The following is a 70,288-nucleotide window of genomic DNA, read 5'->3' as shown; positions in this document are numbered from 1 at the left end:
CAGATGTTCTAACTCCAGATGCAGCGTCTGCCCAGCTGCAGGCATCCTGGCCTGCCCTGGCCCTCGGTAGAGGGTTAGAGACCCTCATCCTCTACAGGAAGTTGGTGGATTGAAGGAAGGGGAAGGGGGAACACAAACTGTGATTGGGCCACGTCACCTGAGACTCCTGGGGACCGATGCCTGGGCAGTCAGAGCCCACGGGCCCCAGGTCTTCACTCCACCATCTCAGCCTGCAGCCTCCCACCCTCTGTGCTCCCCTTCAGTGTTCCTTCAAGAGACAGTGACTGATGGGATCTCGTCCCTTACCCATTGTGAGTTTCTTGTCACTGATGTAGCAAATGACCAGGAGCTTAGGGCCCCCAAGCCACACAGACTCATCTCTCCCCGTCTGGCAGTCAGAAGTCCTAAGGCCAGGGCATGGGAAGGGCTTGCTGCTCCCGGAGCCTCCCGGGGAGAGCCATTTCCTCGTCCTTTCTGGCTGGGACAGGCAGGCCACGCTCCTTGGCCCCGGTTTCCTTCTTCTGTTTCAGGCAGGCCTCTGGACCTCTGCTGCCTCTGCTGGCCTCCTCAGACTTCCACCTTCTTTTGCAAAGTTCCTGGGTGACTCGCCCAACCCAGATAATCCAAGGGACCCCCACCTCAGGGTCCTTCAGCAAATCACGTCCAAAAGTCCCGGCTACAGGGCAGGGCAGTGTGGCCCACAGGTTCCAGGGATGGGGACGTGGACTTTGCAGGGGACCGATGTTCTACCTTCTTTTTCTATCACCTGCCATCGCTGTTGAGTGGCAGCAGCTTCAGGAGGCAAAGTGCCAGGGAAGGAAGGTGCCCTGGGTGGGGGCAGAAGTAGGACCAGCGTCACCCTTCCACCTGCAGGTGGGGACACAGGCCAGAGAGGGTATGGCTGCACCACAGTGACACTGGCACTCCCAGGTCAGGCTTACAGCCAAGAGCCCCAGGTCCCAGCCTTGTTTTGTCAGGGTGGCACCTGCCCTCATGGGCCACCAGCTTTGTGGGCTGGTGGGGGGGATTCGTGTGCTGGGGGGGCCTGATCCACAGGAGGGGGCTGCCTGGTCAAGCCCGAGCCAAAGCTGGCTCCACAGGGGGAGGGGCCTGAGTGCCTCCTGCACCCAGGAGCAGGGGCTGACCAAGAGCAGCTGTAGGCAGAGCATGGGCTCTAAGCTGAACAGTGAGGCCAGCGCACTGCCCTGCCCAGACACGGCTGGCAGGGACCTGGCTCGGCAGTAGAGCTTGCCTGGGTCTCAAGGCCGGGTTGGGGGACCGCTGGCCCTAACCCGGGGCCATCTCTCTGGTCCTCACTTCCCTTGGGAAGGGTGGTCTCTGTGAAGTCCATGTCTGCCTCGCAGGAGACGGCCTGGGTCCCCTTGGTCCTCGTCTCCTGAGCCTCCTTCTGATGACGGAGTCCTCGGCTGGCAGAGGCAGGAAGTGCAGGGCCAGGACCCCAGGAGGACAGCACATGCTGCGATTCCTGCAGCTCTGACCTGGCCCCACCCTGAGGGCCACCCAGTCAGCCCTGCAGCCCTGCACCCCAGCCCCTCCTCTGCCGCAGAAGCCGCTGCGCCACGGCTTCCTCCCTCGCCCTGGCAGATGAGGCCCAGCATGTGACCCCAAGCCCAGCCTCCGGTAGCCACCCGCCTGAGGCACTAGCTCCAGTCACCCGCTGCCCCCCCCCCCCCAGGGAGCCCGCAGGCATCTCAGACCATGCCACCTGCGCCATCCCTGGGCTGGGCTCCAAGGCCCCTGACCGGGGTGACTGGGGTGGCCACTGGGCTGCTGCGAGGACTGAGACAAAGACGGCTGTGTGTCTCGGGCTTCCTGAGACCTAGTGGGATGATGAATGTGTGGCATCCGTCCCGCCTTCGGCTCCAGTGAGAGAGGAGAGGCTGCGACCAGCCCCCTCGCGGCCCCGGCGAGCTTCACCTGCTCGGATCCCACTGCCGTGTGGCTGCACTCAGCCTGGGCCAGAAGCCCCAGCCCCTAGTTGCCCCAAGGGGGAAACTCAGAAGCCTCACCCCTTCCTCCCTCCCTCCCACCTCCAATGCTGGGTGCACCCCTCCTCAGATTCTGCACCTCCTGTACACCCCTCCCTCTCCTGGGCTCCTGCCTCAGCCAGGCCCACCATCTGGTGACTGTAGGCCACCTCTCTCCAGTTTTGCTGCCCCATGTCCATCTCCACTGTCCACATGAGTTTCCCCAATCTCCCTGCAGCAGAGCAGAAGCCCAGCTGGGAAAGGCCCCTCACTCTGAAATGCTCCAAGGAGGATGCACCCCTCAGCTGTGCAAAGTGATGCTCCAGGAATTGTCAGGGCGGAAGAAGCCAGCACGCCTTGACACCCTCAGGAGGTCAAGACAGGAGCCCTCAGGAGGTCAAGACAGGAGCCCTCAGGAGAATGAAGGCAGGATCCACAGGAAGGATGAAGTTGGAGCCCCAGGATTAACACAGGATCCCTCAGAGTAAATCGTGAGGGGTCAAGAGAGGCCCAGACTGAAATGAGTGGCCCTTCAGGCAAACGAGGCTATGAATGCTCTCTGTTCCTCTGCACTGTGAGGTGCTTCTCCAACTATGCACAGACAGCCACCATGCCCTCGGCCATCCAGGTGGCTCTCAAGCCTGGTGAGGCCGCGACAGCTTGGGCTGTTTTGCTCGGAGAGCGAGCCTGTCGTGATGAGGGACGAGTGGGACAGCAGAGAGGCGCAGGAGCCAGACTGATGGATTTGACAAGTGACAGGGCGGCCAGCCAGAGCACCTGCCCAGCGCGGAGGCCTGGCGTCCACCCTGCAGGGCCAGTCCTCCTGGAGACTCGCCACCCCGAGCTCCCCACCTCCGGCTAGGCCTGGGCCCCTGCTGGCCCCGCTCCACCCCTGCTGAACTCTGCCGTCCAGGGATTCGCCCAGGTGGACGACTGCAGAGTCCAGGGCACCACGGGGTTCACGTCCCAGCTCTGCCACATCTGGAGTAACCCCCATCTGTAAAACGGCGCTGCTCTTGTAAGCAGGCCTAGGCACCGAGCTCAGCGAGAAGCAACGACCCCATGCCGGCGCCCTGCTGGGAGGCGGAGGACGTCTCCCAGGACAGGGCAAGACCAGCCGTACCTTGGACCTGCTGGGCGGGCAGGCCCTGGCTCCAGAGGGCAGAAACTGCAGGGCGTGCCTCTGTGATGCCACCTTCCTGACGGCCCTGCCATCGGCTCACATCCCTAAAATGGGACTTCCTGTGGGCTCTTCTACCACCCAGAGCAACTCGGCAGCCCCATCACATAGTGGAAGGCCTGCCTCTCACCAGCCACCAGGCTGAGTCCTGCAAAGCAGGGGCCCACAGGGAGTGGCCTGGGTGGGACGCTCACTCAGGAGGATCTGCATGACCTGCAGCTAGAGCCAATCCAACCCTGGGAGATCCAGGGTCCTGACCTGGCCCAGCTCTTGGATGGGCCCTGGTCACTGTGGTCTGCCAGAGCCGCCTGGCCCAGCCTGTGGGGGGGTGCGGGGGGCCACTGCGCGTCCCAAGTGGCAGCTGAGAGCAAAAACACACCATCCCCATGTAGCAGTGTCCACCTGCCTTAGAGGACAGACGTGTACTGGCTGAAGGGAAGCAAAACACCAGGAGGCCACACCAGGAGGCCACACCAGGCTCCTCTTGCACAGGGGTCTTAATTCTCTATTTGGTTTGAAGAAAAATCAACACCCTGCCAGCACCCGTGGGACCCACGTGGCTCAGCAGGATGGACAGCCTGCCCACAGGGCCAGGGTGCAGGGGTGGTGCACGTGGCCAGCCAGTCCTCGCAGCTGCACACCTGCCCCAGCCGCCCAGGGCCCCCACCAGAGGCAGCTCCCAGAACACCCTGCTCAGAACAGGCCGTGTGGAGACTCAGCGCCACCCGGTAGGCGGCGGGACCCCATCTGGCCCCCACCCTGCTGTGAAACAGGTGACAGTAGGAGGACCTGCGCACAGTGGCCAGAGGATGACAGTGACCGTGTCTGGCCAGACACCTGTCTCCACCCCAGAGACCAGGCAGGCCTTGGAGCCCCTCAGGCTTCTGCACAGCCCCTTCTCCAACGCCCCGTCCTCGCTGCTGGGAGCTGGGGCTCAATCCCACCCTCGGTCCCTTTCTGGAGCGGCACGGCATTTGAGAGCGATGACATGAGGACGCAGAGAATGAAACATGTCAATGATGAAGAAAAGCCCTCACGCGGAGCACAGGTCCCTGGCGACGCCCACCACGCCCACTGCTGGGCACCCGGGGCCACATGCTCAGCCTCGCAGAGCCAGCGTCCTGGCTGGTCTGTGGGGACAGCCATGTGCCTTCTCTAGGTCGCTGAGGATTGTCCCTCACGCGCAGCAGAGCGCCAGCCTCACCCTCCCCTCCTCCGTCTGCGTATTTGGAGGCCCACAGACGGCCCTGGAGGGGGCTGTCCCTGCACATGAGCACTGGGTCTGCCTCCTGTGGAGTCCGGGACATCACTGGCACCAAAGAGGAGCCAGGCCACCTGCAGGCACATAAGCGTGTTCACATGCAGCTGCTCTCCTTCCTCCAGGGCACACTCATGTGGCACCGGAGCCTTAAGTGCTGTAGCTGTTTGGAATCAGCCTCTGCCCGGCTCTGGAGGGGAGGGCAGCAGAGCCTCTGCCCCCACGGCTTCCCACCCACTGCAGCCTGAGTCTGGGGGACTCCCCAGGACCATTCCTGCCCCAGGCAGTGGAGAGTTGCCCCAGTGTGGGCAGAAATGGTGGCTCTGAAGAGGCTCTGCCCACAGAGTCTCAGAGCCAAACTGTCCCAGGTTTGGCTGGACACTGCAGGGACATGGAGCCCGACCTTCAGCGTACATCTGCCAGCCGGGCAGCAGTCTAGCTGGCACCCACCTCAGACCTGCTGACAGCACCCCCCATCCTCCTGGGGCATGTGCTCTGGGTGGGGCTGGCCAGCTCCCCCGTGTCCAGGCTGTGACCCGAGTCAGGCCTCGAGAGAAGGCCCTAAGAGGCAGCAGTGGAGAGGCCCACATGCCCCTCAGACCATCTGCAGAGCTCGGAGCGGCCGCCTGGCTGGTGTTTGCCCTGGTGCTAGAGGCAGCCCAGGCCGGTTGTCCTTGCTTGGTGCCGCAGGGTCCTCCGTGGGCAGGAGTCCCCCACAGGGCTGCCTGGTTCTCTGCACACCTCCCCCTGGGGGCAACCGCCCATGCACATGTCTCCACACCTTGCCCTCATTCTCCATCTGGCCACTCATCAGGGCAAATGGCCTGTGTCCCTCACAGCCTCTCCATCAGGTGACCTGGTGCCCGTGCCTACTCGGGCGGGGCCTGATCTTCCTCTGTCCTGGGGAATGAGCAGCTGCCCCTGCTGGGTTGCTGGAGGGTCAGAGGTCACAACACAGTCCTGTTTCCCAGTGTTAGCATTAGGACAGGCACGGAAGGCCACAGACCACGGAGCCACGTCCAGCTAACAGTGAGCACCAATCAGGAGAGCCTCAGCCTGTGCCATCGGCCGACACCCTGCTGCGTCACGAGGCAGTCCCTGTGTCCTGAAAACGCCCCTTCATGTGACGGAGCAGGGTATGGTCCTGGATGTCAGAGTGGGCCCTCGGCACAGTCGGAGACGTGCTCTCAGGAGGGGGGGGGGCTGAGGCACCAGGGGGAGGGCCACTTGGGGACGGGGGTAGGGCAGTGGCCAGGAACTCCAGGGTGCCTGCAGGCCCTGTGACCGGGGGAGGAGCCGCCTCACCTGGATCTCGGACTCCTGCCTCCAGAGCCCCCTGTGGACAGCTATCTGCCTTCTAAAGTGCCGTGTGCCACGATTAGTCACTGTAGCAACGGGACACTGTTCCTGTGACTCAGTGAAGGGACAACCTAGCACAGGGTGCGATGTCCCATGGGTGCAGGCTGGGCAGGTGGTGGCCACACCCCCTTCCTCAGGGTCCTGGGTGTGTACACATCCCAACACCCTGCCCAGTGCCCACCCCTCAGGAGGAACCACACAGTGCAGTAATCCGAAGGAGCTAGATGCCCCCCACCTGGCCTGGGTGGCTTGCAGTGTCTCCACACACAGCCCCCCTCCCCTGGGCCCTGTCCCTGCCTGTGAAGGCTCTACTGTGGCTAAAGAGGGGCGTTTCCTGCAGCGGTGCTCCCTCCAGCCCTGCCAGGGCTGCTCAGGGCTCCCTGTGGGCAGAGCCCTCCCACCACCAGGCACCATCTCTGCATCTGGCTGGAAAGGAGGGGCATCCTTCCCAGGGGGAGAAGGAGCCGCACTGGGCCTCCTGAGCACTGCTCTGCCTGCGGGAGGCAGGGGGACAGGGTGAGCGACCTGCGGCCCTGCACCTCTGGTCTCTCCATGCCCTGGGGTCTGGTGCACGCGGGAGCCATGGGAGCCACAGGACTCTTGCTAGGGTGAAGGTTTTATGTGAGGGTCTGGCCAGGGTGACAGTGGGCATTCCAGCACGATTCGAGGTTGCCGGCCTGCAACCAGCTTTGGTGTCCTCACATGGGGACAGCAGCTTTGACAACCCGTGAGCTTATCAGAAATGCAAACTTCAGGCCACCCCAGGCCCAAGTCAAAACCCTGGGGGGGGCGGAGATCCAGCTGGCTGTGGGCCTCCAAGACTCAGTGCCGCAGGTAGAGGCCACGTCTGTGCAGGGACACCACTTCCTCCTCCCCTGCATAGCCTAGGACACCACTGGCCAGCAGCGGCCATCCATTGAGCCAGACAAGGCTGCAAGTCCTTCCCAGCACAGTGACTGGGCATGCAGGGGGACAGCCAGGACGTCCCATGTCTACACAGAGGACGCGAAGCAGACACAGGATGCTCACCTCAAGTGTGATAAGCCCAACGGTGCCGCTGTGCGAGGCTCTGGAGCCTGGGAGGGAGCAACGGGTGGTGTCTGGGGCTGGAAGAAGGTTGGGGTGTCACCGAGGTGAAATGTGAACTGGGCCCTGGGAGGACGGGAGCTGTCCAGGCTCGGGGAAGGTGCTCCAGGCGGGGGTCACGGCGAGGGCGAAGGAGGTGGGAGGCTCGGGTTTGCTTGGAAAGCGTGTGAATCAGCTCAGGCCGAGACCCGAGTTCCAGAGTGGAAACGGGGTCACGGGAGGAGCGCTGGTGAACACAGCGGCCAGCAGCCTGTGAGAGGCAGAGGACACGCAGCCCCTGCAGGCGGCTCTGGGAGGCGGACCAGAAGCCTGCCGCGCCAGCCCTGCCTTCCTCCCCAGGCCCCTTCCCTGAGACCCTGCTGGGGGGAAAGGGGCCACAGGGGAGGAGGAGGAGGAGGACTGAGGGGACGTGACAGGCTCCAAAACAAACACACAAGAAGCTGAAGGAGTCGAGACCTGTCACATTAGCCATGGGAAAGGGACCGGCATCAGCGTTGCGTCTTAGTGAGGCATTCTGTCTGGTTTTGATTTCACAGCGCAGGCCATGTGGAATTAGGCTGGACTGCTCAGACTGTTTCCATAAACCGCATTTTGGATTCTCTCAGCAATTTCTGAGGTTCAATTTACAGAGATTTCTTCAAGTCAAAACAAAAGAAGAAGAAGAGGACGACGAAGAGGAAGAGGAAGAGAGCCCTGGCACCCGGGCTGCTTTGGCCATGGCTGGCCCTGCTGCTGCAGACCCTGCCCCAGCGCCAGCCGACTGCCCTCCGTGGCTGGAGACGCCCCTCTGCTGTCACAGCTGGGGCTCTGTGGTGCTGCAATCAGAGCCCCTTCCCGTGTCCCACAGGGTCTGCATTCTTACCAGCGAGTGTAGCCATGGACAGAGAATGAACCCCAGTGACACACCCGGGCAGGGCACCTGGCACACTCAGGCCACCACGCAGGGCTGCAAGGATCCCAAGGACCCTGAGCTGTGAGGTGGCTCTCGTGGGTCACCACAGGAAAGAGCTGCCTGGGTACCACACCTTAGTCCACCTGCTCAGGTCCAGGTGAGCGGGACCCCAGGGTTCTTAGGGGAACCTCAGCTGGACCCAACCCACAGGCCAGAAGGGCAGCATCCCAGCCCCTCAGGCCAGCCCCCCGCCAGCTCCTCCTCAGGAAGGAAGTTCCTCTCGCACTCCTCCATCCCCAGGACCTTCCACCCGCCCCAGCTGCAGGACACCCTGCAGGAAGCCCCACAGGGAGGACCGAGTCCAGGGTCCCAGTGTGTCCTTGCATCCTAGGAGCAGGTCCTCTGCAGCCCAGCCCCCTGAGAGTCACCAGGCTTCTGGAAGCTTGGCTGACCACACCCCAGCCCAGCCCGAGTGGGGAGCAGGCGCCTGCCCAGGGAAAGCAGCGTCTACCTGCCCAGCACAAAGGAGCTCAAGGACCCTGCGCTACTCCACTGCGCCTCCTCCTGTCGGGGGCACCCAGGCTGGCACTGATTTGTTGACTCTGGCTCCATCCCAGCAGGTCCTCTTTGGGCAAGCAGGTGGCCTGAAGGCTGTGAGCTCTGTGAGGAGGTGGCACGCCAAGATAGCTCTGGGGCCAGCTGGAGTCTGGCGCACCTCCCAGGGGCAGGACCGAGCGGCACCCTGTGCACAGAACTGGCAGATGCGGCCCCACCGGCCCCCTAGCCTTCTGGCCCTCGTCTGGGGGAGAGTGGCCTGTCTCCAGAGGCTACTGGTGAGGCGCCTGGCCTTCTGATTGGCCACCTGAAAGGCAGGACAAGGTGGACACATTAGCAAAGCCCAGTGGGAAGCGATGAGCAGCCAGGACCCCACAGATAAAGGGTTCAGTGGGGAGAGGACACAGAGTCCCCGAGGGAGGGCTGCACCAACCCACTCCAGCCAGTGTCCGGCCCCTGGGCACCTTGGAAGCCGACTGTCAAATTGTGACAATGAGAACCACCACCTGCTGCACAGAGAGGTGACTGACGTGGCTACTCTGTTGTCTCATCCCCAGGAAAGGGTGTGTGTGCGAGCACGTGCGTGTGTGTGCAGGAGTGTGCACAGGTGTGGGTATGTGCACCATGTGAGAGTCTGCATGAGTGTGTCAGGGTTGTGAGTGTGAGGTGTACAATGTGTGCTGGGTGTTTAGTGTGTGAGTATGTGTGTCGGTATGTGGTGTGGGAGTTCACAAGTGTGTCAGTGTGGGACGGTTGTGCAGCATGTGAGAATGTCTGTGTCTGAGTCTGTGTGAGTGTGAGAGTAAGTTTTGTGTGGTAGGAGTGTGTACACACACGTGTGTCTTAGCACAAGCCCAGTCCGTGGCAGGCAGGAACCAGTGGGAGGCGGTGGCCCCCAGTAGAGCCCCCATGGCTCATGCTCCATGTCAGCGGGGCACCCCTGGCTTTTGTCTCCAGGGTCCTGACCCCAGCAGTGTGGCTGTGACACTGGGGGATCTCGCCTTCCCTGGTGGCTTTGCATTGTGTCAGCAGCAGAGGTACCCTCACAGACACGGCTGGGAGCCCGGCCCCAAAGGGGCAAGGACATGGCCGGGGTGGGCCACGCACTCAGGCAGGCTCTTGCCCTGCTGGCCATGAGAGGGGCGAGGCCTCGTGCCAAGAGCAGAGGAAGCCAGGAAGCGGGGCCCAGAGACCAGGCTTCCCCTCCCTAACGGGCGAGGCTGGGGGAGTGGGCGGGGGGCAGCAGCCAAGACTGTTCCTGCCCTTGCAGGGCTTTCCTAGGTGCATGCACTCCAGGCCCGGACCACTCCATCCCTGGGGCCCTGGGAGCCCCTCTCCCAACACAGCCATGCTGGGGCCCGGGCCAGGCAGCAGGTCACTCTAAATGTCTGGGGTATCTGGGACAGGAGTGGTCTTTCTTAAAACTGAGCCACAGCAGGGGTGGTGGGACAGCTCCCAGCCAGTGTGGCTCTCTCTGCCCCGGGGAGCAGAGGTCAGCACCCACACCACGGTCTTCTGCCTGTCTAACCTGGGGTCAACGACCCCAGGGACAGACTGTGCCAACTTGGGCTTTCCATTTCTCCTAAAAGTGGAGCGTCTTTGGAACCCTGGTTCTCCTCACTGTGACCAAGACCCCTGACAAGAACTGAGAGGACGGAAAGTTTACTGGGCTCTGTCCATGAGGGCCCATCCTTTGTTCCGGGCCAGAGGTGAGGAAGGATGCCTTGGTGGAAAGAGGTGGTGGAGGAAAGCGTCAGCTCGTGGCAGCCGGGAAGCAGGGAGGGGAAGGGGCCAGGGACAGACAGAGTCCAGGCCGCGGCCCCAGTGACCTACTTCCTCCGGCCACACGCACCTGTCTGCAGTTAGCACCTGTTGAAGTTTTCACTAGAATCTGAATTACTAGTCCATCAAGTGGATTAATCCACTGACAGGGTGCAGCTCCCACAACCCACTCATGGCCTAATGGGAGCTTTGGGGGGACCCCTCCCAGCTGAGCATAACACCTCGTCTACCCTCCTGGTGGGTCCACGGCACTGTCAGCTCATCACCACACACCACGGCCCTGACCCTGACTGGGCCTCACTGCTACACTTGACACTATCACACACCAGCCACAGTCCCACTTCCGTCACATCCCGGGGCCAAGAGCCAGCTGCAGAGCGTGAGGAGGCAGGTGTCTCTGGGGCTTTCCTTCCTAATGGGTGAGCTGCAGGGGAGGCACCAGACAGAGAGGGCAAACTGGCCCTTCCCAAGTGTGGCCAGACCTCCCCGCCGGACAGGCCTATGTGAAGGCTGGACACCAGTGGACCTCAGACCTCCTCCCTCACCTAGCCTCCCAGGCAGGAGAGAAGGCGGGGCCAGGGCAGGGCAGACAGGGCAGGAAGGAGGAGAGTCCCTGGCAGACAGGGTGCAAGGGAGCCCCTGGTACAGGGCTGCCATCTGTGTCCAGGGACACCAGCGAAGCAGACGCTGAGGACACTTTGGGACAGGCTCACAGCCCAGGGCAGGCCATACGGTCCACACAGGGCCCTTCAGATGCACAGTCCGATGACCCCAGGCGTCCTCACAGGAGGCAGTCCAGCCTGCAGCCAGTCCCTCCCTGCCACCTCCTCCACCTGCCGGGAGCTCTTCTGCCTACTGTTTCCCCCCAGGGTGTCCTGTGAGCGCCCAGGTGCAACCCACCAGCAGTGGAAGCCTCTCAGTGGGCCGGGGAGAGCACCGGGGTCACCCCAGCCTGGCTGGTAAGGAAACATTCCCATGTGGCTTCGGGGACACACAGGCCTTCTCCTGGGCAGGACCCTGGGAGTGGGCCTGCGGGATCCCAGGTGGGACATGCAAGGTGGGGCTCCTCCTCCCCGTGGGGTTCCACGCTGGCAGCGGGCGGCCATGACTGCTCTCCGGTGCTTGCTCTTTTCGCCTCCCTAGGAAGTAAGCGGTGCTCATCAGAAGGCCGAGTTTTACTTCCCCAGCAACTAGGAGAGGTCATGCTTCCAGGTTAGCTCATGGATGACTTCCAGTCTGCCTCCTCTCTTCTGGCCGTTGTCTTCCCAGTAGTGAGCTCACGTCAGCGTTGTGGATGCTGCATCAGGCCGTGAGAGCACTCTCCTAGCTCACAGGTTGGCTCTTCTCTTAAGTGTGTGTTGAAAAAGCAGAAGCTTTCAATTTTGATGATGTTTACTTCCTTCTGTAGTCATTTTGTATTCTAGCTAAGAGTCTTTGCCTAATAAATTATCAAGAATATTTTTGCTGTTTTCTTCTAGATATTTCCTGGTCTCAAATTCTACCTTAGGTCTAGGGCCACTGTGAGTTGGATTTTGTGTGTAGTGCAAGATAGAAGTGAAGGTGAAAGGTCTCTCCTCTCTCCCTCTCTCTATCTATATATACTAATGTTCAGCTAAGCTGTTCCAGTTCCTGTACCGTTTGTTGAGATTATCTTTCTTCCTTTGAGCTATGTGGGCGCTTCTGTTTTTGGATTTTGGTTGGTTTGTTTGTTTTTAAATTTATTGCTGGGTACAGTGGTGCACTCCTTTAAATCCCAGCTACTTGGTAGGCCAAGGCAGGATTACAAATTGTGAGGCCAGTCTCAGCAATTTAATAAGACCCTGATCAAAACAAAATATAAAAGGGCTGGGGATGTAGCTTAGTAGTGAAATACCTCTGGGTTCAGTCTCCAGTAAAAAAAAAAAAAAAAAGTCTGTCAACTGTAGACACTGTTTCTCAACTTTGCTTTGCTTTATCGATCTCTGTCTACATCCTACTATCTTGCAATCATGTAGTATAGATCTTTTAATTGTGTTTTCCTTTCAAAATTGTTTGGGTTATTCAATTTTTTAAATTCCATATACATTTTGGATTTAAACTTCAGTTTTTACAAACGAGCCTGATGGGATTTTGACTGGGATTGCACTGAATGTACAGATCTGCTTGGGAGGAACTGACATCTTAGCAAGACTGTGTCTTCAAATCCATGAACATTGAACATCTCTTATGAATCTAGGTCTTCTTATAATTTTCTCATCAATGTTTTTTTAGTTTTAAGTGATACAAATCTTGTACATGACCTGCAAGATTCATCTCTGTGCAGTTTACATTGTGATGACCTTGTAAATTGTATCACCTTTTAAATGCAATTAAATTGGCGCATACAGACACAAACTGGTTTTTGCACATTGACCTGGGTCCAGCGTCTTGTTGGACTCATCACCCTGTCCTTTCTTTCTTTTCTCTTCTTTCCTTTTTGTGGATGTGGGTGTTCTGCACAGCTTCCCCGTCATGTTGCGTGAACATAAAGGCAACTGTGCTCCTCATTTCCAATCTGCATGCCTTTCTTTTCCTGACCATATTTCACTGTGGGAAACATTGCTGGAAACTGCTGGACAGAAGAGACAAGAGCAGATGTCCTGACCTCGTTTGCAGCTCAGGAAGGAGCTGTCAGCCTTTGCCCATGAAGAATGTCGCAGGCTGAGGTTCTCTTCTGTCGACACCGATGGCCGGTTCTTCCTTTGTGTCACTAGGGGATGCTGGACTGGGCTAAATGTGTTTTCTGTGTACAGTGGCCCCCCTTACCCACATTTTTGCTTTCCATGGTTTCAGTTACTCACAGTCAACCACAGTCTGAAAATATTAAATGGAAAAATTTAGAAGTCAATGATTCACATGTTTTAAACTGTGCCCCATCCTGAGTGGTGTAATGGAATCCTGAGCCACCCTGGTCCGTCCTCCTTGGGTGCGAATCACCCCTTGGTCTAGCACATCGGGCTGCAGACACCAACCACCCCTTCACAGGGCTTGTGTCCCAGTAACCCTTACTGTACCTACAATGGCCCCAAAGCACAGGTCATATGCAATGGAGGCAGCAGGGCCCAGAACGTGAAATGACAGACTAGCCCTGGAGCTGTGCGCAAGGCTGCAGAGCGCGTGGGGACCACGTGGCATGTCAGGCTCGGTGCGTCTGATGGTTCAGGCCCCCACCAGGGGCTGGGGACACACATCCATGGGTAAGGGGGCTGCCGGGGGCCGCCATGCATAGTGATGATCACATGTTCTTTCTCTTTCAGTCTATTTATGTAGTGAGTTAAATTCACTTATTTTCAAAAGTCGAATCAACTCTTGTATTCCTGGTAGAAACAGAACACAGTCGTGACGCAGCGTCCTCTCTGCAAATTGCTGGATTCCACCTGCTGAGATGGTTGGGTCCATCTTCGTGAAGGATGTCGGTCCACAGTCTTTTCTTGAAATACCCTCATATAGCTCTGTGTCGGTAATCCTGGCCTCATAAAAAGAGTTAGGAAATGTCTCCTCATCTTCTTTGCATGGAAGGGCCTTTTTGCCACTGGGGCCGAGTTTTCTTTGTAGGAAGATTTTCGAATACCAACTCGGATTCTATTCTAGACACGGAGCTGTTCCGAATCCAGCTCCTTTCTGGTGAGCGCTGGGAATACGCGTCCTTCCGGAGGTGTGAGCACGGCACCTGCATCACTGAATGTGCTGTCCCCAAGGTCCCTGCTGCCCCACCAGTGTCCGCAGAGTCCGCAGCAGTGAACCTTCCTTGTTCTGGACATGGGTGATTCCCATCTTCTCTCTTTCCTCTTTGAATAACTTGGCTGTAGCTCATCAATTTTTCGTTGCTTTCAGAAAACCAGCTTTCAGTTCCTTGTCTTTTTGTTCTCAGGTTCGTCATTTCTGCCCCGATATTTACCTGTTTTCTCCTTCCCCTCCCTTCAGATGAGTCGCTGCTCCTCCTTTTCTCAGTTATGAAGGATGATCTTGAAAACTCCCCTCTTTTCAGACATGTTCATACTATGAATTTCCCTCTAAGTGCAGCTTTGCCAGCATCTTACAAATTGTCATATGTTGTGTTTTCTTTTTTTGTTCAGTTAATTTTTTTCTTGTTTTTGATTTTTTTAATCTATGAATATGAAAACAAATATTTAATCTATGAATATGAAAACAAATATTTAAAGATAATATATTATTGATTTCTGGCTGAGTTCTTCTGTAGCTAGATAACTATTTCACATAATTGTACTTTTTCAAAGTTTACTGAGGTTTGCTTTGTGGCCTGAAATATGGTTAGAAAAAGAACTGTATTCAGCAACATTGTTGCCATTTTTGCTTTAGATAGTAATGAGCTTTTTGTAGGTTTTTGAGAACGTTCCTCAGTTTCACACATGTAAAGTGTGAATTCTATAGAACAGAGGTTCTCAAACTCTCAGAATCACACGAGGACTTCCTGAAGGGTGGACTAGTGGCCCACCCCAGGGTCTGCAGGAGGCCGGGTGGGGCCTGAGGTTCTCGTCTAACAAGGCTGCCCCTGATCCATGGCTGCGCCAGGAATAACTGCTGTGAGCAAAATGACGAACGGACGACTGCCCGGACCCAGAGCATCACGTGTCCACGTGAGAAGGGGGGCACGCAAGGGTGGGATTAAGGTCTAGATGAGAGGTGTCCCCCAAACCTCATCTGGAGACAAGGCAGAAAGGTGTGGAGGAGAAATGACGGGGCTATGAGTCTTGACCCAGGATGGATTACCAGTGTTGTCTGAAGGTAGGTGGGGACAGCTGGAGAAGGTGGGCCCCTGGGGCGGCCTTGGGGGCAGATATGTTGTATCAGGTGAGTGAGTCTCTCCGCTTCCTCATCAGCTGTGAGCGGCTCCCTCTGCCACACTCCGCTGCCTTGATGCTGTGCCTCACCTCGAGCCCTGAGGGACGGAGACCTCAGAAACCGGGAGCTCCTAAATAGACTGTTTCTCCCCTGAAATCCGTCTGGTCAGTCTTTTGGTCACAGCTGTGAAAACCTGACTAAACAGATGGGCAGGTGGGCTGGGGTCTGGAGCAAAAGTCCTAGTGGCCTGATCCAAAGGGAGCTCGAGGGACCTGCTTCTGTAAGGGAAGGGGCCTTCCGCGGCTGAGGGGACCAGCCCCCCTTCATCTGGCCAGGCAAGCCGCAGCTCTGATCAACGATTATTCCTGAAGGACCGAGGGAGTGAACGACCTTTCATTCTCCTCATTCTCTGGCCTGCTGTGTCTCCTCCTTCAGACAGTCCAACACGCGGGAAGAACAGTCCACACAAAACACAAGTGTCCACAGGGGACAAGAAATGTAAGACAACGCCCCCTCACACACCAGTGCCCTTGGACCACCGGCCACTGCAGCCGCAGAGCCCACTCCTCCTGGCCCCCTGGCCCCAGCCCCCAGCACTGCGGCTCCCTCCCCTCCCTCTCTCCCGACTCCAGAGGTCTGGAGGGGTCCTCTGGCCCCGCCTGCCAGCCAGGTTCCCCTCTGGGCTTCGATTCTGCATTGCAGGCAAGAGGAGGGTGGCCAGGAGAGTCCCTGTGTCTGGTCAAAGGAGTGAGGAGGGAAAAGCCACACATCTCCTGGAGAGTGGAGAAAACTCCCACCACCTCTCTCCGAGACACAGACGGCGTGCCCACGGGCCATGCCAGATCTGGGTGCCGGAGTCTGGTGAGCTGTCTGGCGAATCTCGGCTGGGCCTGACCTGGGCGGGAGCAGCCCAATGGCACTCCCCTGGGCTGCGTCTGGGATGGGAAGCGCCATTTTGCAGAATCCATACCTCCCCTGGCAGAGTGACTTTAGGACACGGTGCTCAGATACACCGGCATTATGGTTCGGTGGCCTCCAGGGAGTAGACGCAGGATCTCTCACCAGTGGGGAGCAGGTGGGGGGAACAGTGGCCCAGGCTCAGGAAACAGTATGCACCGTGCTGTGACTAATTCAAAGTTTCACTCCAGCTAGAAAACTCGGCACGGGGCTGGGCTGGGGCTCAGTGATGAGCGCTTCCTAGCACGGGTGAGGCACTGGGTTCCATCCTCCGCACCATATAAGAACAAAATAAAGACATTGTGTCCACCTAGGACTAAAACATAAATAAGAAAAGAAAGGACACTCGGCACAGGACTCACCCACCGTCTTCTGTTTGCTCATTCTCTCTCCCACTCTTCCCCTTTTTCATCCAGATGAGCAAAGGAGGAAATCAATCAGGAAATGAAAGGGAACATCATCGCCTGTCGATCCCCGAGACGCCCTGGACACTCCCTGCGCTCCCCTGACCTCGGGAAAGCGCCAGGCTCTGGGTCGAGGGCTTCTCACCACGTACCCCATGTCCACCAGCCCCAGTGTCTTGCCAAGGCCTCCAGCCGTCCCAGGGAGGCTGTCCCCACGTCATCCACAGCCACGTGGCTCCACGGACAGCTGTTTGGATCCAGCTGCCTTTCCTCAGAGCCTCCTTCTTTCTATCCAGCATCACCTCAAGGGCAGATGAGCATGCGGGAGCAAGGGCTGGCCCTGGAGACCTGACAGGTGCTCAGCTGCAGGCGACTGACCGTCAGGGACGCCACCACAGGCACTGCAGGCAGCCCAGCAGCCCAGCCAGGGACGAATGAGGAGTGATACCCCTCCCCTCCTTTCTGTCTCCTCAGCTACTGCCTTCAGTGCCCCACCAAGACCGCGGAGAGCAGGGCCCAGTGCATGGGAGGGAGGGTGAGTGTGTGCAGAGGCTTCTGTTGTGCAGCCTCTGCGTGTCTGCAGGAGTGTGAACACACCTCCTCCGGGTCACTCTGAAGCCGTGGTGGGCAGCAAAGCTCCCCTGGGGCTGGGTCCCAGGCAGGGCGTCCAAGGAGGGATTCAGCATGTCAGTTCTCACAAGTGCCTCCCAGGCCAGCCTCCCAGGTGGAGTACCTGAGGCCGGACGCTGTGCAGACACAGGCTGATTCCTAAGCACTTGTGCGGCTGGTACAACTGATGCAGAGTCACTGGTGACTCAGAGCGTTCCCCAAGGACCAGCTGGTGCAATGAGCTGAACACCCTGCCTCAGCTGCCAGCAGGGTGGCTGGAAGTGGAGGGACTTTGATCAGAAGAAAGGCTCATGTTCAAACCCCAGCTCTGGCTCCCCAGCCACCTGGCTTGGGAATGACCCAGACCTCTTGAGGACTTTCCTCACCTGTGATGCAGGAAGGACAGGTCCCCTCGTCCAGTGCTGCAGAGAGGACAGCTGCATCCCCACACTCTGGAAGAGGAAGAACCACAGTTTTCCTGTTTTGCTGGTTTCTCCTGCTTGCATCCTCCTTCTTCTTATCAAATTAAATTTGCTCTTCTATCTCTGGTTTCTTCAGGTAACGACCTATTCAGGACTGTTCTTTTCTAATGTTAGCACTTAATACTATGAATTTGCCTCTGAAGTACGACTTTAACTGCATCGTACACATTTTGATGTGTGTTTCCTTGTTCACGTACTTCTGAGTCTTTCCTTTCTCTCTTTCCCTCCCTTCTTACCTTCCGCCCATTTTCATCCTTCCTTTCTTTCTTAATATTGGAGATCCAGTACAAAATTCAGGGACTCACACTTGCTTGGTAAATGCCCTACAATCAAGCTACACCCCAACATTTTTAACATTTTTTTTTGAGACAGGATTTTACCAAGTCGCCCAATCTGGTCTCAAACACGTGATCATCCTGCCTCACCCTCCTCGGGGCTCTCATTATAGACATGTACCATCATGCCTGGCCAGGTCCAAATGTTTTCTAATTTTCCTATTTTTTTGACATATGGGTTAATGTGTCATTTAATTTCAAATATTTGGAGAGTTTTTAAAGTTAAATTAATATCTTTGTGGTCAGAAAGCATACTTTGTGTTTAATTTTCTTAAATTTATTAGAATTCATTTCATGATCCAGATGGAGTCCATCTGGATGCATGTTCCGTGGCATTTGGTGGTTAGGTGGAATACTCTGTAAACATCAATTAGGCAAAGTGGACCGGTGGCTTTTTCTGGTCTTCAGTATCATTTCTGACTCTCTGGCTACTTGGCTTATCATTTGTGGAGAGAGGGTTGTGATGGCTTTCTGATGTGTCTGTGTGGTGAGGCTAGCACCCCACTTGCCTGGTCAGCCATCAGTCTAAGTCTACTGGGAAAGGATTTTGAAGATGTAATTACAGTCTCTGATCAGTGGATTTTAAAGAAAGATTATCCTGGCAGAGCCTGACTTAGTAGGAAGACTTGAAAAGCAAGCCAAGGCCTTCGCAAGAGAGAGAAAGAATTCTTCATATAAACCCCAGGGTTGGCCTGTCTGGCCATGTCAGCTTTCTTCAGGCTTAAATTAACCAGAACCCCCACTGCATAAGCCCATTTCACATGTGCCTCCATCTGTCTAACCTGTACCAGTTCTCTTCCTCTGGCTGAACCCTGATACAGAGAGACTGATGCCTCCACATATAACCTTGGATTTCTCTATCAGTTTTTGCTTCATGTATTTTGAGACTGTTATTAGGGATGTACATATTTGAGATTTTGTGCCTTCTGGATGAATTGACCCCCTCGTTATTTTGAAATGGACTTCTTTTTCCCTGGTAATATTCTTTGCTATGAAATTGACTTCATCTGCTATTAACGCTACCACTCTAACGTTCTATTAATGGTGTATCTTTCTTCTGTCCTCTTACATGTAACCTATTTGGAACCTTTGTATTTAAATCATATTTTCTATAGGCAACACATACTTGGATCTTGCTTCTTTATCCAATCTTACATTCTGTGCCTTAACTTGGAGTGTTATACAATTCTCATGTAGATGTTGATAAATTTGGGTTTAAATCTATCATCTTGATATCTGTTTTCTATCTGCCCCATCTTTATTCACCTTTTCCTTCTTTATTTCTTCTTTTAGATTAATAAAGCATCTTAAAAATTCTTTTTTATTCCCACTATGGGTCATTAGCTATACTTTAATTTCTTACTCTACTTAATTGTTCTAAACATACGTGTTTGTCATGATCTACCTCTGAATGATATTAATCCATTTCATGTAACATAAGAATCAGTTGGCAGTATGATTCCATTTCTCTTTCATTCTTTGTGCTAATGTCATAGATTCTATTTTCACATATAGTGTAAACCCCACAATAAAATGCCCCCCCTTTTTGCAGTACTGATGACTAAACCCAGGGTCTCACACATCATAGGCAAGCACTCTACTGCTGAGCTATGGCACATGCCCTACATTTCTGGTTTTTGCTTTAAACAGTGAATTATCATTCAGTGTAATATAGAAATGAGAAAAGGTTGATATAAATGTGACTATGGTCTGCTTCTACCTCTACAATTGCTCTTTCTGTGCCGTGCACTTCATTGTGTAGGTCTAAACTTCCATCTGGAATCATTTTTCTTCTGCTGGAAGAATATACTCTAACATTTTTTGTACAGCAGATTTGTTGACAACAAATTCTATCCGTTTTTATCTGTCTGCAACAGTCTTTATTTTATCTCCAATTTTGCAATGATATGTTTACTGGGTAGAAATGGATAAATACAGACCATTCTCAGCAGATTTTGCCCTGCTGTGAGCACTTCACAGACAACTCTCCATTGTCTTCTGGCTCGCATGGATTCTGGAGAGATGTCTGCTGTCTCTCATGTTTTTGGTCCTGAGTATACAATGTTTTTGGTTTTTGGTTTTGTTGTTTTAATATGGCTGCTTCTTGTATTTCTCTTTATTATTGTTTTTCAGCAATGTGTTTCTAATGCGCCTTAATATTGTTTTCTTAATATTCATCCTGCATGAGGTTTATTGAACTTGGATCTGTGAGTTTATGGTTTCAATTAAATTCAGAAAACTTTTTGACTATATTTCTTCAAAACATTTTTCTCTCCCTCCTCTCTCTCTCTTCTCTTTCTAGAATTCCTACTAAACACAGGCCAAGTGACCTGTATTATCCACAGAGTACCAATATCCTGCTTTGTTACTTTGTTTTGCTTTTTTGGTTTGGTTTTGTTTTCCTTCTGTGATTTGAATAGTTTCTCTAGGTTCAAGCTTGGTGATCTTTTCTTGTATACTGCTTATTCTTTTGTGAATCCCAGATATTACTTCATTTCAGATATTAAGTTTTCATCTCCAAAAGTTCATTGATGACTTTTTTGTATGTTCCACTTCTCTATGTATAATTGTGTTTTCCTCTTCCTATTTGAGTGCATGGAGCATGAGCTATTTTAATGTCCTTGACTGTGAAATGCTTGGGATCAGTTCCTTCTGAAGGTTGTTTTTAAGTGTAATTAGGGTAGGTCCAGAACAGTCTTAGGCTAAGACAGATTTACCACCAATACCAGACAGTTTCTTCTGAGAGTCTATCAACGTCCTGTACATTATTAGGGCTTTCCACTCTGGCTGGTGGGAACACAAGCTGTCACCAACCCTGTGTGAACTCCAAGGATTTGTTGCTTGCTCTTTTGGGGCAGTCTTCCCCAGCCTTCAGCAGTTTTATTGTGTACATGCACAGATCAATTCTCAGCCAAACCTTGGGAGGCCTCTCTGCAGATCGCTGAAGCTCTTTCTTGGCAGTTCCTTCCTCTCTAGTACTCTGACCTTCAATTTTTGCTAATTTGGTGTCCCTGAACTCCAGTTTCTGTTTCCTCTTTGCAGAGCGAGTGCTCTTCGATGTCAGACCCCTCCCCGCATAAGTGGTGCAGTCATGAGACCACAGTTTGTTTCCTGCTGTCAGCAATCAGTCTCATACTGTCTGTTGTCCAATGTTTGAGAACTGTGCTATGCACCCTCCATCCAGTTTTCTAGTTGTTTACAGTAGGAGGGTAAATCCCTTTTCCACTCCTCCACACTGGTCAGAACTAGTTGTCCAAGATCAGTGAATTTTCAGAAGAGTTTTGGAACTGATCTAGGGTCGATAATTTTTTATGTTCATATTCAAAATAAAAACCATAAAATAGATTACCCTCTATTGTCACTATTATTTCACCAGTTAGAAGGAAAGACATGGTCTCAAAATTAAAAATAGAAAGGGCTGGGGATGTGGCTCAGTAATCAAGCACCTCCGAGTTCAATCCCTCATATAGAAAAATAAATGAATTGATTTTAAAAAAAGAAAGAAAAATAAGAAGCAAAGAAAGAAAAAAATATAAAGAAGATAAAGGGCACTTCTCCTGAAACCGCTGTGGATCTTGCGCCATTTCACCAACTCTGCAATCCCTCACTTAAACCGCGGAGCGTGGGCATTCCCACAGGCTGAGGCTTGGGACAAGCACTGGTCAGGGGTCCTGGAGTCAGGCGCCTGACGCTAGGAGCGAAGTCTGTCCTCGCCGTGTTTAGGTGTGTGTTCGGAGCGGGATTGTTTCTGACCCAGGAACCTAAGCTCCTGCTGCCACCCTGCACACATCCATGACGCACAGCTGGGCACAGAACCAGCCTGAACTCAAAGGTGCACGGTGACTCCAGGGACCACTGCCAAGGACAGGGGTCATCCCAAGCACCCCAGGCAACTGGACATGCCTGACCACAGGATGCTACTGTGCAGGAATAAGGAACCGTCTGTGGATGCACACAGCCTAGAGCACCAGACGCACGGTGATAGACGGTGAAGGGCCACGGATGGGATGGCGCCATTCCCATCGCGTTCTCCAAAAGGCAAAGCTGATCTCCAGAGGCAGAATATGAGACTGGCACAGCTGGAAGGGTGGCTTCCACGGTACAGGGGATTGGGAGTGACGCGGTTGCCTGTGTCTGGGTCTCCATGCGAGTCATACCGCTGCTGGCGTCTACAGAAACTCACGGACGGCGATCAAAGGGTGAAAGTCACTGACGTGGACTTAAGCCTGTGACCCTGGCCTGAGCAGCCACAGGGCCTGGCCCCTTCCCAGCCCACGCATGCCGCCCTCTCGCCACTCTCTGGGTTAGAGGCCAGTCCCTCTGCATCACGTGGCACCTGCCTCCCACTGCCCCTCGCCCCTACCCAGGGTGGCCTCCACATGAGAGACACACACACTTCTCGCCAGTCCTCTGGCAGCTCAGGGACCCACACACTCTGTTCCCTACCCCGAACGACCTTCCCTTCACCCTCGCACAAACTTACGGACCAAGAGTCCCCCCGCTCCCGGCTGCCTCCCAGAGGAGCCCCGGCCTTCCCTTCCTCCCTTCCCCACAAGCTGGGGTCAGATCTCTGTGTCTGTCCACCTGTCGGCTCTTCGCCCCCAACGGGTCCGTCTGAAGGGCACACCCCCTCCCTCTCCTGGAACCAGCCCTCCGAGCTGCGTGTCAGATGGCAGTTGTTCAATGGAGATGGTCAGGAAGGAAGCAGGCGAGGTGGCCAGCAAACAGCTCGGGGAGGGGAGGGCACAAAACTGTCTCTGAGCTGCGCTCTTTGGCAAACCAAAATAGGCCATTAGGAAAGAGCGGTTACTGAGACCCCGGGAGGCCCACGCCAGGCCACGTCGTCGCCCACGGAGCCGCCCAGGCCCACAGAGAGCGAGCGACCGAGCTCTGCTGACCGACCGTAGCCACGGGTCCCCAGATCCCCAGCCTGAACCCCGTGTCAGCATGGAGATGCAGGGCGGACGGTGAGCAGCGTGGCTGAGACCCAACCGCCTCGGCAAGCCAGTGAGTTGGCCAAGCGCGGAGCCTGTCACGCCAGGCAGCAGGCAGACCTCGGTCTGGAAGGGGCGGCGTCCTGTTGACGCTTGGCTCAAACAGGAGGGTCGGGAAGAGGCTTCTGAAAAGGGTTGGAAAGGCTGCCCGGTGCCAATCAGCTCTTACACACTGCATTCTGATCAGCAAAGTGTAAATGAATCAGCGACACGTGGCTTAAATTTCCCTGAAAACACATGGGCTTGAATTTACAGGGAGAGGCGGGGGTGGGGCTGGGAGAGTGGCCCGCGGGGACTCGCCAGAGCGCCAGCGGAGGAAGGGTAACCTAAGACGTCCGCTGACCGAGCACCGGCCCTCCCTCTCAGCGAACCCTGCCCTCATTAAGACACACTGGGCTCACCATGGAGGAGCCACGCAGGACCTGCTGCTGCGCGCAGGAGGGAGGCCTCCACACGCCTCCCCCAGCTGCCGGGGCTCCGCAGCCACTGCCCACGGGTCAGGCCTGTGCTCCGCCTCCCTCATGGGAGGCCTCTGCCATGCTCCCAGCCCTGGAAGGAGCTGAGCTCACACGGAGCTAATGCAGGAGGGTGAGCTGGGTGCCTGGCTGGGCTGGCTCTGTGAGCCTGTGTCCCAGGCTCTGTGAGCCTGCGGTGGGACACCAGGCTCAGGCTGCTGTGAAGTTCTGGAAGCACCAGCAGTCACTGGCGGCAGGAAGGAAGCCTGTGCTTGATGATGTGGTGGGAAGCACCCAATCAGTTGCAGGCCTTAAGAACAAGACTGAGGGTCCCAGAGAAAAAGGAACTCTAGCCTGGAAACCACCTTGGACACAGATGTGGTGCCACCTCACTGAAAATGTCCCTGGCTGATCCTGGCCTCCCCCAGGGAGACTCACTGTGCCATCAAATAGGACACTGCCAACCCACCATGTGGAACCCAAGAGCAGCTGTTTCCCTTCAAGAACTTGTGAGGTTTATTCTGACCCAGCCCTGCCTCTGACCCACTTTCCGGATGAAAAGGCCCTGTGATCCTCTCACCAAGCCAAGGAACACCAGGGAATCATCCGCCAGTTAGACGCCCGACCGTGCTATCATGAACCAGAACCAGGTCAAACACAGAAAGGAAAATAACTCAGCTCTGAAGTTATCGGTGATGCCATCATTGACGACTAAGTTCACTGCACACATCTCTCCATCCACCTCCTACCACGCACCATGCACTCACTCACCGTCACCCACTCATCACCCATTTTCCACCCACCCACCCACCCAGCATCTACCATCCACCATCCATCAATCATCATCCATCCACCAGTATCCACTGTCGCCCACCATCATCCGCTGTGGTCCACCTGCCATCCATCATCCACCATCATCCCGCACCATCCATTCATCCACATCATCTACCCACATCATCCATCTACCATTATCCACATTATCCACCCATATGGTACATCTGCATCATCCACCGTCATCACACACCATCCGTTCATCCACATCATCCACCCTGATTGACCATTCACCCATCACCCACCATCATCCACCCATATCGTCCATCTACAGTATCCACCCATTATCCACCATCATCCATCCAACATTCTTCATCCACTCATCACCACCCATTCTGTCATCCACCATCACCCACCCATCCACTTGTCATCCATCCATCCATCATCCCCACACCATCATCCACCCACCATCATCCATCCCTCCCTCCATCCCTCCCTCCATCCACTACCCATCAGCTATACTCTTGCTGCGCGCTAGGTTTACATGGTTGAATACCTGTCATGGAGTAGGCACTGAATATTGTTTGATAGCTGGAAGGAGTAAGCAGTTAGTGCAAATGAGTAAGGTGTCATTTGTTCTTTTAAGAAGCAAAGGTAAACAAGATAACTAAGCCACAGTTGTGCGGTGGGGCCCCACGGGTGACGGGACAGCTCCTCAGGCAAGCCCAGGGACTCACGTGGGCGGGAGGAGCCCCAAGCAACTGCTGAGGTGTATGCCCCTGAAACGTCGGCTCCTCATCGTCCTTCTCATCTTCTCCATTGGTGGCCTATGATGTACCTCTACTCAAAACCCATTGTCAAGCCAGGGCAGTGGCCACACCTATCATCCCAGGGGAGGCTGAGGCAGGAGGCTGAGGCAGGAGGCCAGCCTCATCAAAGTGAGGTGCTAAACAACTCAGTGAGACCCTGTCTCTAAATAAAGTACAAAATAGGGCTGGGGATGTGGCTCAGTGGTCGAATGCCCCTAGATCAATTCCTGGTATCCCTCCCCCACAAAAAAAATCCACTGTCAAAAATAATTTGAGAAATCAAAGAACACCTGTATGTTAAAGCAAAAGTTTTTAAAAGCCACCGTCCCAAGCATGTGGGTGGTTAAGGCCCCCTGCTGCGCCGTCGCACTTGGTGTCCTGTGGGGCCTGCCTGCGCTGGCGCTCTGTCACGGGCAGCTCTGAAGAATGCCTTTCCTCATCGTGTGTCATTTTTCTTGTGAAGTCTCCGCCTCCTGTGGCATTGGGCTTTATGATGGACAGCTGAGCTGCTGCCCCTTGGCTGGCCCTCTGGGGTGGGTTTATGGGGCTCTTCCTGCAGGGTGGTCTGAGCAGAGTTCCTTATCCTGCCTTTCCAGGTGGCTCTCGCCTGCCCAGCCTCCTGAGCCATCGGGACTGCAGGTGTCGCCTTCCCGTCTCCATTCAGAGGACTTCACCCCCCAAAGCTTCCCACGCAGAACACATCCAAGTGTCCCCACTGATGGTTGTTTTCCATGTGTCACCAAATGTAAATGCTTCAAAATGTCAGGCTGTCTCAGCGACATTCCATCTGGGTACAGAACACGAATACATCCAATTAAAAAATGTGGACTTCATCAGACCCTTCCACCAGTCCAGAACATTCCAAAGCAGAGTTGTCACACGTGCGTCAGGACCGAGGCCCCGGCCCGTCAGCACTGGGCTCCCTGGACTCGGCCCGGCCTTGGCAGGCCCCGAGCACCTTCCTGAGCGAACGTCCCTGCAGCACTGCCCTTCAGGGGCTCGCGCTGCAGACTCTGCACACCTGCCCTGGGCGACTCAGGGCGCCTGGCACGTGGGAGTAGGGTCAGGGTCACAGGTGTGAGGGCTTCCGTGCCCATCGGCCACTTTGATTCACAAAGGCCCGGCCGTCTGGACCCTCTCGGGGGCAGTGGGAGGGCTGGTCGGAGGCCACGTGGGCTCCCACGCAGGGCGGGGGTCGCTCCCGCCTGGGCTCACCCCCACCCGCGCCTCTCCTTGGTTGGGCAGTTCTGAAGCTCAGCATCCTGAGGCGGTCCCACCCCGAAGGGGCCTCCAGTGGGTGAAAGCAGTGTTTCACCCCGAGGGCTGCCCCGCCCGCGCCTAGCGACGTCTGGCCGCATCACTGGGAAAACAGATGGCGTCTCGCGGCTGTGGAGATTTGAGGCTGGATTGGCAAGCCCTGGGCCTCCCTGCTTCCTCCTGGCCCTGCCTGCTGTTGGCCTGCGTCTCCCCGTGTCTCAGCCGCCACCAGGTGGGAAGGGGTACAATGTCAGTCCCAGGCTGGTGGTACAGGCTCCCACCCTCCTGCCACCTGTGGCCAGGGGCACAGCCGGCCCCCACCCGGGTTCTGGGCACACCTGCACCTGACACCCTAGATGCACAGCGTCCAGGGTTCGCTGGCCTGGAAAGAGGCGAGTACAGAGAGAGCAGCCGGCAGTGACCTGAGCCCCGGGCACTGCTCCACCTGTAGGGGCCTCTCGCATGGAGTCCATGGCCAGCAGACCCTCCCCGCAGGTTCTAGCCCCAGGACAAGTGCCAGACTCAAAGAGGAGGCCAGCACTGTTCCGTGGAAGGTGACCTTGGGGTAAGCTCATGGGCTGGGCTGGGGCTCCGTGTGGAGCACTCGCCTACCAGACCTGAGGCACGGGGCTCCGTCCTCAGCACCACACAGAAATAAAATAAAGATACGGTGTCCCCCTAAAGTAAAAAGTGAATATTAAAAAAGAGAGCAAGTCCACTTACAAAGCCAACGGCTTCCAAGCCGACTTTCCTGCCCAGCGGGGTCTCTGCCTGGAGTCAGGGGCTCCGCTTCGGCGGGAGAGTAGCGGGCGTCAGAGGAGTGGCAGGTCCCAGGCCAGCCGCCCTACTTGGCACGAGGCGGGCTGAGGAGCCAGAACCAGGGGCTTTGTATACAGGCCACATGGGCAGAACCACCTGCCAGGCCTGGGACAGTGACACGACTCACACTTGAGGAGACTGAGTCTGAACAAGGCCACCCAGGAGGCCAAAGGCTGGAACCTAAATGTCAGGTCCCCTGTGCCACCAGACAGGCTGCCGGCTAAGACAGGGGGCATCAGGCATCCTCTCCATGGGGTCACTGCTGAGCCCAGGCCACACCGTTCTCTGGACCCTCAGAAGTCCCTGTGCAGGAGACATCCTGCCTTGGGGACCTCAGCTTGTCCCCACCACAGTGACAAGGTGCAGAGTTAGCTGACCCACGTGTCTGCGGAGACAAAAATGCCACTGAGTCCAAGCGACGGGCACCCCTAGGAACAGCAGGGAACTGCAGTCCCAGCAGCACCCCCAGGTCCACAGTGAGGGAGCCTGGGACTCGGGGTGCGCGCTCGCCCAGCACCACCTAGAAATGAGTACACAGATACAGGCATCGCGTCCATGCAACTAAAAATGCATCCAAAAAGAGAGACCAACAGCCAGAGGCTTGGAGGGCACACAGCTCCGGGAGGAAAGGAAAGCCAGGGAGAGCCCCGCCACGGCTTCCGCCCCAAGAGCAAGTGGTGCAGGAGCGGAGGGCGAGCCGTGCTGGCCCCCTCCCTGCCCCACACTGGCCGTCCCACCCAGCTCACCCTCCTGGGCCTGGCATCCCAGGAGGCTGTAGGCCATCTGGCAAAGCCTGGCCTGACTGCAGGCCTCCACAAAGGGGGGCAGGTGGGCTCCGGAGCCACGCTGGGCACTACCCAGGCCCAGACATCCCGCCACGCACCAGGGATCCTCCCTCCCAATCCACAACCCTGCCACACGCCACGCCGTGCCCACGCCGTGCCCACGCTCTTGAGGACACTGAGCCACAGCAGCTGAGGCGTGCAGCCCAGCACTGCAGCAGCAGGCAGGCATCCACCCCCCGCCTCACTGCCTCCTGCATGGTGTCCTCTGCCTCAGCTGCAGGCCAAGCCGGCCAGGCCGCCCCCGGACAGTGGATGGAGCTGCTGACTGCAGTCCGCAGGGCAGGAGGGGTGACGGTGCTAGTGGCACACGGGCTTGCTGGAGGAGCAAGGGTGGGGGACAGAGCAGCAGGGCTTGCACACGCTGCCCAGGGGCTGCCTCGCCCAGGAGTGAAGGGCTCGCCTGCCAGACAATCTCTCAGGGCAGGAAGGGGCTCTGGGGGGCTGTCCTCCCACCACACGCATGCCACATTCATGGTCGCCCTAGGCTGGGGCTGACATTTGCAAGGGGGCCCAGGTCCTCTGTGCACAGCCAGGGGCGTCTACCCTAAGCTTGGGGGCAGCTTAGCAATGAGCCAGGTCTTGGGGGTCCCCTTCCTGGTGGAGGGTCCCAGCTGGAGCTCCCCGTCCCTCAGCAGGGTCAGGGCCTGATAAGGCTGGTCCAACTTGCCAACCTAGGTGGGGACGTGGGGCAGGCCACAGAGGCTCCCAAAGCCCCTCGGGGAGCGGACCCCAGAGACAAAGAGAGCCAGGAGCACAGGGTGCGGCTGAGCCTGAGCTAAGCCCTGGCTGTCCCTTGAATGGCCACCTCCCTGGAGAGTGGGGACACTAAGACCTGGCCCACAGGTCACTGTGCGGACCACAAGACCCACAGGCAGGTCAGAGCCATCAGGCAGAGCACAGACTCTGACCCGCAGTCAGTACCCTGCGATGGAGCACATCATAGGCTGAGAAGAGGTGCCTGGCTGGGTCCTGGGAGGGGGACGAGGTACCCCCAAGCCAGGGACCCCCACAGATTCTAAGCCACCTCACACTGGGCCCCACAGGCACCCTGCAGAGCTTTGTCCCTGAACGCTGGGCCCTGCCCCCCTGCCCTCTGGCCCAGGAGCTGCCATCTGAAGGCTTTACCTTGTGGGCACTTGAGGTCCCCATGAGAAAGAACAGAAGAGCCCCGCCAAGGGCACAGTGGCCACCACATCCTCAGGTGGCTCTTCCCCTCCCTCTGCAGGCCCAGGGGCTCTTGAGAAGAGTGGCCCTCAGTAGGGCTGCCCATCCCCAGTCCTAGACAAGGAGGCCCCTGAGAGGGGCAGGGGCAAGACCAAGCCCCAGAGCACAGGTGCATCCAGGGTGTGACTGACCCGCGACCCCCAGCCCGGGCTCTCCCAGCTTCCCTGAGGGCCCAGAGTACCCGGACCCTAAAGTGTGGCCTCAGCAGGACCCCGTGGCTCTGGGTGGGTTGGGCTGGCACAGCAGTGCCAGAGTCTCCCAGGACTTCTCACACCCTGAGCCCCTCTCCAGGCTCCAGAGCCCCCAGGTGTGTGGGACGCGGGCGTCCCTGTCACTACCCTGCTCCCTGCCCCACACCCCTGGGGCTGCCTCTGGGAATACTTCTCAAGCCAGGCCCCTGGGGACTTACGGAAAGGCACATCTGGGCCCCACCTGGATCCTGAGGTGCCGCAGTCTGGCTGGGCACAATCAGGAGCCACTTGTCAAAAGAAACTAACTTTATTTTTAGAACCACACACGCCAAACACAACAGCCTCTCAGGAAAAACCCTCAGAGCCTCAACTGCCACCACCGGCTTTCCACCAGCCTCTCCCTCCCACACCAGCTTCTCCCCACCTCCCACAATCCTCCTGCTCTTGAGGCCGATTGGCTGGGTCACGTGGGCGGAGCCAAAAAAGTCCCCCAATGAGCAGCTCCGTGGTCTGAAAGGGCAGGGAAACAGCCCAATGAGCATCACCGCAGAGGAGCCAATCAGCTAGATGTTGCTGGGGCCGCTGTGAGCCAATCATCAGCCGGCAGCTGGAAGTTTGCTGGCAGCTCGAAGTTTGCTGGGGCCCCTTCGGCTATGGCTCTCAACACTGAGGCAGCAGTCCTCGGACTCCATGGAAAAGTCCCCCCAGGGCTGGGGACACCCTGACAGCAGCTCCTGGAGGACCACAGCGTCCCTGGCCACTGCCTGTGCTGGTGGCCCTGAGCAGGTGGCTGGCCTCCTGGACCCCAGTCTCATCCAGGAACCAAGGCTCCTGCTTGGGTGAGGACAAAACAGGTGGTGGGCAGGTGGCCCCACTGCCCAGGTCTGGTCATTGTGCAGGAACCGAGCACCCACAGGCGCAGTGAGAGGCGGAGTGCGGATGGCCCACCCTTGCCCTCTGGGGAGGCGACGCCCGTCCTCTCCCACTGGGAGACGGGGCACCGTCACCACACCACTGGGCTCTGGCTAGGACACTGCTGTGGGAGGGGCCCTGGGCACTAGGCCCCTGGCCTTCCCTGAGACCAGGGGTACCATGCCCACGTGGGATACTGGGGGCACTCGTGCCACAGGAGGGTCTCAGGGCCTGGGTCAGGGCACTCTAGTGCAGCTGGCAGGCACCAAGCATTGGGCAGGAGAATAGAGACCCCAGGGCCCCAGGAGAGCTTGGGGGGAGGCCTCGGCAGAGCCACGGTGGGGGCTTGGGCCAGGGGCTGCAGGGCGATGCTTCCAGGTGCCTGGACACCCTAGTGTATCATGGGTGATAGGGGACGTAGCCCTGAGGATCAGGGATCCTGTGGAGGGGAGAAATGTCACCTGGCTGCTCCGTGGGCTGGGGGACCCTCTCTAGAAACCACTGTTTGGGCTGTTTTCTCTGAGTCCTTGTTACTAAGAACATTTTGTTCCAAGTCCCCACCCCTCACCTGTGATCATCATTCATGGTGATGAAAAGAGAGCAGTTGTTTCCATCCCCACTGGCCAGGCTGGACGCTCAAGCGCTGACCACTAGAGCCATGAGACACTGCAGGGAGAAGACAGCCTGAGCTGTAGCCGCGCCCACCTGCCTACGGCACTCCAGCTCTCTCAGGAGAGGACGCCATGTCCTCTGTCTGAGCCTCATTGTCCGACATGTGTGTGTCCCTGGGGCCAGGCCACGTGCAGGAGGTGCCTCCTGTGAGCTATGCCTTTGAACACCAGCAGCTGTCCCTCTCCATCGCTTTGAGCCCTTGCACAGGTGGTCAGCTGACTTTCAACACAGGCACAGGCCATCCAGAGGGGAAAGGGCAGTCTTTCCAAAAACTGGTGCTGGAACAGCTGCGTCTCCACCTGCAAAAGAAGCAAGGTGGCCCCTGCCTCACGCCGAAGGTGAACCAGCGCGAGTGGAGGCCCGAGCGGGGGCTGCAGCTTCAGAGGCCTTAGAAGGGCAGAGGAGCAAGACTTCGGGGCTGGGCCAGGTGGTGGCTCCTTAGGTGAGACACCAAAAGCACAGCAAGGAGCGAAAAAAGCGTTTGGGTTGCATCACGCCGTGCAGAGGCCACCGTCGCCAGGAGAGGACACAGGAGAGAAAGCACTTGCTGACCGTCTACCCGAGGAGGGAGACTCCTACAACCCAGTAGGAGACAGAGAGCGGATTCAAATGTGGGCAGGAGACGAGCAGGGAGGGTCTGAAGGGGAGTCACCAGGCCGTGAAGCACAGCGCTGAGGTCACACGAGGAGGGACTGACCGGATCCCTCCCTGCAAGTCCTCCATGGAGGGTGGACAGATCCCGCTGCCGGGTCCCGCAGCACCAGCTGAGGGGCTGAGAAATGGGTAAGCGCACGGCACAGTCCCTGCCAAGGCCTCTCCTCTGGAGAGCACCAGCCACCCCCAGAAGGAAAGGGGGACGAGCGCAGGGCGCTCGATGCCATTCCTGTGGTCTGTGCAGGACAAGCGCTCCTGGGAGCCAAGGTGTGCGGGGCCACAGGACCCATGGAAGTGCCTCTGGGGGCCAACTGCAAGTCCTGCTGGGCCCTCACTGACAGACGGCCATGCACGAGGCAGGTCCTGGGGGCAGATTCCTGTGTCACTCATGCAGGCGACTCCTGGACATGCTCAGTGGGAAGTGCCGTCCCGGAGAGTGAGCCACCATGGGGAGCACCAGGCACACGGGTTCACGGCCTCTCAGGAAGGCTCCTGGGAACCTGAGTAGCCACCTCCTGCGTCCACATGTCCCACCTCCACTCGGGGAACAGGGAGCCCAGACATATAAACTCCCAGTGGCCTCTCCCGTCCCCAGGCAGGCGTGGCTGTCACAGGCTGCTGGGCATCCACAGAGCCACACTGCACCGGGCAGGCACAGTGTCCCTGAGTGACAGTGGACACACACCATGGACTTTCCCTCTGCCTCCCCAGCTCCAGGCCAGCATTGCTGTTCCCCACCTGGTGCCCCCTCATGGCAACTCCGTGCCACAGCTCAGGCAAAGGCCCCTAGGTGCCCACCCTGAGAAGGTCAGGGGTCACCTTGGCAGCTGGGCAGCACCCAGCGGCCTGCCCCTGGGAACCAGCTCAGACCTTGGTGGGGTGGCCATGTCAACAGTGGGCTGTCTTCTCTCGTGCACCTGGGTGCGATCTGGTGGCCGGGCAGCCCGGGTGCTGTGACTCGTTCAGCAGCACAGGGTGCACGGCAGGTGGCAGCAGCCTCAGGTTCTGGGCTGTGGCCACAGAGGCTCAGAGTCGTTGTGACGCAAGACTAAGAGCAGCTCGGTGTCCTGGGGGACCTTGTGGTCTTCTCCACCTCGAGGCCAGGCAGCTGCTTCAGAGAACAGGGCCATCCTGATTAAAACAGAAAAACTCAGCCTGCCCAAGAGCACCAACAGGAAGGGTGGGCAAGGGTCAGCCCACTGTGGAAAACGGGAGCCTGACCATTACCCAAGGAGGGACTTGGGTCTAGAACGTGTGTCTCGGGGGTGTTGTGGCACACCCTGGGCAGAGTGGCAGAGCTGGAGGGGAAGAGAGGCCTCCCCAGCACCTGAGCCATGTGGCTCTCCTCTGGCCCGTCGGACCCACTCCCAACAGTGACCAGGCACCTCTCGCCTGTCCTATGAAGGCCCCGAGGATGGGAAGTGTGGGCTCTCCGTCAGCCGCGGGGAACCACGACCTGATCTCGGCTGTCCAAGCGAGTCTGGAAACCTGGGGGTGAGATCACAGGGTTTGTACACACTCCGGAAGGTTGGAAGCCACACGGTGCCCGGTGGAGGTGACGAGGACCAGAGAAACCAGGAATGGAAACTCACGCCTGCTGTGGACTTGAGGCGTGGTAGCTCAGGTAAAGGAGGCCATGGTGGGGGGTCCCTCCACAGGGACGTAGCCTCATCCTGTCCCTTCCTGGCTCCAGGTGTGCAGAGCAGAGAGCAGAGGCCCTCTGAGGCAGGGGAAGGAGGCCTCTACCCGCCATGGAGGAGGCCTCTGGCTAAGTCAGCACTGTCGGCCCCTTGATCTTGGACTTGTGGCCTCCAGAAATGGAGAACTGGGTTCTGCCGTGTGGCCCAGCTGTAGTGCTCTGCCACGGTGGCCTGAGCTGGCCCATGCAGGGCCCGTGGACGCAGGCTTTGAATGCTGGGCCTGTGGAGGAACCAGGGGCCTCCTCACCGCACCCACGCTGCGGAGCAAACGCAAAGGGCAGCTTAGCCTGAGGGCAGAGCCTCTCTGACCACTTGGACTCTCAGGGAAACCGGCACATTCTGCTAAGCTTTCCTGTCCTTCTTTTTTTGTCTTTCTTTAAAACGCCAGGTCACCTTGCAGGCTCCTAGATGTTCGTGGGGGAAGAAGTGACGAGGACCCACCTAGACCAGCCTCCTGCTGCACAAGTGAGGGCTCAGGGAGAATGTGGGGTGAGGTGCCCTGGAGCCCTGGCACCTCCATCGCTCCAGGCAGAGAGAGGCCCAGCTGAGCAGCTGGCCCATGTGGAGCCCACCCCCCACCCCAGCTCACCTGCTCGGCCCCTTTGCTCTGTGTGCCCGAGGATGCAGAAGAGCTGACGGGCTGAGCAAGGACACTCTGTCCAGCCCGTGCCATCTGCCCAGGGTGGGGACCCCTCCTTGCTGCCTCTCAGCCAGCCCAGGGTGCGGCCCCAGCACCAGATGCCAGCACACCCACAGGCCCGGCACCTGCGCAGGGAGGGAGATGCAGCATGCACTTGGGGCAGCGGTGCTGGGCAGAAGTGCCTTGCTCCAAACCACTGGGGGAGCACGGCCTGCATCTGGGAGACATCCAACAGCAGCAGGCAAGATGCTGCAGACCAGCACAGTGGTGGTCCTGCTGTCAGCTGCACAGCAGGCCTCAAGGACTCCGGAGTCCCAGGAGGTGAAATCTCTCAGGGAATCAAATTGTTTTAGGGGAGGGGAAGGATTTGCCAAGGCTAAGTAATTCTTCATTTAAAAAAAATGTTCGAATCCCGAGACTGAGGCAGAGATTAGTGGCTTTTTCCAATTGGCACAAGTGCCAAGGTAAAGCATTCCAAGAGCTCATCCATGTCCCTCCTGCTCAGTGGGGCTGGCAGTGGACAGGCCAAGAGAGGATCTGATTGGGGGCAGGTTCCACAGAGAGCCATTTAGCAGGCCAGGCAGACACCAGTGGCATGGATCCCGGACCACCAGGGCAGCCAAAGTTGCTAGCTGCCAAGGCCCCGGCCCCAGCCTGGCCCCAGCCCCACATGAGGGAGAAGCTCTGCCGCTGAGCCCCACAGAGCACACAGGGCCAGGCACGTCTGGAGCCCTATGGCAGGGGCAGCACACCTGTGGTCTGTTTGGGGCAGTGTGTCAGTGTCCAGCCAAAGCCCGGAGGCTGTGGCCGACCCTCGAGCAAGGCAACAACTGCTGCAGAGTTGGGCTCAAACGGCTGTTTTCAACACATTTAAAATGGGATGTTTTGCTGTCGCTCTTGGAGCCTTTGCCACTGAAGGTCGAAGCCGACGCCCCGGCCTACCCCAGCCCAGCAGTCCTTCCGGGTCAGCTCTGGGTTCCCCACGCCCACGGAGTGGGCAGGAGGAGATGGGCCAGGCGCTGGGGCAGCAGCGCACCTTCCCAGAGCCCCAGCCAGACACAGCGCTTGCTGTGTCCCCAGGCTCCAGGGCAACGTCCCTCGAGCCTTCTGTGCCTCCGGTCATCGCCCCACGGGTCTCACACTAAGGTGTCTGAGAGGTGCACGAGCTTCTGACTCCAGCTCAATGTCCTGTGAGCTTTGCGGCCCAGCAGGCTGGAGGAGCGTCCCTTGAGCTGTGGCCACGTCTGCGGACGTCCACTCCAGTCGAGGGAGGGCACAGAGGCCAGTCTCTCTGTCCATCAAAGAGGAATCACAGGGCTGGGGCGGGGGCTCGTGGCAGAGTGCGTGCCTCGCATGCGTGAGGACGGTGGGATCCTCAGCAGCACATAAGAAAGGTGCTGCCGTCTGCAAGTACCAAGGGAACAGGGCAGTCAGAGCAGAAGGCAGAGCCGCGTGCTGCACAGAAGACGCTGGGGGCCTGGGGGCACACGCGGTGCAACAGGCCTGCATGTCCTTGGCCTTTGAAAACTGTGGCGGGCTCAGAGTTGGGCTCTGGGCACCATGGAGTGAAACTGGTCCAAAGCAGGTGTGAGCGGCCGGTTCCATCTTCCTTCCCCTGGGGGACATGCTTTCCTGACCCACCTCCTGGTGAACCGTCTCCGGGTCTGAGGTTGTTGCTAAGTAACCAAGCCAGCTGGGCTGGGTGGCCACATGGACCTTCTGTGCTGACCATGGCTTTCTGTGTGTGGCCACTCAGTGTCCCCAGGCTGACCATTGGGTGGGTGTGCCCACAGTGTGGGATCCAGCCTGCTGCTTCTTTGGGAGGGGGCTGTGCTGGACTCAGAGGGCTGGCAGCTCTTAGGCCTGGTGGAAGCTACACCCTGCCCAGCTGCCGCCCGAGGCACAGGCCCGAGGCCTCCAGGGCCCCTCAATGCTATTTTAATCCAAGAGTCCTACGTGCTGCCTAGCTCTCCTTGACCTCCGGAGGCTCCTGTCCCCTCTGGGGCTGAGGTATTTCACCCCGCCCCACCAGAACTAGGGAGATGAATGGATGACCCAGTCCAGCACTCCCACTGAAGCCGCAGCACCTCAGGGGTTGGGTCTGCAGATGGACCATGGCTCCCAGCAATCAGCCACAGCTGGCTCCTGGGGTGGGGGTGGAGGGCGTGGCCAACTGCAGGTGGATTCCAGGAGTCTTCCTCCAGCAGGGGACAGAGAAGGGAGGGTGCTTCCCCAGGGTCACAGAATCTACAAGAAGTCAAACAAACCAAGACCCCAAGTCCCTCAGGAAGGTAGCACAGCTACCCTAGGGCCAGCAGCCTGCAGCTGGGCACAGAGCAGGGGAGTGAAAGCAGGGCCTGGGCCATGTCTATGTGCCACGCTCTCCGTGTCTTCACAGAGGAGGAACCGACCATGTGCCCACAGATAGACACGTAAGTGGATGCAGAGCGTGGCCAATCTGCTCACCAGAGGAAGGAAGGGTAGCCTGCACCTGCTATGACACAGATGGACCTCAGGACGGTGTGCCAAGCCACATAAGCCAGTCACCAAAGGATGGACACGGCATGAGTCCAGTTCTGTGTGCCAGAGTGGTCAGGTCCACAGAGATGGAAGGTGACCACCAGCGGGGGCCAGGGACCAGGAAGGACAGGGCAACAGTGGAATGAGGAGATTTTCAGTTGGATGAAGGTTCTGGAGGCGGCTGCTGCACCCCACTGACCGTGCTCAAGGCACCAGCTGCACACCCAGCAGCAGTCAGGGTGGCCAACCTCGTGGCAGGTGAGATAGCCAAGACAGCAGGCGCTCAGGCAGCCCGCCGCCCAGCCGGGCCCAGGGCTGGTCCACTCCCTCCCGGACGCCTCTGCAGCCTGAGAGCCAAGCCAGAGAGCGGAGCTGCAGTCGGGCCCTGGGGTGAGCGCAGCCCCCTCCGTAGTAGGCTGGGACTGTCACTGTGTGGTCAGAGACCACCTGCGGCACTCGGGCTGTGAGACCCTGTCTCGGGAGGGGCCCAGTGGTCTGCATGCTGGCAAGCTCCCCCGCAGGCAGCTCTCAGGTGCACTGAACGTGGGGCAGCCCAGGGCCTGTCCACCTCAGTAGACGCTGTGGACAGCCCTTGCAGTCATGAACCGCAAGCCAAAACCAGCCCTCGAGGAAGCCCGGAGAGGACGCGGCCCCCTCCTGTACTGCATTGAGCTCCTGGCCTACGCTGTAAAGGACATCTGTCTGGTAGTGACCCCAAACTGATGCTAATCCTGAGAGTTTCAATTTCAGAAGCAGCGGGGTGCCCAGGACACACCAACAAAGCCAGCCTCACCCGTACAGCCTGAGCGTCAGCCTGGAATCGCAGAAGCAGCCGGCCAGTGCAGAGGGCCCAGGGAGCCAGCGGTCACTTCCCAGCCACACGCCAGTGGCCCCAACCCACCACTGAGCACAGGTTCCCCCAGGAGGCTGCTGCCACGTGTTGGCTCCCACTGCAGAGGAAGCTAAGATGCAGACAGCCACACCAAGCCTCAGCCTCACCCTCCACGGCCACCCATGGCCACAGCTCCTCAGCACTTCGCCACGCAGGACACGCCCTGGCCCTCGCTGCACCAACCCACATTCCAGCTAGCAGCCTGGCAGGCGACGAGGCCAGAGCCCCCAGACCAAGAGCACCTGGGAAGCGATGCAGCGCACCCTGGGGAGCACTGTCTGCGCTCACCCCCATGCCCACCAGAAAGCACCCTTCCCCGCCACACTGCGCACGGGGAGGGGGAATAAAGCCTATGTACAACAGCCCCAAGGTCGTCCCCGCGAAGATCACCAGCTCTGAGAAACTGCATAATCTCCTCCTCCATTCTTCTGAGAAAAGGCTCTGATCCCAGTCATACAGGGCCGCGTCCGACTGGGCAGACAGCTTGTGGCAGGCGGCAGGTGCTTGGTGGGAGCACAGCAAAGCCAGAGGGTGACAATCCCTCTCCACTTTGAGAGGGGCATGTGAGCAGGGCCTTGAAGTACACATAGGAGTTTTCTAGGTGGTAAGGAGTCTACAGACCAGTTCCGCATCCTGTTTGGAACCAAAAGAGGGAAGGGGCCACTCAACCCTGTGGGGTGAAGGTTGGACCTGGTGGCTGAGGCCCAGAGCCCCAGTCTTACTGGGGCTTTGGCGGGGGTCAGTGGACGTGAGGGGAGGTGCCTAACACTCTGATCCTCCTCTGCTTCTGGACTGAGCACAGGCTCACCCGCTTCTCCCGGGGTGCACCTGCACCGAGTTGCACCCCCGCAGGGTGGTGAGACCTGGCCGAGCAGACGCCCTGCTGGGACCCCCTCTCTGTGCTCAGAGGGCAGTACGGGGAGGCAGGCGGGGCCGGGAGGAGGTGCTGACAAATGGCATCTGCATAGAGAAAGACAGGGCTAGCAGACAAGGGGACAGACGGCTGGACAGCGCTGGTCTTTCCCTGGAAACACACCCGTGGAAGTCTCCCGCCTGGCAGCAGGTGCCAGGGGTTCTGTGGGCTGGGCGGAGGCCGAGGGTCCCGGAGAGGGTCTGCTGTGGCCTGTGCACGGCTCTTTCCAGGAATGGCGGAGTCGGTCCTGGCCACTGCTTCAGGAGGAACGTTCCAGAAGGCTGCGCCTGTGGCGAGGAGCAACAAGGGCCAGATGTGGGTGTCAGAGGCCTCATGTGACCCTGGAGAGATGACTGGCCGACAAGCTGTTTCCCTCTCTGAAGAATGACAGGAGACGTGTCCAGCCCCTCCCGACCTCGCCGGAGATCCACCAGGGACGGACTGAGCAGCTGAGCAAGCGAGAAGGAATTCAGAAAGGGCTTGACCTCTCCGTGGGGGACGCGCCACTTGGCCTGGCAGTGAGGGTCCTGCCCACCAGGGCCAGGACCTGTGGAGCACCTGCCATGTCCAGGCACTATCCTGGCCCTGGGATCACAGACCTGGATGGACATCTGGCGTGTCCTGCACACAGACCCTTCCTGTATGAGGAGTCCATGCAGCACACGTGGACCCCCACAGCCAGTGGCCTGGGGAGGGCAGAGTCGGCCCCTAGCACCTGCCCCCAGCCAAGCCCCAGGGAGCAACCCTTCCAAACCCTGGCCAGCTGACGTGTTTCTAGAAGGACAAGCTCGTCGCGGGAACGCCTACGCTGGGCAGTTGTGGCCCTCAGGGAAGCCTACGCTGGGCGGACGGGGGCCAGGGAGCCTCTAGGAAACCCCAAGGGCTGAGAGTCAAGGCCCGTCCCTGCCTCCTGCCTGTGAGGGGCAACCTGGCGAGTGGACGTGGCCCATTCCGTGGGGGGAGGGGTCCCAGGAAGCTGTGAGCACGCGTCGGCCCGGGTCGCTGCAGACCGGACCCCCTCAGGCGGCCCCCACACTCACATTCTCTGTGCAGACCACTCTCCAGCTTGTGCACGTGGGCCACCACACATGGCCTTGGGGAGCCACAGGGAGCCTGCCAGTGGTCCCAGGCTGTGCTGGTGGGGTCAGGCGCTGTGGGGAGCAGGCCACTCAAGGCACCCGAGCCACCAAGCGTTTCTTGAGTGTGCGAGTGTGAGACGTCAACCTGTTGGCAAAGCCGGTCTCCCCTGCAGCACGCTTCACGCCCGGGACTCGGGGTCACCTGAGGTTTCGTAGCTCCTTTCTAGTCCTTCAAACGGCAGTGCTGGTGTCTCCTGGGTCTGCACGGCTCCAGGCCGGGCGGGCTGGGAGCAAGCGCCTGTGAGCACACCGTCAGACTGTGGCTCTGAAGGTCGGAACACCAGGAGCTTCGCCTCTCAGCAGGGTTTAGGTTGAGGCCACACAGGTGAGCGGAGGACCCAGAAAACTGGGGAAGACCTTGGGGTCAGGGTGTAGTGCAAGCCCAGGGCCCAACCCAGCAGTTGGTCCGTCTTCCACCTGTCCTCAGGGTGGAGGCCGGAAGGCATGCAGAGAGCAGGGAGGCCGGCCTGGAGAGGCGGAGCTCACCATCACCCTCAGGGAGCAGAGGCGGCCATCCGCGGGGCCCCTCCCTTCTTGTGGCTCCAGCAGGACAGCAGAGGGCTGCGTTGGCTCACCGCACCTCAGGGCAGCACCGTGCGGATGATCACAGAGGTGGCTGCAGCAGGCAGTGCGGCACAGCTCCCAGGGCCCGACCCTGCCCTGGCTGCCCGGAGACCTGCAGGTGGTGTGCAGTCCTTGCTGCACCCCGGAGCCGGGAAGCCACACCCAGACTCAAGGCCCGAGCCAGACTCAGGAGAGACGCTCAGCTGTGCTCCCCCCACCCCCGGCCCGGAAGGTGCCTAAGCCTACCCACGCAGCCAGAGCCCCACTGGGACCTTGCCTGGTCACCTGCTCTACCTGTAAGTACCTCCCCTCGTGACTCAGCAGTCTAGAATCTCTACAGGGGCCCCAGAGCTCCCATTCCACATCAGACGTCAGATTTGAAGTATCAACACACACCTGCGCTTCTGTGCTTACGTCTAAGACTAAAGCTGATGACTGCGAGCAGGTCCTTGAGAAGCCAGTACAGGCTGAGCCTCTTTTCATCCAAGCCTCCAGGGCCTGCTCGCTGTGCTCCCCCCACTTCTCCCGCGTCAGGCCGGGCTCCCACTCCCACCTCCCCACCGGGCCTTTGCTGATGCTGGCCACCGGCCCTCTTGTCTCTGGCTCATACCCACAGGCTAGACCAAGCCCCCGGGGCAGCTCTGCAGCCCTGAGCGCTCCTCTCACACCTGCCCTTGGCCCTTCCCCAGCTGTTGGCGTGTGAGTGTCTGTGGTGGAGGTGGAGCTGGAGTATGGAGGCCCAGGGCCAGAGGCTCTGGGGGTCTTGGAATGAGAAAGAAGAGGGGCATCGGCACCCACCGCAGACCTCATACTTCCACCCAGCCCTCAGCAGCCGCTGGACCTGGAACCGCCTGAGCCCCCGAACCTGCAAGCCCCTCTCCTCCCCACAGTATCTCCCAAGGCAGGAGCTGCCGAGTCCCTTCCAGCGGCACGTGGGCAAGACTGAGAGTCTGCCCTGCAGTCCTGCAACTAGTGAGGGCCCTGGCTGATGCCTCATGAGTGGGATGTGTTTCTGAGCTTGGGTCTAAGTCACAGTGCCTCCCATGTGGCCAGCCCCTGTGCAGAGACCCACCAACACCCACCAAGTGTCAACAGACGACAGGTGACCACACCAGCCACCCCAGCATCCTGACCGCGGCCTGGAGGAGGTGGGGCTCACACCGCCTGCTTGGGAGGTGGGGAAACTGAGGCTGCTCCTGCCCCCCCCACCCCGGCTCTCCCCAGGGCTAGCTGGCCCATCTCCCAGGCCAGAGCGTGCAGGACCCAGGGTTCTCCAGGACAGCACACTGAGGAGGGCCACATAGGAGTCACCCAGCCAGACGCCGCAGGAAGGACGTCCAGCAGGCTCAGCCCTCCCTCCAGGCTGCTGCTCAGCAGGCACGTCTGCTTTGGAATAAGTGGTTCTGTCCATGTTTACACTCAGAACAAACAGATTTTCCCCATCAAAGCCTGCGCGGTCTTCCCAGCCAAGACACCACGAGCACTGGGGGCCGGGGCCTGGGCTGTGCAGAGCCACGGTCAGCTGGCAGATCCCACGATCCCAAGGAGTTCGCATTCACACCTCACGGGTGACTCCCACACGGAGAACCAGGGCCCACGGGAGACAGCCCCCTCTGCAGCCGCGGCCCGAGTCCCTGTGGCCCCATCTTATGAAGAGGGCAGAGGACTGCCCTGAGGGCAGGAGGCCTGAAGGAAGGGGAGGGAGACACCGCTAAGGAGGGCAGGACGCTGTCTGCTACCCGCTGACTGGGTGACGCTGGCTGGCACCAGGAAGCCCGGAGCCCAGCTCAGTGCAACGCCTGGGAAGCATGGATGGCACGAGACAGGGGACACACGGGGGTGGGGGGGCTGGAACTCCACCCGCCACAGATGGGCACTGCTGCCTATGCTGCTGGGGGCACTCCCCGAGCCTCTTGGTGGTGAGATCCTGCCATCCCCAGCATTCCCTGGGCACATCCCAGGAGCCTCAGAAGCTGGGCTTGCAAGGAAGCAGACTCGCCCTGCAGCCTGCCGCTGGAAGCAGCCCCAGGCCTGCCGTGCGCCAGGGCAGCCTGTGCAGGCCTTCCAGGACCACTGGGAACAGACGGTGACTGGGGCATCCTCAGGGGCTCAGAGTGCGTGGGGCGCAGTGGAGGCCGCCAGCCCAGCTGAGCTCGGCTCGCATGGGAGCTGGCCAGTCTCCTCTTCTATAAAATGGGGACGTGGTGTAAGGGTCCCGCGAAACGTCGGAGAAAGAGACCACCAAGTGACCACTCATGCAATTGGCAGAAGGGGATTTATTGAACCAGCATGCTGGGGCTCCGTGCCCACTCAAGAAGGGAAAGCAGCCCAGAGCCCCGAGCAGGGGCTGGGCACTGCTTAAGTACACTTTTTGGGGAGGGCGGAGGGCTTTGTATACATCAGAACAAATCATCATGAGGCGCGGGAAAATTGAACAACAACTCCTAAACATGATTAGTTCATTCATTGGCAGGAACAGGTCAGGCGGGAGTGATAGGTCATTCCTAAGGAGGGGGTTACATTCAAACTGATTGGTTCAGGCCCTGCAAGGCCTGCGTGCAACCACACAGACCCCTTCAGTTATTAAACAACCAGACAATCAGGGGAAATGTTTACTGGGCGGTTCTAAGCATTGTCTTAACAGCTACAGAAATTTAACTCAGACCTTGCAGCTTAGAAACTTTTACAACACCCGGTCTTTTACCCTTTAACTTTTACGATTTAACTTCAATTTCTTTTACCCTTACAGTGGCGATGCCTGCTCTGTGGACAGGCAGAGGAGCCAGAGGCCAGCACCACCCTCGGCAGGCGAGCTCCAGCTCCGTGCCCCTTGCAGGCTGTTGAGGCCTTGGGCAGCACTGCCCATTGGTTCACCTCTGAGCCCGGGGGCAGCTCAGGGAGGAGGCGGCCGCCAGGATCATCTGCCGACAGGGAGGTCTGGGATGAGGTGGCCCCTGAGCCATGGCACAACCTGGTCAGGCTGAGCACCACTGTCCCACAGTCTGAGGGAAGCAGTCTGCCTAGCAGGCCGCCCCTCCACATGCCCCCAGGTGGGACCTCTGGTCAATACGGCAGCTTTCACTCCAAGCCCCTCAGAAGCCACTGCAGTCCTTCTCCCAGAGGTCATCTGTCTCTACATCTCCCATGGAAGCTCCGGTCTGGGCCTGGGCATTGCCATGGACAGGTCAGTCTTCCCGAGAGTGGCCGGCAGAGCCTCCCGCTGAGCTGCGGGGATTGTCCACATTCCGGCCTAATACCTCAGGGTCACTGCCCCTGTGGTCCCGGTCAGGAGTTCTGCCGGGGCTCCCTGGGTGCGTGTCAGGGCTCCGTGCCTGGCCCAGCCCTGAGGCCTCTCCTCACCTCCCTGACTCCAACCTCCCACCTCCCTCTTGGGAGGACCCTGTAATCCCAGCCCCAGAAAACCCAGGATGGTCTTCTGGTCACAGGTCCTAGGTCTACTCCCCTGGACAAAGACCCTCACACCACAAAAGGGGACATCCTTGGGCCTGGGGACTGAGATATGGCTGTCTCTGGGGTCACAGTCTGCCGCCCACATGGCGTGTTTCACCAGGAACATTTACTCCCAGGGGACACTCCACTCCTGACTTGGCTTCTGATGTTTTCTGTCACACGACAGACCCGGATGTGTGGTCCTGTCCTTCGTGGGTTTGAATTTGTAGAAGAAAGTTTCCTCCTACACCTGAATCATGAACACGGATTCCCTTCTGATATTTTCCACTGTGTCTTAAAACGGTCTCTCTGATAGGCATAGAATTCACTTCCTGCCTCTGCTTCCGCAGGGGTCGCCAGGGTCCCAACAGCACCTCTGAGTGACCTTCTTCTCTGAAGCGTCCCTCGTGACCTGCGCTGAGTTCCAGTGAAGGGCGCCTGTCGCGCTCGGCTCACTCCTGCACGGCTCTTGGCTGGCACTAGGGCCAGGCTGCTGCGGCTCTTCTGTCCAGCACCTCGAATGCAGCCTCCTGTGTGGGACGTGTCCATCTGTGGGGACTCTCCCACCTGCTTTCCGGGGTTCTCGCTCGCTCTGCAGTGCAGGAAGGTCCTCAGCTCTGGGCCGCAGGCGCTGCTGTCCCATGAGCTGCTGGAGTGTGGCCTAACCCGTCGCAGGGCCAACATCTGTGGGTCCTTCCCTCAGCTCCAGGTGCACTCATGCTGCTCTGAGCTGTCACGCCTCCCTCTCCTACTGCTGACCCCAAGCAACGGCACTGATCTCACACTGTTCACCAAGTGCCACTTCCGCGCTCGCTGCACTTGCTGATGTCCCAGGTACAGTCCCTTCCCTAGCAGGGTTCCCACTGCAGGCTCGGGTCCCCCGGGAGCTGTGGCTGCTCCCTGGAGCCTGCATTAGGAAACTGCACCCGTGGTTGGCAGGTGTGCTTCTGCCTGGGCTCATGTGCTGTCCTGTCTTACAGATTCTGACCACGTGGAGACTTCCATGTGACTGCAGACCTGCGCATAATAAAGCCCCCAGGGCTTCTGTCCACGGCAAACGTCTCCCACTTCACAAAGCCCTGACAGGCACCGGGCTGTCACCCTGCAGGACACAAGATGGCACTTTCAGCCCACATTCGTGGGCACTGAGCCCTGAACCTCCTGTGGGGATCAATCAGTGCTCCCCACATGGGGGACACGCAGCGTCTCCCCTGGGCCTCGCCCTGACCTGAGGGGTCGCCCACCTTTCTTTTGAGCTGGTCTATGAGCTCGAGTTTTGCTTTGTTTGAACTGTCATGTGCTTACAGTGGGTGGGGACCCAACACGCCCCACGGCCAGCACAGCACCCGGTCAGGAGGAGGGCTCTGCGGGGCTCCCTCTCTGGTGCTCCCCCTCTGGTGTCCCCCCACTCTGGTGCTCCCTCTCTGATGGTCCCCCTCTGGTGCTCCCTCTCTGATGTTCCCCCCACTCTGATGCTCTCTGTCTGATGTCCCCCCCTCTGATGCTCCTCTCTGGTGCTCCCCACTCTGGTGCTCCCTCTCTGGTGCTCCCCACTCTGCTGCTCCCTCTCTGGTGCTCCCTCTTTGGTGCTCCCTCCCTGGTGTTCCCTCTGGTGTTCCCTCTCTTGTGCTCCCTCCCTGATGCTCCCCCTCTGGTGCTCCCTCTCTTGTGCTCCCCCTCTGGTGCTCCCTCTCTGATGCTCCCTCTCTGATGTCCTCCCTCTCTGATGTCCTCCCTCTCTGATGCTCCCTCTCTGATGTCCTCCCTCTCTGATGTCCTCCCCCTCTGATGCTCCCTCTCTGATGCTCCCTCTCTGATGCTCCCTCTCTGGTGCTCCCTCTCTGATGTCCTCCCTCTCTGATGTCCTCCCTCTCTGGTGCTCCCTCTCTGATGTCCTCCCTCTCTGATGTCCTCCCTCTCTGGTGCTCCCTCTCTGGATCTGAACTGATCATTTCTTTTTCTTGCCTTCCTCCCTTGGCTTGGTCCTCTGTCCCTGTGTGGAGTAGCACCTGCAATTTCAGATGCTGGTTTTGTGCCTGACTTCTGTGGGAATGCATTGTGCATATTTCCAGTAGAAAAATGCCTGATACCAGATTTTTAAATTCATAAATTTGCTTCTTATTGCTGGTTTACTGACCCCTGGACGAGGTGATGGATCTCAGCAAGGGTGGTTTGACTCACAGGGATTAAGCCGATGAGGGGCTGGCATACATCCTAGTGTAGAACCAATCTCACACTCAGAAACCTCTCCAGACACTGTGCCTGTCACGTGGGGTACGGCATCCAGGGCAAATCCATTCTGAAGATGCTTTTGTGCTTCTCAGTTCAGGCTCCTAGAGAGAGAGTGACAGCGAGAGCCTGTGCACACCAGTCAGTGAGAAGCAGGGACGACCACTGGGTGCTCACAGGCATCTCCATGGTGGGCTGTTTGGAAAGGGTGGCAGGGCAGGGCCGGAGGCCAGCTCTGGGGCAGGTTCAGACAGGTTCACAGTTGACAGGATATCCACGTGACCTCTGCAGGGAGCAGACTGCAGCTGGACCTGGAGTATCCGAGTCCCAGAGTCCAGGGACGTCCAGGCTGGCAGCTGCACTCTGAGGCTTGGTCCTCCCCACTCCGAGGTCCCCCCGTGCCATGCCAGGATGCCAAACGGAGGCCCTGAGTGGGCAGGAGCTGTGTGGTGAGACTGAAGACCTCCCGGTGAGGGCCCCTCTCTGGGCTCTGCCCTGCCTTAGGCCAGGTGGCTCCTTGTCCTCGAGCAAGACCTCACTCTGGAGCTGCCAGTCCCACGTTCCCACCCCACCCCACCTCCCTGGACCAGCCATGCGTCTCCCCGGACCCTGAAGACCAGAGCTCTGGCCCTCCTGCCTCTGTTCCAAGTTCCCTGGGTCTCACTAGCATCAAGCCCCTCCTCTAAAGACCACCAGAGCCGTCAGTTGTCCCTGCCCCTGTGCAGAGTGACTGGCACACATGGCTGTGTCCACCACAGTATCGCTTAGCCGTGCTCACACAGGGCCACAGCGCACATGCGACAGACCTGGTCTTCACACGCCTCTCAGGATGAGCTCAGGCACATTTATGTCAAGTCAGCAGCAAAGGTCTGGGCACTCAGTGTCCCATTCTGTGCTGGGCATGTTGACGCACTGAGATCATTTAGTCCTCTCAACGGGGAAGCAGAGCAGGCCCAGGCAGGCTGGAGGGGACCACATGGCCTCTGGCTCAGACAAGCAGGCAGGTGCTGGAGGCCAGGTCCCCACACCCTCCTCTCCAAGCCATAAGTAAAACGTAAGCCCACCTCAGTGGGCAGTGCCCACACTGCCAGGTCCAGCTGAGAGGAACATGCAGCAGGCACGGTGACCCTGCAGCCCACAGTTCTGCTCCATCTCAACCCTCGGGCACCAGCCCAAATCACTGTGTGGCTGAGAAAACCACAAAGTAAAACAACAAGAAAATGAGGAGAACATCCCTGATTTCAATCCTGAATGTTGATTTTGCTTCTGTTGGAGAAAAAAACGAATCAGGACAAGGACGCACGCTGACACAGGCAGGGAACGGCTCCTCTGGCGCTCCTCACAGGATGCAGGACAGACCCTGCGAAGCCCCTCAGGGAGGCGGCACCCTCCCCAGGCCCCAGCCCTGGTCCTGGGGCCTCGTTCCCTTGCAGATAAGAAAGAGAAGCCCCCACCGGTGCCCAGCACCACCCAGGGGCCGAGCTGTGGAACCCTTCATTCACATCCCGCCCTCAGGGGCCTCTGGGTATCCGCCCTTCTGCAGAGAAGGCCTCTGCCGGCTGGGCCGGGGGCTGATGGGCCTTCCAGAAGTCGAGCTTCACACAACCCCAAGCCTTGCAGCCTCTTCCAAGTGCATGATGAGCTCACCCTTCCTGGAACCCAGAGGGATGGACGGGGGAGGATAGGGGACACACAGAGACCAGCCTCCTCCCATCCCAAGCCTGTGCCCTGCATGCCCAGGGAAGGGGTCACAGGAAGCCAGGAACTGCCCTGCTGCGGCCATCTGGACCTGAGATGGTCCTGCCACAGGGCATTCCCCAGGCTCTGGGACAGCATACCCACGAGGGCTGGCCTCACCCCAGCCATCAGAGTCTGTGCAAGGAAGACTGAAGCCACGGCAGGCACACCCCCAGCCCTGCCATCCAGTGGCACTCTCTCTGGTCCAGGGATTATGACGTGAGCACCTGGGGGCCATAGTTCAGCTGACCACAGCTCATCAAACATCACTGTGGCTGCCACGGTGAGACGGCTGGAGCCAGACCTTCGTCCCATCAGGAGCAGAGTCCCAGTGCCCAGCCAGTGTTGGCTGGGGATGAAGAGCCCTGGCAAGGGCATGCTCGCGCCAGCTGCCCGGCTGGATTGTGGTGTGGCCCGGGGTCCACGGTGGCAGATCGAGGCCGAACTCCCTGAGCCCCAGTCTGAAGCAAGGAGAGCACCCCTAGCCCCGCCCCCTCATGCACCCAGGACCACCCTGTGCAGCAGGGGGCACCGCTGCCCCAGCTAACCTCTGGAGGGGCTCTGGGCAGCCTATCGCCAACAGCCAGTCAGACCAGCCCAGACTGCTCCACAGATGCCTCCTGAGTGAGCCTGGGACTCCAAACACTGAGCAAGAGAACAAAGCAGAGGACGAGGGACTTGTGCCAGAGAAAATTCCTCAGCAAATACTGGACACAGGATGAGAAGCCTTTGTGAGATAAAGGAGGAGGGGACGGGGACACCAGAGAGTCACTGGGAAGATCCTTTTGTAGCCCTGCCCCAAAGTCTCTCTGGTCCTTGGGCCAGCAGCACAGAGCACCCTTTTCTCCAGCTCATTAGCACTTGGCCACCTGGGCCTGGGGCTGGCTACATCAGCAAGGCAGGGCATGACTGCAGCAGGTGCTACCCAGGAACAGCTGGGAACTTAAACTTGAAATAGGTGAAACCCAAGAAAGAGGTCACCAGCTAATGGGCAAAAAAAAAAAAAAAATGGCAATGAGCATGTAGCAAAAGACAAGTACCCAAAGGATATACCCAGGCAAGCCACCAAAGAGAAACGCAAACAGCTACATCCTTACCAGCAGCCAGGAGATGTGCCGCACATGGGGCCACCGGCAAGGGTGAGAGGGAGCTGTACTCTCAGGTGGGATTGCAAGTGCAACTAGAGCAGGCTCTTCAGGAGTTACTTGAGCATCTGTCCCAGTTATAAATGTGCTTACTCCTGATTCTGTAATTCCACTTCCAGAAACATCCTAAAAAATTAATAGGAAGCTTTTGCAAAGACAGATAAGTAAAGATGTGTTTTTGTGTTTTTCTGCCCTACCAGCCCTCTCCGGAGCCCTGTCAGGCAAGGGTTAAGCAAATCATGGCCCAGGGCCGAGAGTGGGTGGATGAGACGGCACAGCCTTGGTTCACATCGGAAGCGAACTCTCTTGCAGTTTATGGGCCTGGAAGTCAGGACTTGACGCATCTTAAATATCAGGAACTTTAGCCGACTTCTTAATACGTGTTACTTGGGACCTGGACCAAGTTTGGAGTGTATCTCCTGGTACTCGTGAGGGCATCTTCCTACTCTTCCTTTAGAGCCACACACTCTGTGCTCAGAGGGTGTGGCACATGTCCTGACTCACGGGGGTGACCAGGATGTGCTTTACGCCTCTTTGGCACAAGTGTGCTTTGTGCTGTGTCTGCTCCCTCCTCCATGAGTGTGCACCGTGGCCGAGCACCTCTGGGTGCAGGGGATACAGTGAGGAGATGAGGCCCTGTGGGTGCATGACGTTGGCCACAGCTGAAGTGTGGCTCAAGGTGGTGGCTACCAGTGAGGGGCCTCGGGGGTCCTCCCAACCCACCCCTTCTCTCCCACTTGGGAAGTTTCCATCTTGTCCTAACACCCGAATCACTTTGTGAGGCAACACATTCTGCCAGGAACGAGGTTTGGATTGTTCAGAGGATGCCAGAGTGCTTTGACCATGGCCATGGAGCAGGAGTGACGTCCCCCGAGCAGGCCAGGGCAGGCTGCTGGTCACCTGTGGTTGGGATGGAATGATGGGCCAGGCAGCGATTCCAGGCCTGGACTTGAGGGCAGCAGGACCACTGAGAGTCCAGGGAGGGCGGCGGAGGGCAAGAGAGGACAGGCGTCCACCAGGCCCCCCAGCACCTGGGTGCAGAGGGCTGAGCCCAAGAGGCGCCTCCCAGCCCTGGGAAGGAGCGGGAGGAATGTGGAGCCCCAGTCTCACCCCGAGCGTGAGCGAGAGCCAGCTGAGGTCATCCGCGAGGCCAGGACTGTGGAGGGTAATTTTTAAAGCATGTGGATGGAGCGCTCACAGAGCATCAGCTCCAGGCCATGATTCGAAGCAGATGGAGAGGCTGGGAGTGTCCCCACAGCGATGGGACTCCCAGGAGCAGAGGCTCCCACCCTGTCCTCAGCTCCCCGGGGTGCCCTGGGTGCACACTGCTTGGGGCTGGCAACAGGACACCCTGCCTGGAACTGGCATAGCAGGCATGGGCAACAGGGCCCCAAGCCACCCACCAGAAGGTCACAAAGGCGAATCCACACTATGGGGTGTCCCGGAGTGTGCCGATGCCTGTTGGCAGGGTGGGGCTTGACCAAGTTCCAATCCCTGGGCCCATCACCACAGAGGTGACCAGTGGACATGGTGCTGCTGCATTGGCACTCACCTCTGGTGACTAAGCCAGAGCAGGCTCCATCTGGGCAGGCTGCGGGTCTGGTACCCCTAAGCTCTTATGGCCCGCCCACCTGGCACTCCTGGTCACCAGGACACTTGAGCCTGGGGCCATTTGGTGCTTTTCAGAATTGCAGAGATGTGAAGCCAGATCTGCCCCGGGGCTGTCAGCAGACCCAGGAAGGGGCAGTTGGCGGAGGCCCGTGCCCACAGAGGCTGGCCGAGAGGCACCCAGGGGACAGGTCGCCACCATCCAGGGTGGGAGGGCTCAGGTTCCCAGGCTCTTTTGTTTTCCCTCCTTCTGTTTGGTTTCTTGTTTTACAATAGCCTCGGAGAAAAGCAGTTGTTTTTTAAACTTCTCTCAGCGGGGAGTGAACATGTGTGTGTGCCAACTTCCCACTTAACTGGGGGGAGCCCGGCCCCCGGCGGTCTTCTGAAGCTCACTCCGCAACTGCCATCAGCTCCTGAGCGAGTGACTTAGCAGTGAGCGACTTGAAATACAAATTTGTTTGCAATTTCACCTCCAGGAAGACTGGGCAAACGCAGCCGCTGCCCTGCGGCCCAGGAGTACATAAAATGCACACCCCACACACTCGGGCGCCCTGCTCCTGCTGCCCTTCCCACAGCAGCCCCAGGACCCCTGCATCGTGTCCAGCCCCAGTGCCATGTCCAGGTCCTTCTGTGCCCCTTGGTAACTGGACACAGCGAGGCCTGCACCTTGTAGCATGGGGCTGCTGCTTCCGAGCATTGCGCCCAGCCCACTGCCTGCAGGTCCTGGGATGTCTGATGTGAGCTGCACGTGCACGTGACCCTTAGTAACACAGGCATCACGTCTGCTTAAGCTGGCTGTTCAGGCCACGTGTGACATGCAGGTTCTCTAGAGGACACCCCTCCCATAGCATGTCCACGGGGACACCTCGGCCCCAGCTGGCCTGAGCAGGTGGAGACGGCACATTGGGCCCTGTGGGCTGGGCAGACGCACGTTCCCTTTCCAGAGTGTTTGCCCTGTTGGCACAGGTCAGCCCCAGGTCAAAGGCCAAAGGGCACAGGTTCCAGGGCGAGCTCTGGACTCTGTTCACACAAAGATGCCATCTCCCCACCGAGAAGTCCTCAATCTTCCTCCCTGCTCCACAACAGGGTTGGATCACAGGAAGAATTTAGTCCAAAACTGGTGAGTTTTTCAAGCCAGAGATCCAAGCAGGTAAGGACTCCCTCGGAGCCGTGTCTGCTGCAGCTGAATAAAAATACACTTCACAGCTGCCGGGTTCTGAGCGCTCCACTGAGGACCAGACTCCAGAGGGAGCAGGGCCCATCACACACGGACACACCACGCTGCTCAGCCAGCAGCTGAAGCTAGAGTGCAAAGCCTGGAAGTCCAGCTGTCCTCTGCCCATGGCTCGGGCACAACGGGAGCCGTGGCCAGATGTGCCAGGCCCTGCACACCAGCCAGAGCTTGCCAAGGTGGGAGCTTGCCACGGCGGGAGCTTGCCACAGATGGAGCGCGCCACACGAGAGCTTGCCACAGCAGCTCACTGTAGGTCTGCGGCCGACCTGAGGTCACATGGAGTGACTGGCAGAGCCCACAGGCTGGCAGGGATGAAGAATCAGGTGCCGCTGGGGGGTTCTGCACTCTGTGGACCCATTTTCCTGCTCTTCAACATTTATATGGTGTTGATCGTCACAGCACTGTTTTCAAAGCAGACGTCTGTCTTTCTCCTCTTTGTGCTGTGGTCCGGGTTTCCAGTGACCTGCACCCTCTCTGCTCTGTGTTCGGGGACACGTCATCACCCTGAACAAAGCCTGAGCTTTTCAGAGCCGGCGGGAGGCTGGCGAGGGGAGAGGCATAGGTGTAAGCTCTGCTTCTGGCTTCTGCCCACGGTTCTGAATTTCCTCAGCTCAGGGGAGCACGGCACACTGCTGACCATGAAGCACCAGTGTGATGGGCCCCAGGAGAGGGACAGCAGAGGCCTCTAAAGGGTCCCAGCCCCTGTCAGGGTAGCAAGTGGAGAGCGCGGCCCGCACAACCCACTGAAGACAGCAGGGAGGTCCCGAGAGCAAGGGTTTGCAGGGAGAGGGCCCCTGGGCAGGGGAAGCAGAACTTCTGTCCTGGGAGAGGGTCTCCTCTGGGCAGGGGCTTCCTGGCTCACAGGAGTGGCCAGGCCTTGGCCCAGGAGCTCAGGTTCTTTTAGCTAGAGAAACTTCCTGAATGGGCCGGGTACCATTGGTACCATTTCCTGGTCCACAAATCACATTCCAGGGCTGAAGGGCAGGAACAATACAAACTCAGCCACTCATTTATCTTAAAACTCATTTTTGTATTTATGAGATGCAAAACTTTGAAAGATTCCATGCTTGCAGGGGCTGCACCAGTCTGTGCCCCCAAATGGTCCAGGGTTACCTCTACTTATCCTGCTGGCCACTGGAGGAGGGCCAGCATGCCATAAGATGTGGCCTTCAGGCTCACCCTTGGCCTTCTGGGACCCAGTGCCAACACACCCAACAGGAAACCAGTCTGACAGGAGTCTGCAGAAAGTGCCCATGTCCCTCCTGGCCACCTGTCCTCTGTGCTCGGCAGCGTGTCCTGGGGGAGGTGACTTGGGAATGAACACTTTGACCTATAGCCTGGGGCTGGCCCTCGACCTGTCCTGGACTGAGGTGGAAAGTGCCCGTGGGACCTGGGTGGGTTCTACTTCAAGGACCCAGGTTCTCCTAAACAGTTTCAGTTGTTGCCAAATTGAATGGCCTCTGGCGTCCTGGGGACCGTCACCAGCCACCCCCACTGCCCCTGGGATTAACCGGTGCTGGACACACCAACTAGGCCCTCTTGGTGAGTGGGTTCTGAGGTGTCTGAATGGCCAGCACCACTGCTCACATCTCGTCTCTCCACACAGATGTGCAAGCCGAGCGCAGGTCTCTAGAAGTCCACCTGATGCTGCTACTACGAATGAAAAACTCAGATTAGTTAACTGAGCAGAAAACAGCCACAGAAATCAGCACCCTGAGAACAAGGCAATGCCATTCACGTCAGCTAGCTCCTGGGGTCAATGATGTGCTGCCAAATTCTACTGTCCAAGGCGGGAATCAAAGCCACACAAAGTCATTGAGGAAGCAAAGCGGGAGGGGCTGTCTGCTCACTCCTGCTGTGAGAGCCGTGAGGAAAGGCGGCAGCAGAGGAAGCCTCCTGACACGAACCAGAGCTCCTTGGCACACGTGAGCAAACCCTTCGGGAAAACATGGCAGTGCTAGCACATTGTGACCACGTGGCCTGGTCCCAGAGAGGCAGGGCTGGCTTAGCACTGAACACCGACAATGGTCCCGTGCCTGGTGCACCTCATTCATCCAGCTTCTTGGGAGGCTGAGGAAGGAGATTCTTGAAAGCTCAAGGGCAGCCTGGGCCACTTAGCAGACCCTGTCTCAAAACAGAAAGGAGCGGGGTGCAGCTCAGTGGTAGAGCACCAGCCTAGTGTGTGCGGGGCCTGGGCTCCATCCCCAGCTCAGCAGCAGCAGCAGCAGCACAGAGCCAACCAGCACAGCTGACCAGAGAGTCAGAATGACGGAGAAAGACACTGAGATCATCCTGAAAGACGCTGCGAAGCCTTTGGACCAAACTCAGTGTCCAATTGTGATTTTTAAAAATTCAAACAAAATAGGGGCAGAGGAGAACTCCTGCAGCCTGATAATGGGCATCTGTGTAAAACCCAGAGCTGCCACCATCCTGAGCAGGGTGACGAGCTCCCCAGGGTTGGTCAGGCAGGCCGCCAGCTACCAGAACATGAAGACTAAGTGCCCGTGTGGCTCCTCTGCTCACCTGGAAGCGCTGCAGCACTTCCCAGCGACCCACAACCACAGCTAGAGCCAGCACGAGGCCCCAACAGGGAGCAGGGGAGGCCCGAGGGCACAGGACCCACAGAGGGACCCACGTGGAGCCTGCTTTCTGTGGCACCCGTGGTGACCCCTCCTCACCCACCCCAAGGCCATGGGCCAGGACTCGAACACATTGTTGGCTGGCGACAGACCAGGTGCTTGGAAAGACACACAGGCTACAGGGAGACAGCCCCGCCTGGTGCTCCCCCGGAGCCGAGTAACCTGTGTGCACACGACAGAGCCCGGGAGGTCACGCCGCCGGGGCCGGGGCCGGGCACATCCCAAGGAAAGGACGGATCTGTGTGGGAAGCAGCGGGTGGGGGGCACCCCCAGAGGAGCAAGGGGCCTTCCACAGTGTGAGGATCCAGCTCGGCCAAGTGCAAAACCATCCCAGCTCAGAGTACGTCTGACTCAAACCCTCAGGCGTGTTCAATATGGAACAAATAAAAAATGCCACAGCACAGGAGGAGCGTGCGTGTCAGGACGCAGCCCAGCCAGCCAGACCCAACGGTCCGCCCGGCTCCCATGGCTCAGGCTGAGCGCCCCCCCTCCCCCCCCCACACCGCCCCCCTGGCCTGGCCTGGCCCACCGGGTGTCAGGACTGAGCGTTGTTCTGTGTGAAGCGGATTTCAGGAAGGAGGGGCAGTTCTTTGTAAAGAATCTCAGCTGGGGCTGGGGATGTGGCTCAAGGGGTAGCGCGCTCGCCTGGCATGCGTGCGGCCCGGGTTCGATCCTCAGCACCACATACAAACAGAGCTGTTGTGTCTGCCGAAAACTAAAAAATAAATAAAATTTAAGAAAAAAAAAAGAATCTCAGCTAATGAACAGAAGCAACCGCAGACTTAGAAATCTTCCATTCTGCAACCCAGATTGACGGGGTCACCAAGGCTGCTGGCACCTCGAGGCCAATGGGCCTTTGTGGCAGATTGTCAGGCCGGGGACAGCAGGTGGGAGAACCAGACCTCAGGACATCCTGGGGAGACACCCCAGGCGAGGGGCACAGACACCCATGGAGCCTTCTGGTCAAAAAGACAAGGGAAGACTGGAACCAGAACTGACCAAACCTCTAGCTCTAATGAGCAGCTTTAAGACTACAGGGAACACCAGAGGCCACCTCGGAGGTGCCCTCACCATGAGGTGGGACGTTCAACACGACGATGACCCGCGTTTCCTGGCAAAGTTGGCAGGGGGCTTCCCTGGGTCAGGATGGCTGGCCAGGGTGGTCTGGGGCAATTGGGGGCCCTGCAGGGGCAGGAAGGCGAGCCTGTGTGAGTGGGGCTTAGGGCCTTAGGGACTCACAGTCGGGGCTACAGACGGGCACTGGGGCCGGCTCTGTGTGCCCAGGGGGAGATGACTCAGGGTGGACGACGTGGAGGACTGTGTCCTGGGCACAGAGCCTGCACCTCAACTGCTGGCTGCTGAGGCTGAAAGAGGAGGGAAACAGCTTCCGTGGGAACAGCACGGATGCCATCGCCAGGGGATTTGGTGAGTCCCCTTCGAGTGGCAGGACCGGGAAGAGGCAAGCTGTGACCAGAAGTCCCGTCCAGAGAGAGCTTGCCTTCACCGGGACAGCATGTCAACGTTCACAAGTCACGTAGAACCGCGCAGCTGCTTGCGTGGCGAGGGATCAGGAAGGCGGACAGGAGGTTGCTGAGCCACAAGAAGATGATTTATGATTCTGAGGTCATTGGAATAAATTATAGATACGCCTAAATATTTTTGGAATTTCACCTACTCAGCTCTGAGGGAGGCCCGGGGCCAGATTAACACATGAGCCAAGACCTCAATGTCGTAGCCAAGCTTTCGGGGCTATCGGCCAACGCAGCACCCCCTCAAGGTCAATCTCGCCTCTCTGCTGACAAAGCCCTCCTGAAGGCTGAGCACGCACCTGCCCGAGGCCACCAGCACGCGGGTTTCCAGCCTCGATGTAGAATGGGCTGCACCGGCTCCAGTACTGTTTCCTGTTTCCTCTGAGTACACTCTTCAACTTTGCAAGCCAGTGTTCTGTCTCAGCTCCAAGGCAGGGTCCGCCCCGTGGACGGCTAGACGGGACGGTCAGCATAAGGGGGCTTGTGGTGTGGTCAGGCACACAGCACTGGGCGAACGCCAGGTGAGGAGGACACAATGCCCAGAACCTCAGGAAACACTCCCCAGGTGAGCCAGGAAAGACCACAGAATCCCCAGGGGAAGCTCTGTGGCTCCAGGGACCCTGCCCTGGTATCCAGTCACCTGGGTCCAGCTGCTCTCCTCCAGGATCAATGCTGGCCACCAACGAGCCTCCAATACCAATAAGCACCGACCTCCAGGTTCCTCTTCCTGGGCACCCTCCAGCAGCATCCCCACCCTTCTGCCCACCAGGAGGCAGAGCAGACCAGAGGCACGAGGACCTCTTGCCCCAGCTCTGTGAAGCCCTCCTTAGGGACTTCAGTGACTCAGACTGTCTGACTGGGCAGTCTTTGCCTGGGTGGGGCTCTCGCCTCCCAATGACTGCCACTGGCTCAGGCCACTGCCCAGCACTGGCAGCCTGGGGTGCCCGCCTGTCCCCGCTAGTGATGAGTTTCCAGGTGCTGCAATAAGGGAGACCTCCTCCTGCAGCTGCCTGTCGGCCAGAGCCCTGGCCTCGTTTGCCAGTCCTTCAGCCAGTGCCTCTGCAGGGCCCCCCTCCCCCGGGAAGGAACCTCAGCTCCTGCAGCCACCCGCTGGCAGCGGGCAGCTCAGCAGTGCGCGTGGTGGGGAGGAGTGGGCCTCCTTGGGGCCGGGGAAGGAGTTCTGTGCCTGGCACTGAGGGGGGCAGAGCGCTCCCACCTCTGGCTCCCTGAAGATTCCTCAGGAAGGACTGGGCTGACTGCACGCCCTGGAGAGGGGACTGGAGAGCCCTCCAGGGGCACCTCCCTGCCCCCGGGGCTCGGGCTCAAGCCTCTTCCCAGTGGTGACTCCTACACCCAGGACCAGCCTCTGCAAGCAGACCTCACCTCTGCAACCTGGCTGGAGGGACCACCCGCCCCTTCCAACAGTGGGCAGAACAAGACCCAGATGCCACCCACTGCCCACTCCACTTCTTCCCAGTTTCCAAGTCCAGGGCTGGTGAACTGAGCACACGCCCAGTCGACCTACTTGCTTCCCAGGGACAGCAGAGGGCAAGAAGAGAGGCATGCTGGGACAGCCCACTCCCCTGACCCCCTGAGCACTGGCCATATAAGTACTCCTGAAGGGCTGGCCACTGCCTGCGCCTCCATCGCCCTCTCTGTGGGACTCGCACCCAAGCTGCTGGCCGGGAGCAGTACCCTTCACCACTGAGTGAGGGAGTCTGTGAGCTCCTCAGGACTTGACTGCTTTGAGCCCCAGGCCCAGAAGGGACATCTGTGAGCAGAGAAGGACATCTGTCAGCCCCACAGGGTCGTGCTCATCGGGAATGTCTAACACGGAAGGTGCACACACTGCAGAGACGCGCCTCGGGGTGTGGTGGGCAGAGGTCTGGGGCCAGGGATGTTGCGTGAACAAAGAGGGGGCAGCTCCAGAAGGAGGCCCACAAGACAAAGGTGAGCTCGGAGCAGGTTCCCGGCCAGCCCAGGGCTCCTCCCAGCCACGGGCCACGGCCCCACCAGCTGTCTGCTCTCACTGCCCTGCCCAGGCCCGCAGTCCGAGGCCAGAGCAAGGTGGGAGTCAGGAAGGACTGCAGGACAGCCTGGGCCCTCAGCATCTGCTCCCCCGGCTGTCCTGCAGTCACCTCTGTCAACCACAGCCAGTGAACACTGCCAACCACTGCCACACACCAGGGGTGGCGGGCAGGGAGGCGCCGCTCTGCCTGGGCTTGGAAACCCCCCGGCCTGCCTGTCCTGCCTGCCACTCTGAACCTCTTTTTTTTTTAAATGTTTTTCTTACTTTATTAAACCTTACTAGTATTCTTTAAGGGACAAACACATGGACAAGTACGATATAGTGAAGAAATCTTATTTTTATAAGAGAATTAAGGAGTCACCAAGATATTTCCAGATACTATCTTCAGTGATAATCGTTATCTTTTTTCTGGGACTCCAGATAATATTCGGCCCCTACGGCTACCACAAAAGCAGCAAATCCCCATTTAAATCCTTTTAATAATACACCAACAAAGGAAACATTGTGTGCAAAGCCACCCATGTATCTCCAAGCTTCATTGCGGCCCCATGGATCCCTGAGCCCTTTTGCAGCCAGCTTCTCCTGGACAGTTTGTCATGGTGTCCCTTCTATCTTCCATTGCCTATAATCTGGAAGTTCTAGTTTTCCATGACCATGTTCATGTCCGTGTCCGTGTCCAGGGGCCATGTCTTTATTTAGATGATTCTTTTAAAATGTTGTCTTAATGATTTTGAATACGTATGACCACATGAACTTTTTCTTACAGCAATTTGACCTCTCAGGACACTCAATAGTCAACCGTCCACTCTGAACCTCTTGAACCCTGGCGACAGTGTCCTTCCTGTGGCTCATACCAGCAAGAAAGGAACAGAACTGCTTTCTGTCCTGACAGTGAAGCTAAGTGCAGCCACCCCTGATGATGCTGGGCCCTGGGCCTCCCAGAGCTTCTCCGCACTGTCCTGTTCCTGGGCAGTGCAGTGGGCGGGCCCCTGGGTAAAGTGGGCCCGGGGGCTGGCCCTCCACTCGGCAGCCCCTCTGTGACAGCCCCACAGTCCCCAGCTATCAGCACGGGTGGATGGGGGCCACCAAGGCCAGGGTCTGCCTGCCACCTGCAGCCAGCCAGACACTCCCCACACAGAAGGGGCTGTGAGCTGGGGCAGGGCGGAGGCAGCGCTCTCTGGACAGGGAACCGCCCCACTTCCTCTTGAAGGAGCAAGACACTGAGGGGAAGAGCTCAGCCGAGAGCCACACGCACCCCCAGCCCGGTGCGGTGAGCTTCCTGGGCTGCCCCAGCCAGACCCAGGAACTCGGGCGGTCGTCACTGTCTCCCCACCAGGAGGCCCCCTTCCCCGGAAGCAGTCGGTGGCCCCTGTCTGAACTCAGGGTCTTCGATGAAGTCCCCTCACAGTGGATGTGGGCAGCAGAAGGTAGTGACCAAGCCAAGCTCAGCCGCTGCCACATGGAGAGTGAAGGGCCACCAGTGTCCACACTCCTGGCTAGCTATGCTGTCCATCTTTGCCTGCACCGGGCAGGGCAGGTAAAGCCAGAGCAGGGGCTGAGCTTCCAGGACAGCACCTGTGAGAGGCTTATGGTCAGCCCAGGCCCTGGCCTCCAACCCTAGCTGTGGCCACAACTGCCATCTGAAAGGCTTTTTTTGTTTTTGTTTTTTTGGTACCAGGGATTGAACTCAGGGGCCCTAAACCACCCAGCCACATCCCCAGCCCTATTTTCTATTTTGTATTTTATTTAGAGACAGGGTCTCACCGAGTTGCTTAGCACCTCACCATGGCTGAGGCTGGCTTTGAACTCACAATCCTCCTGCCTCAGTCTCCCGAGCTGCTGGGATGACAGGCGTGGGCCACCAAACCCCGCTGACAGGCTTTTAAAGGAATAACGTGGCTTTCAAAAGAAACAGATTAGGAGGCTGCAAACAAAGGAGATGAATAAACAGTGCTGGGAGAAAGCTCTAGAACACGGGTGGTATGAGCCCAGATGCCCCGCTCCCTCCAGAGCACACGGGCCCTTCCCTCCGGCAACCCATCACATCTGGGCCAGGGGTTGTGCTAACTCTCCCGTGGAGGGTGGAAGAATTCCTTCAGGAGCCCTCTGCCAAGCACCATGCGTTGATTAGAATGGGGACATGGGTAGCAGGGGTGCAGGGCAGAGGGAGGGAATGACCCCTGGCAGTGCTGACTCCACAGGAGGGGCCCGGGCAGGGTGAGGCCTGCTGGGGGCTGGTGCCTGTCCACATGGCCTACCTCCTTGGAGCTGGCTGCCCCAAAGGGAAGTACCCAGTGCCCACGCAAACATGGCCAGATGTGGTGGACAGTGTACCCTGGCTTTCAGGTCCTGGATTGTGCAGAAGTAGCTGACAGCTTCTTCCTGGATGCATCCCTTCAACACCCATGAGCATTGGCCCCAAGAGTACCCAGCCCTGCCGTCTGGGATCCAGTGGCTTCTCCTGCTGACCAACCTTGCCACCACACCCCCGCCCTTGGCAGACAGCATTCATCAGCCGCTGAGACCAGACAGGGCCAGAGTCCTGTGCACACAGCAGCTCCAGCATGTGACCCTGGCCGCGGATATCCTTCTGCTCATCTTGCCCGAGACCACTGCTGCCCTCAGATCACACCTCAAGCACTATTTTGGAATGTCCCTGAATCTGACTTTGTCTCAGAGGACTGCATAGGAGCAAGGATCAAAATCCCCCTGAATATCCAAGTGGGGTCCCCTCCAGGGGAGAATGGCCAGGGGTGCACACTGGAGCGAAGGGCAGGTTAGAGCTGAAGAAGGCCTGCCGGGAGCCTCCAGGGGAGCTTGGCCTCTCTTACCTGGGAGACAGGGACCAGAGAGGGCATTTCATCAGAACCAAGAAACGCGTCAGAGAACGGGGCCACCAGCACAAGGGCAGAGAGCCCCATCGGGGGTGCCGGCTGCGCAGAGGAACCTCGGAATGGATGCAGAGCCACACACGGCACCATCCAGTGTGACGCCCACAGGCAGAGGTGGACTGGGGAGGCCCCGCAGGATGGGGTCCTGTCTGAGCGATGCCAGTATCCTCGGCTGAAAGTGGCCACAGTCAATCCACTCGTGATGGCTGAGACCCACAGGCCCACACCTCACCCGGGGCCTTCTGGGATGTGAACCATCTAACGGATCCTTTTCAAGGCATCATCTGGGAAGCAGATGACTCAGTGGACTGCCCAGGTTGCAGGTGGCCTCAGTGGCTGTTTACTCTTCCCTGAGGTCCAACTCCTTTGACTCTGAGCAGAGCTTCAGGTTACTGGCTTTGGTGGGCTGTCCTCTGGCGGGGACTGAAACTGCCCCACAGACCCCTAGCATACTGGACACAACGAGGTGCTGGTTCCTAAGAGCAGCCCTGGGCACTGTCTGGCACACTGAAGCCAAGTGACAGACTAGGAGATTAGCATCTGTGCCACTGAGCCCCCCAGGCAGCCTGTGTGGTCAGCTGGGAGCCCTTTCCACCCCCACCTGCTCACCCACCGAGGCAGGTGTTTCAAGCCTGTGGGTGAGAACACGTTGACTACAGGCAACAGGAACCAGGAGACCCACATATCATGGCTTCCAGGAGCAGGAAGTGGGGGCAGTGAGAGTGCTCGGCTAGCCTCCCATCAGGGGTTCCGTGCCGGGCCCAAGGAAGGGGCTGCAGACAATGGATGACACCCAGCTGTGCCCTTGGGACTACTACTACCTACATGTACCTGGGGCTACCAGATGCCACCAGCCCCAGTGCACAAGGACCACGCCAGCCACCAACAGCCATCTCATCCTCAGAGCTGCAGATCTGCAGGATCGGGGGCTGGTGCCACCTGAAACCGAGCCAGTCATACAGGCTTAGAGTGGAGGAGAGGGCTCCCAGGGGGGCATCTTGGGATACCACACCAGAGAAAGCAGACCATCATCTCACGGGGCCTATGGACACCAGAGGGCCCGCAGCGTCTCGCACTCTGCAGCCTAACCGAGCACCTGGCACAGATGCCAACTCCCAGTCAGTCGAAAGAGTCACACATTGACGGGTGCTGGGAGGCTAGGGGGACAGTAGGCACCGGACATGGTACCCACCACCAGACTGCAAGGTGCTCCTGTGCCATCGTGTTGGGGGAGACCTCCTGCCAGCTTTGCTGAATATGGGTTTCCATAGCCACCACCCCCTCTGTCCTGTCTACTTCAGACATGGGGGCGGGGCCGTCACCAACACGTAGGATCACTCACCAGCGCCTCAGATCAGCAGATCTCCCCACTCAGCGGACGACACTGGGGGAACAGTGTGACTTCTGAGAGCGGCAGTTAGCGGCCCTGTCCATTTCTCCCTTCTGTCCATCCCGAGCCCCGACTTAGACCGTCATGAGTAGGCTGGCCGCCATCTTTCCTGTTGTGACAGGCCAAGGCGCACCTTCAGGTGGACCTGAGAAAGCTCCCTGGCTAGGTCTCCTGCCTCTGGTGACTTCCCAGGAGTTTCAGGAAGTCAATGCACAGAAACCACGACTGTCTCAGGCGTTCACTGCCAAACTTTGAAATGGGAACCAGGCCAGGAAGCGGCTGCTTTGAACTGAGTCCAAGTAGAAGGGTCACAAGAAGACCAGGGCTTCTAAATATCACGAAACGGCTGTTATCAGCAGCGCATGCTTAAGACAGACATGGACAACTGCCCGCTGTGTGTCCCAGACGGTCGTGGCACCCCAGCCCCTGCTGCCCGCCGCCTCCCTACTTTGTCCAAAGAGCCGTCGTGAGACGCACATTTAACAGAATGTACAGCTAATCAGGTTTGTGCGTGGCATGTCCTCCACGTCCACTGAGAGATAAGCCTGCCACCTGGGACATGTCATAGAAAGGGTAGAACAACAGGAGCCACCAGCAGAGAGCGTTGATGGCCCCAGGAGCCTCCCTGAGCACGACAGATCAGAGCTCAGCGGACTCTGCTCCCACCGCGTGAGTTCGCCTGTCGAGTCCCGGCCTCTGGTCCAGCAACTGGAATTTTCAATAGGAAAACAAAATACTTTGTTTTGCCTCGAAGCTGTTTCCAGATTGTGTTGCCTGACCTTCCCGCGAGTCTGCGAGCGTTCATCACAGAAGCACGGACTGCCCTGCTTGCACCAACCCAAGCTCCTCATGAAAACCCTTCCTCTGGCCGCCCAGAGGCAGTGCCCTCGCAGACACCGCACTTACCCTGGAGCAGCAGTGCCCTGTGCGTGCCCTCCTCTGTGACATACGCCTGCAGCAGGACAGCCACAGGCCCCAGGTGCCCCCAGCTTCTGTGTGTTCGGCCCACGTCTCCGGCTGTTTGCTCAGGCTGGCTCTCCAGGCAGCCTGGGAGCCCTCTCCCCTCCACACGCTTAACCCTGCTCTGCCCGGTTCAGAGGGACCCAGAAGGGTCCATCTTGCCCGTCAGGGCGCACAGCCCGCTGCTCTCCCAGGGCAAGGCTGTCCTCGCCTCCCTGCGTTCCTGCTCGCTGGCTCCCTAGCAGACTGGAATGCGTGGCTAAGATACGGGAGGCCGGCGGTGCAGGACGGTGTCCCCAAGGCACTGGCTTTTCTTCCGGCAGGGAGCGCCCCTGAGAGCAGAGACGCACATGCCCCCGTGGGAGACGAGCGCCCTCCTGTCTGGGGCCACCTTCCGTGGGCCCCTGAGAGGAAGGCAGGGGTGCTGCAGGGTTCCCTCACCCCTTGGTCCCCAGGGGGAGCCTCCCCAGTCTTGGCCCTTTCAGGCCTGAGTCTGCTCAGCTGCAGCCACCTGCCCACATGGGAGAAGCTGGTCAGGGGGCTGGCTGCCACGGGGCATGGGGCAGCAGGACCCACGCCCCGCCTTCCTCAAGCCCCTGGGCAGCCCACTCTGTCCATGGCACTCCCAGGGAAACTGAGTCATGGGAGCTCAGTCACGGCCAAGATTTATCCTATAAGTAGCTCCTGAGCCACACGGAGAGACTTGGGGGCACATGAGGACAAGATGGCAGCAACTGGCACTTGGAGCCACAACACACCCGACGTTCCTCTTGGCTATGTCCCCTGGCAGAATCATGGTCTTCCTCTTCTTCCGACGTTTCTGTTTTTGACGCTTCCTATAATAAGCACATAACTTTTATAACCTTCCTCTGATAAGCATGTAACTTTTATAACCCTGACCTCTCCCTCACTTCTCCTCACTTGTTGGATTTTCCTTTGAAATTTCTCTCCTTTCCACTTCCCTATCTCCTCTCTCATCTTCCCATCCAGGCTGACAGTCCAGCTCCCCCGCATCCTGCGGGCTCCCGCAGCCCCTGTGCCCTGCCTGGGCACACCAGCCCCATACGGGAAGCTAGGGAGAGCAAGCCCACCATCACAGCTAAGAAACCGCATCGTTCACGCCTCAGCAAAAACTGGCTCTGGCTTCCTGGAAGCTTCTAGAAAGGACCCCACACTGTGGTCAGGAACATACATCCCCCTACCTGCCAGCCAAAGTGAGCCGACCCAGCCTGGGGGACAGAGCTGAGCACGTGAGGTGGAGGGGGACCCACTCCTGTTCTGCACCTGTAGCTTCCTCTTGGTGCCCGGGCCCAGAGGCACATGCCACCCCTCCACAGGCCCAGGGAACACAGGGAGGACAACGGCCAGGACCCCGCCTACACTACGTGGTCCTCTGGGGCTCTCCCGTCTGCGCCTTAATGGAGGTGAAACTCAGTTAACACTTTGAATCCACACTTGGAAGCCTGATTTGGTGGCATCCAGTGCAGGTTGTACCATCGCCTCTACATGGTTGGGAGCACTTCCTTCACCCCCAAAGGAGAGCCTGCACCCACCAAGCAGCCACCCCCTGGCCCCACGGACGTGAGCCTGGTATGCATCTGCCTGCTCCAGTGAACAGGTCCTAGGCCGTGCGCCCTGGTGCCCGGCCCCTCTCCCTCCCCATGTGTCCTCAAGGTCCACCTCAGGCCACTGTGGGCGGGCACTCAAGGCTTCACGCTTCCCACCTCTGAATGGACCAGCTTCCGCCTTCTGGCCTCGCAGGAGCCCTGGCCATGGAGGCCATCCTCATTTCAACTGGGGGCCGCGCCAGCCCTGGATGGCGAGCTGAAGCTGGCTTGACCTCGACCCCCTCAGAGTCCCTGAGTTCTGCACAACCAAAAGCCCAGTGGGACACAGGCAGGTCCCAGAAGTTCACAGGAAGCCCTGTCCTTGGTGACGTTAGCTGCTTCTCCCTCAGCAAAACACAATCATCACAAAGCAAGTCAGGTGGCAAGCTCCCTAGGCCACCGGGAGGACAGCCCCCCGAGGACCTCACAGCCACAATGCTCATTGGTTCCATTTTGTGACAGAGGCTGGTGGGGATCCCAAAGGGTGACCCAACTCAGTGGCTCTGCACTCCGCTGTAGGTCTCGAGGCCCTGGGGTAGCTTTGCTCCTCCTGGTGCCCAGCCCTGTCCAGAGTGGGAATCACAGCCCCGGGCCACACCAGCACGTTCTAAGCTGCTGGTGTCTCCAGACCCTGCTGGGGTTTGGCTGGAGCACAAGGACCGTGTTAGGACATTTTGGACAACACCTCTTCCTCTGTGGGGCAGAGTGTGCCCCAAGGCAACAGCGTGCCCAACTCCGGGAAAAGCTGGGGACCAGACTCTGCTCCCAAGTGGTGGATGCGAGTTGGCCATCAGGAGGGGTGACCTGCCTGTCAAGCAGCCATGTGGCAGAGAGCTGAGTGAGGCCTCACGTGGCCATGGGGGTGCACACATGGTGCAGGTCAGAACTGAAACATCCAGGCAGCTGTCACCAAGCAATTTGTCGCCCGCCTGCTGGACTCTCCATCCCCTGGCCTGAGCCTTCGGGCAGCCATTGACCTGCAGCCATCTCCTCTACCCAAAGCCCCGGAAGCTGCAGCCAGTGGAGAAAGGAAGGGGTGGATTTGCTGGTCAGAGCCAAAGTCAGGGCAGCTGAGGGTGGTGGAGGCCACAGGTGAGCTGGTTTCTCTCCCCACCGACCAATCGACTGATGGAGGTGAAGAGAACAAGATGCACCATAGCAGCAGAGGGACGGCCGGGCTGCGGGGCGTTGGCTAGACTGACCCTTCAGGTTTGGGCCCTTTCCCAGCTCCTTGGAGCAGAGAGCATTGCCCCTGGGCACCTGCCTAGGGTCCCAGAGCTGGGCCATCAATATGGCACAAGAACCTGCAGGTCAGGTTGTCCAGATGAACCTGGTGGTAGCTCCTTGGCTCTCCCACTTGCCCCAATGCCCAAGTCCCGGTAAGGAAAGGAAGGGTAGCCACGTGGCGGGAAGCCAGCCGTGCTTGGGGTGCCAGCCTCTCTTGGGCGGTGGTACTCCAGGACTTTCCTCCCCCTCCTCCCACTCTGGCTCTCAGATCCCTGGTTCTGCCTCCACTTGCCAGTAGCAACGTGACCCAGCTGTGACAGCCATAAACATCTTCAGACATTGCCACTGTCCCCTGGGTGGGGCAAGAAACCCTGGGTCCTCCTGCACGCAGAGGGCAAGGCCTGTCCTTGTCTCCCCATGAGCCCACCAGAACCAGGGCAGAACACAGCTTTCTCTCAGCAGCCTGGGCCTGGTGTCACTATGCCCACCACGCTGAGGTCATTCTTAAAACCCCCCAATTGCAGACACAGAGCAAAGGCCGGGAGGAAGCTGGGGCCCCCTTGGGGAATCCTGGAGTGGCCTGGCCTCCCAGTTGGGTGGGGCATGAGTGCTCTCCCCGGCCCTGAGGCAGAGGGAGCCTGGAACTAGAGAGAACCTGCACCCACTCAGCCTGGGCAGGAGCCAGCAGGCCTCTGTGGTCACACCCGGAGGTCCTCACAGGGTGGCCATGCGGCCCAGCCCCATGGAGATCCTCATCCTGATAGTCTGGCCACCCAGGCAGGGGAGGACACATGCAGAAATGGAGAGACCTCAGGGGCTAGGTAGGGGCTTGCAGGGCTCTGGGCCTATGCCCTGTGGCAGAGCAACCCCGGGAGGCAACTGGGCATTTCCTACTTACTGTCAGGGCACAGCTCCAGGTTCCTGGAGCTCAGACAGGCCACGGCCCATTCAGTTCTTCGGACAGGGGCACTGTGTCACTTACCCAAGCACACAGCAGCTGGAAGGACCCGAGGCCCGTGGAACAGAGAATATGCTTGCTCCCCAACAGAACCAGGGCCTGTGTCCCAGTGTCTGCTCCTCCCTCCCCTGTGTCCTCCAACCAGGAGGGCTGGAAGCCTTGAACCCTCTGTCTGAGAAATCAGGCAGTCAGTGACCAGACCCAGAAAACCCCAGGTTGTGTGGGCTACAGCTCATTTGATCTGGGGGCTCCTTCCAAGGTAAGGAATCCAAAACCACGCATGGGGGCCCTGGCACAGGGCGAGTGTGCTGGTGAGCGTCACCGGAGAGTGCTCGGTTCACCACTTCAGCCCCGTGAGTGATGGGAATCTTTGGGAAGCTGTTTCTACACCCAGGATGCAAGCAATGGCCTCTCTGCTGGGAAAGACAGTGAACCCCACGACACACCCCACCAAACCCAACACGTGTCCCTAGCTCTGCTGTCCCTGGCTGGTCCTAGGTGTGTTATAGCTGCCAGGGACAGGAGGGGAAGGTGACGGGGAAGCAGAGGAGGAAGCCGGGCCTGAGCAGCTGCTCCTTAAGACCTCGGGGCTCTGGGTGACTTCTGCCGGCAGCCCCCCAGCCCGGAGCACATCGACTCTGGGCTGGAGGAGGTGGTACGAGGCGTCTGATGCTGCCTGGGTCAAGATCTGATCCCTGAATTCTGCAGAAAGGGAAATGGGTTTTGAGAGCAGGCGAGGTCCATCCCCGGCCGCGCAGCTGGAACCTTCCTGGCCCCAGCTCAGCTTCCTGCTGCTCTGGAAAAAAGTCTCCCTCCTCCACAGAAGCTGCTGGCCCAGCTGGCCCCAGCCCCCATTGGAGGACAGAGGATGCTGGGCTCCTTTGAAAAGTCTGGGGCGGCCTTGAGCTGTGGACTGCTTGGAACTATTGCAGGGAGTGAGAGGGTCACACACACAGAAGTGGAGCCACCTCAGGTGCTGGGCAGGAACTGGGACTTGAAATGCAGGTCACCTCGCCACCTCCCAACAGTGAGAAAGGCCCTGTGCTTCCCTGGGCGCCTCCTGTCATGAGCTGAGGGGTCTGCACCAGGCCTCCCTGGCCCCTGGGGCATGGCCTGCACTGTGGAGGGGAAGCAGAGGGCTGCAGGCCCACAGGTGAGGCGGGGCCCACTGCGCACACGGCCCGGTGGAGGGGGCCTCAGAATTTCCTGGCATCTGCTCACTGGTGTTGCAAGCAGGGGAGAGCGCGTGTCAGGGACGGAGGGAGATTATGTAAGCGATTTTCCTCCTGAGCCTTCTCGGGCACAGTCAGACCAGACCATGTGCAAAAGTATTTCAGGAGACTGGCAGCAGCTGTGTCCCCACAGGATTAACCCTTGTGGGGACCTGGATGGCTCCCCCAGGGGACTGTGCCGACAGGAGACACTGGTGGGTAGGGGTGGGACAGTGTGGATTTGAAGGTGGCAGTGCTGTGTGATTTTGCATGTGTGGCCTCAACACTGTGCCTCTGCCCCTCCCCCGCTGGAAGACAGGGTAGTCATGATGAGCACCTGCTCACGAGGCCAGTCAGGGTTCTCGGAGGTGACTCACAGAAGGCACGGCCCACTGTCCCTGGCTCTGCCGGAGGTGTAAGAAGGAGCTGGTGACAACTGCCACCCAAAGCCCTTGCCTTCCAGGACCAGGCTGGTTTCCAGCTGTGCCCATCTGCCTTTGGGGAGAAGTGGCCATAGCCGGGGTCAGCTGAGGTCTGGGAGGGCCCCCTGTCAGCCAGGCAGGACCTTGCAGGGGTGAGGGCCACAGGCCAGGGAGCTGAGAAACCCATCAGGGGAGCTTGGTCCCCCAGGTGAGGTGGCCGGGCTGGGTTCAGTGCTTCCACCCTCTGACGCAGCGACGGGAGGAGTCCCATGGCTACTACCTACTCTCAAAGCGCTTCTGTGCCGAGGACCTGAGGGCAGCCCGCAGGGACCGCCTCTGCCTCATCACTGGGTGCTCCCCCCGGTGTCACCCTCTGGCCCAGGGAGAGTCCGGAGTGAAGCTACAGCCGAAGGTGAGGCTGATTTTTCCTTTTACAGCTCAAATGAACTGTGGTGTAAGGTTTCCCACCCCGAGAACCATTCTCTCTCACCCAGGAAGTCAACCACGGTGGCACTCTGGTAAAGACCTGACGGCGGGTGCAGCGGGACACGGGTCCTGCAGCTGCTGTGGGGCAGGGGGCGTGGGTGGGCACGGGGCAGAGTCCTGCTGCAGCTGGAGGGCAGCCCTGCCAGCTCCAGTGCACGACTCCCCAGCCAGGCCAGGCCTGGCCCCGCACCAGGGACACTGCCAGGCCTGGCCCCGCACCAGGGACACTGCCAGGCCTGGCCCCGCACCAGGGACACTGCCAGGCCTGGCTCTGCCTCGTCTCCCCCCTCCTCTCGCTCCCTTCTGCTGTCCGACCACGGGAGCCCTAGATCCACGAGGCACCCTGCAGCTCTGTCCCCTGGGCAGGGCTGCAGGGCTGCTTGCCTCACAACAGGCAGAGCTGGCGTCTAGAAGGAGGGTCAGACCTGAGGCTTGGGGGACTGAGGTCCTATGGATCTGAGCTGTGGTCACCGGGCCAACAGACAGAGGGCCAGATGGAAGGACTTGGCCAGGGCAATGAGACCCAGGGCTGTGGAGTGCTGCCCAGAGATGCCCTCAGCTGGTGACCAAGAGTAAGTACAAAGCTGGGGTCACACTGCTCCAAGCAGCGGGGCTGAGTGGTCTCTGGCCTCCAGCCTCTGCCTCAGGCCTGTGGCCAGGTGGAAATGCCCATCCTGCCACTCCTCTCAGTCACCTCCAAGCGCTCAGGGCCACTCGGAGAACTGCACAGTGACTGTATTGTTTTCACCAGCCTCTGCCCTCTGCTTGGACATCACCTGACTCTTCCCAGGGTAACACAAAGCAGTCGCTCATCCACGAGCAGGCTGTGACCCCTTGTATGCCACCACGTGACCAGGCACAACAGGGAATGCCCATGGGTCCAGCACCCAGCTCCAGGCTGCAACTCTACGCTTCTGTCCTCCAGGCACACCACAAGGGCCAGGAAGAGATGAGGGTCCTGCGGGTGAGGGGAAGCCCTACACTGACCTGCCAGCACCTCCCACAGCCAGGTTCACTGAAAAGACAGCCCTGGGGCCGGGGCTGGCCACAGAAAGGTCATAACATGTGTCAGCTGTCCATCACTGTGACCAAAACACCTGACATGAACAGCTTTGGGCAGAAAGGTTCACTTAGCTCATGGTTCCAGAGTTTTCTGTTCATGTTTGGCCAATTCCACTGTCATGGGCCTGGGGGCAGAGCAGGGGGGCAGAGGGTGGAGCAGCACTGCCCAGCTCACGGCAGCCGAGAGGCAGAGAAGCAGAGCAGAGACCAGAACACCCACCAGCATACCACTTCCCCGCCTCTGTGGTCCACGAAGCCTTCAGTGGATTAACCGGCTGATGAGGTCAGAGCCCTGTGGCACAGTCACTTCCCAGGCCCACCTCTGGGCACTGCTGCACTGGGGACCAGGCTTTCAGCTCATGAGCCTTCAGGGGACAATCTAGACCCAAAGCACATCAGACAGCCATGGGGTGATAGTGAAGCTGCTGGCTTTGTCCGGGGGCAGATGCTCTGTGCCTGCCTCCCAGGCGGGGAACCCCATCCCACTCTTCCAGGGACACATGCCGGAAGCCCCTCCTCACCTAGGCCTGCTGCCCTCCCCCTGTGCAGAAGAGTGCAGCTCCAGCACAGCCCCCTTGCTGAGGAACTGCATGCTCACCTGCGTTGGTGGCTGCTATCAGGGCTCACTTGCCACCTCATGGCTGCTGGGTTCTGTTGGCTTCAGATAAAACCAATGGGGACACAGTGCCCAACCATCCACCCTCACTAGATGGGCACTAGCTGCAGCCAAGATCTAATCTGATTTCAGGGGACCAGAAATGGAGGTGGGCAACCACTGTGGCCCCACACCTCTGC

At 58.6% G+C, this 70,288-nt stretch overlaps 1 pseudogene; it reads right to left on the bottom strand.

Annotated features, from left to right (window-relative positions):
• Positions 1-57,552: 57,552 nt before the first annotated feature.
• Positions 57,553-58,111, bottom strand: LOC124086684 (NADH dehydrogenase [ubiquinone] 1 beta subcomplex subunit 3-like; annotated as a pseudogene).
• Positions 58,112-70,288: the final 12,177 nt, after the last annotated feature.

The sequence above is a fragment of the Marmota monax genome, unplaced genomic scaffold (genome assembly GCF_021218885.2).
Source record: "Marmota monax isolate L192 unplaced genomic scaffold, Marmota_monax_Labrador192_F-V1.1 WCK01_AAM20220418_F8-fsc00024, whole genome shotgun sequence".
Classification (NCBI taxonomy): Eukaryota; Metazoa; Chordata; class Mammalia; order Rodentia; family Sciuridae; genus Marmota; species Marmota monax.
Note: the sequence above shows the minus strand (reverse complement) of the source record. Positions and strands in the feature narration are given on the sequence as shown.